Below are 72,089 nucleotides of genomic sequence, written 5' to 3'. Positions count from 1 at the left end.
CTGTCACGTGCTAAATCTAAATAGGACGGATCGTGCTTTAAATGTAACTACTATGAATTGTAACAGACTGTATGTCATAACTTGATATACAAAAGGGAGACATAATGATTTCGTACATATGTGACTGAATACATTAAACCCACATACACCGTCTATAAAGCCTCTACGAGTACTTATCACTTGACAACTGATACAAGTGCTGGGATAGGGCCCCGAGCAACCCATAATCTCTAACATCAATGAAGAACCCTAGACTCGACTCAGCCCCAAGTAGAATTAGAGCGTATAACGTTTTCGCTAAACATCTGTACTGCATATCAAGATGGTCTGCCAACTTGTAAATCTGAACCTGCAATGTGGAAAAGAATAACAAATGTAGTGCCCCCGGCCAAGGGACGTCAGTACAGAAATATTGTACCAAGTACGTAAGGAAGACATGAAACATATGTAAAGACATCAATCTAAAGAGGATAAGAAACAACCTATACATCTGAATATTTCTGTGAAGCATGAAATACATAATATCATGCATGTTGACACTTAATTTTGGCTCGACGCGCTTAAAATTAACGTTTTGGGGAGGCCCTGATTCGTTAAAGAGCGCGAAATACATTTTTTTGCACATTTTTACATTTTTCGACAATTTATTGATGATTATCCTTATTTTAGGAATTTTATCAATTTGTTGTCATTTTTTCAAGAATCATTATTTTGCACATGTACAGCGTAATACTACCATTTTGTGCAATTAATAATGGTCTCTTTATTTTATAGCAATACATTTTCATATCTTATACATTAATAATTACATTATACTTACACATGTATTAACTAACTATATTTTAGTACAGTCTGACGGTGCAGAGAAAATCGGAGCAAGTAATTTTTAAACACAACAAGAATTCGATCAAGTCAAGGTCTCGTCACCTTTTAAAAAGTTGACATTTGAGGTGATGGGTTGGATTCATGATCCATTGGTTAGTGCATTTTTACACACGGGTTAAAAGGGGTAAAGGGACAAGAGAGGGAAGATTTTTATTTTTTGGGCAAAAGAGGATGTTCATTGATATTATAAGAAAGGGGAGGGGTTTAATTTTATTTATCATCTTTCTAATGTTCAGATTTTTTACTCTCTCTCTTCTAAAAAAAAACCCCTAAACATTTTTTTTCCATCTCCTCAAACCGCCGCCGCACGCCGCGCCGGAGCTCCGAGCTCCGGCGAACCCCGCCACACCCCTCTCCACCACCAGCCATGAACCCCCACTGCCCCACAACTCCCACTTCCTCTCCAACCAAACAGCCGCCTCTCCGCCACCTTCTCCGGCGAACTCACGTCGCCGGAGCAACCAATAACGTCCCCACGAGCAACACCACCGTCCCTTCGTTTTCCACCAACAACCACGAAACCAGCCCTTTTTTCTCCATCCCCCCACTGCCCAGCGAACTCCGCCGACCACCACCCTCACTACCACGCCGCCCTTCCCCCCATTTTTCCCTTTGCTCTTCCTCGCCACTTCACTCCCCCACTTCGTCTCCCTCTCTCTCTTCCCATCGCCGCCGACCACCACCCCAGCTCCGTCCGGCCAATAACAATTGACCAGCCCGCACACCACTCAGTCGTCCCTTATTCCCTTTTCAGTCTCTTTTATTTCTAATCTCAAAACACGTATCTTTTATACATACACACACATTATATAAATATACATATATAAAATTTTATATACTATTACATACACATAAATTCTTTATAATTTCTCTTCCCATTTTGTCAGTATTCCCTCCAGTGCTTACCGCCGTTGTATTGGTGCTCACTGTCTTGAGTTCCTCGCCTTTTCATTTGCCGCTCATGACTTTGTTGTAGCATTTTCCATTTTTGGAATTTGTTATCATTTGTGGAACTTTGTTCCATCATCCATATGCTCCTACATTATAACATTGTTCCTTGCTTGTTTATTACTCTAGGCTGTACCACTGTCTTGCTCTACATTTTACATCTCTTTTATTGCATATTTGACATTTTTATTTACTAGTATTTATATTCTTGACATGTTTTTCAATTGTTAAATACATTACACATATGCATTTTTTTTTTTTCAAAAAACAACACATTGAGGGGAGGAACTTATGTTTTTGCTGGTGTATGGATATTGAATAAATTATACTTTTATGGCCGATGAAGAAATTTTCGTCGATTTCCAAGGCCTCCCATATACAAAAGACGGGTTTTTTATTTTTATTTTAAGTTTATTCATTATTTTTTTAATTCATTCGATAGTTATTTATTCTCTTACTAACACTTTTACTAAGTGTTTACACAGGTACCCAGAGATACATCCCGGAGACGACACTCGGAAGTAACCCGGAGATTTCATCGAATCACTGTTTGTATTTACTTTCAACATTCTTTTTATATAACTGTACAAAACATAAACTCATAGTATAGTGGAAACTTTATTTTTGGAATGGCGGATTGATATATTTATTTACTTGTCGCCTTGTTTGTTAAACTTAAAATTGTCATTCGCTTTAGGCAAGACTTAGGCCGTCAATACTTTCATAACTAGATTAAATTGACTTGGAAAAAATACTTTGTTAAATAAATTCACACTTTTGACGATTAGGCAAAAATACTAGTCCATCCTTTATTTTATATTCTTTATACACTCTTAATACAACTTACATTTTATATTGTTTTGTGTACACTAATACATATTTTAGTTAAGTTAAATTCACATTTTGACGCTACGCAAATATTAAGTCATCCCTTTACAAATCTTTTATTCTTTAGATGCATTACACATTTTCACTCATTTTTTATCCACAATTCCTTATACTTATTTTTTTTTTTACCAATACTTGTTACAATTATTTTGTTCCTTATTCTTTTGATAGGATATTCATTAAACAAACACTCTTTTTAACTAATCGGCAGAAACAAGTCAAATAGACTTTACTTCTCTGAATAATTTTGCTATATAAACTCGTTACACCAATGAATATTTGTAGATTATTTTTTACATTCTTTATGAACCAATATACCTAGTTATACAATTCTTTAGACATTTTATGTTCGATATACACTCTTTTATTTTTGAAAGTACATTCTTTATTTATTTAATATCCATACATTCTTACATAGACGCACATTCTTTATATCCTTGATATATTTATTTTTTACATAGTCTTACATTTTTTTTATATTTTTAATATAGTTACACATTCTTTACACTAACATATCTATGCACTCTTTGTACTAACAGATATACTTTTATACTTACGAGGTACATTCTCTTTATACTCTTTTATATATTTTTTTTTTACTATACATTCTTTAGGAATACCTGATACTTGATATAAATACATTTTTATACACTGTATATACTTAGTATATTATCACTTAGTGTAGCTTTTCATGAAGTCATAACATTTTGAAAACAGGTAATAATAATGATAAACAGATAGATAATCTCCCTCTAGTGTTCAGTTAAACTAAGTTTAAGGACTGTCTTCGGACAGGCTCTGAGGGATGCTTAATACCTTCCCCTTGGTGTAAATAAAACCCTTATCTAGAATCTTATAGGTTTCGTGGACTAAAAATGGAGTAGACATACAAATACATATAGGTTTCCTATTTTTCCTTAAAAATTAGGTGGCGACTCTAACCCTTTTAAAACTAGTTAGAAGAACCGTGAAGTTGCAAACTATCTTGGATCCAGTTCAAAATAGGGCGTAACAATGCATATGCATATGTGATCTCTCTGTACATCTGAAAGTGCCTCTGAGGGCGTATGATATGCATGATTTCTTTCAAAAATTATATACATATATCTATTAGTGTTGAGGAATGTACAACCCGATCCATAAATGTCAGTGATATGGAACGTACAGCCTGATCCATATATCATATCATTTCACGTCCAGGGTATCATCATAATCTGCCCATTGCAGTGGTTTGCACATCTACATGCCTGCCCGGCCGACTATAGCGTGGCGCGGTATGAGAAAATAGTTGTACATATATATATAAATGCATCAAGGACTCATAAAGATGACATCTGAGCCTTTCGGCGTGACGTAGAGCAGGTAACCTCCGAATATCATTATGGATATAACATCATCGATATCTCTTACCTCTACTGGATCTATGATCATGAGGTCAATTCAATAATCATAAGCATAAAACAATAACATTATCAGGAATCCAAAGAAACATAAGCTTTCTAGCTTTCTAAGAATGGAATCATTATGGATGACCCTTGTTCGTTCTTTCTCATATGATTCATGCCAAAAAGAATAAAAGGGATAGCCTTAACATACTTTCTGCTCTTATGATAAAGCTAAGGCCCTTAGGAACATACTCCATAATAATGAGAGCCTAATCATTTACGAGGAGTTGATAAATAAGATCTCATAGAGGGACTAACTGTGTAGAAGTAGAAGACTTGTGATACTCCATTCTTTGGAACTCATCTTCAGAGAGAAACATATGATAGTACTTTGCATCGGAGAAGATGAATATGATCTAGACTTACACAGTAACAGTTCTACAAACCTTATTATCATATTTTCAGAAACCATCCTCTAATCTTGTGGTCCATCCTCTTTTGGAAAGACTATGGTCGACTACATCAATGCGATTTATATTCGAAGAAGCTCTATACCCTCAGTAGTGGAATCTGAATGCTTACGACACAATATTCTTCTTACATTATGCTCTACAACCCCTTATCGATCCTCTAGAAACTATCAACATTATGTCCACCTTAGACAGTGATCTATAATCCCTTTAGCCTACTTGCGACTTATCAATATCAATCACTTTAAAGGAGAGACTCTAATACTTTAAGGAGAACTTAGTGACTTGAAATAGGAAGTAATATGCTTGAATGATAAACTAGATCATGAACATAACGTATTTCTTTATTTAACTTACGGAGTTTATGACATGGAGTTAATGTACTTCCAGAAACTCTAGAACTCTTCAACGATACCTCTTGAACCTCATACGTATAACTTAACTTCCATAAAACTTATGACTCGTCAACGATAGGCCAAGACTAATCATTTGATTCATCTTACTTTCAAATCAACATCCCATCAATTACCACTATAAACTGGCCATATAACTCGTCCTACACATCAATCTATTCCCCATTAGTGCTCCTTAGGAGCTATCAACAATGTTCACCTTACATGATCCCTCTATACCCAATTCTGACCATAAAGAACTATCAACACCAATTATCTTAGAAACCATCAACATTATTCTACCTAATCACATTGTCATAACTTATCTTAAGGGACGCTCAACGACCCAACAACGGTCACCGGAGTATCATCAATCATGATTTATCTTACGCTACCCTCTATAACCTCTTAACCATTACATGATCACTAGCCATAGGGTGGCGTTCTTTCTAGCCAACACCCTACGGCCCCGTTAATACAACTCCTCGCTAATAATATGTTTTATATCATAATATATAATCAATCAACAATCTCGTGAAAGTTAACCGTACAATTCACCTTAAGCAGCATTTCGTTATCCGTTTATGATCCTTAGGAGCTTCCACATGACTGGTCTTATTTAACTCTCTACACTTTAATAATGACCACTAGAACTACAAATATCCACCCATCTTACGCTACGTTCTACAGCTCCTTTTAATGACATTTTAGGAACTTTCAACACCCCTGGTCCTAAACGTGCTCTATGCCCCTTTTTGGACGATGTCTTGGAAACTCAACTTTGGGAGAGGGCCATTGGAGTGAAGTATCGATATTAAAACATATGACATGTTCTAATTCAGCTTATGAGAAATATAACATGGAAACGATACGTTTTCTTTTGAAACTCTGGACTTCATGATACATATGAGAAAACACCAACGAGATCTGCAAGCTATCAATATCATCCAATCTAAGGGGGAAACTCTACATCCATTATGATAACTTGGAATTCGATTTCTAAGAGCAATATGCTTGAGTGCCAACTGATTATGGACATATAACATTTCTTGAGAAACTCATAAGACTTATAACATGGAATCAATACACTATAAGCTCTAGACTTCATGGTCGTATAAGCAACAATTAACACACGTCGTGCCGTAGTGGCGAGTCAAGAAATAGCCTCACGTACCTTTACTTTCGATCCATCAATGATAGCAATAGAATCAGATCCTTTTGCACTTAAACTACAACAAGGAAAACAAGACTAGCATCAACAAGAGGAACACACCAATTAGCATATACACGACAAGCTCATTCTACAAATGTTTTTACGGTGTTTGTCCAAGCCTATCTCCTTTATAATCCTTGAAACACTCTCACTAATGTGTGAACACAAGACCAATAACACTTTCAGCACCTGCATACAATAAGGACAGTCCCAATATGCTATACAACACAACTAGCAACTCATTACATCAATCAGCCTTCAACTTACCAACTACTAGCAACTAAGCCCATTTAAATCCTTAACTAACTCATCTCCAACATGCTAATATTTCCAACACCTAAGTATAACAAGAACTTCCCCTTCACACGCCACATAACACCTAACATATCAACACCAACTTCCTACACGTTCAGTTCCTCGACACACCAACCAGCCCCTAAACAACATACTAAGCAATGAAGAAACGACAAGCTTGTTCTACGATAAATTAGACAGCATCTCCCCTGTTTCCTTTGCATTCCTCAAATTCAAAATAACAACGACAACTAACAATAGCCAACAACTATATATCCAGCAAGTAAAAGAATAGCAAAAGCAGCCCCAAAACTATATAACAAGCCCAAGCACTCATCCATATCATTCAGCCATCAACCCATGAACTTGTAATAACTAAATCACCTCTAAAACTTAAACTAACTTATGCATATGAAGAAGAATGAGGGACTTACCTTTACAGTCTCAAAACCAGCCTTAGCTTCATCTTATTTCAACTAGAAGAAACCTCCAATCTGATAACAAAGTGGAAGGAACAAGTTAAACACGTACTACAAACTCTCCGGAGGAAGAATCATTTCAAAATGTTAAGCTATGGAGAGGAGGAGGGGGTTTTTACTTGGCTGTTTCAATACATTAAGAAGAACACTTAAAACCTTAAATAGAATAAAGTGATGGCTTCCTTGTTTTTGTAATATAGAGAGAGAATTACCTTGAGTTATGGAGGAGGAAGATATGGCTTCCAAGGCTGCCATCTTAGCTTGAAGCTCAACTTAAAAGAGATGAAGAGGAAAGAACGTAGAGAGAGAGAAGAGAGGGGGAGCTAGCTGCTTTATTATGGAGAAATGAGATAAAATGATAATTTTACAAGGGAACTTATCTATATATTCAGCCCATAAATGGGCCTGATCAGATTGGGCTTGGATCTGCCCCATCTCACCTATTATTTCCCTTTTAATTTGGGCCTCTCATTTTAAGTAGGTGATGCACCTACTTGTCAATTACTTAATCTTGAAGGTTGATGATTTCTCTATACATATGTATCGTCCTCATTTAGTAGGTAGGATGTGAACCAGGTAGGACGGAAATTAAGTAGCTCAAGCAGGTAAGAGATGTAAAGAAGTAGCTTAAGCAAGTAGAACGTGTAAGCACTTAGGACGTCTAAGCAAGTAGGACATGTAAGGAAGTAATTTAAGTAAATAGAACGCTTAAGCAAGTATCTCAAGTAAGTAGGATGGGTAACTAGTATCTCAAGTACATAAGGCGTTTAACAAATAGGTGAAACATATAGGTGACACACATAAGTGAAGCTAGTAAGTCGTCTTACCTTGTCCAACGTCTCACTCGTTCATGAAAACTGATTCACTTTAGCCAGATTTAACGTTCACACTTAGACCTTAAGCAACTACTATAACCTTATTCCTCTATATTCAAGTAAGTTCATCGACTTCATCTTAGTCGTACACACGTTGAGAAGTACGGGGTGTTACATCAACATACAAGAGTTGTTAGTAATCGGGGATTCTGATTAGCTCATAAATCAAGTAAAAGGAAATTGGGCAACCAAAAACGATAAAATACTCCCATATGTGAATTTGGTGCAAAGATTGTGCGGGAGATTCAAAAGTATTGACTTCAGGCATACTCCAAGGGCTCAGAACGAGTTCATAGACGCGTTGGCCACAATAACATCTATGATCCAACACCCTGAGAGTATCCATATTGATCCATTAGAGATCACACTGAGAGAATAACAAGCTCACTGCGCCCATGTTGAGGCTGAGCCAGATTGCCAACCATGGTATGCCGATATTAAGGCCTACCTGAAAAAATGAGAGTACCCCCAGAGAGTTCAGCAAATCAAAAGAAGACCATCAGGAGGTTGGCTAATGGTTTCTTCTTGAACAAGGAAGTGTTGTACAAAAGGACCCCCGACCTTGGATTGCTCAGGGGTGTGGACACCGAAGAGACTACAAAATTGCTAAAAGAGGTGTACGCAAGGGCATGCAGACCCCACATGAATGGATTCATCCTCACTAAGAAAATCTTGAGCACAGGATATTACTGGATGACCATGGAGCATGACTCCTGTAAATTCATGCAAAAGTGCCATCAGTGTCAGATACACGAGGATCTGATCAAAGTTCCCCCCACAGAATTACATGCAATGAGCTCGCCCTGGCCTTTTGTGGCATAATGAATAGACTTTATAGGACCCATCGAGCTACCAGCCTCCAACGAAAATCACTTCATCTTAGTCGCAATAGATTACTTCACTAAACGGGTGGAGGCAACTTCCCACAAATCAGTGTCCAAGAAAGTCGTGGCCGACATCGTCAAAAACAACCTGATATATCGTTTTGGTGTACCGGAATCCATCATCACAGACAATGGTACCAATCTGAACAGCCATTTGATGAAGGACATATGTGAACAAATTCAAGGTCACCCACAAAAACTCTACCGCTTACCGGCCATAAATGAATGGAGCCGTGGAGGCTGCCAACAAGAACATCAAAAGAATCCTGAGGAAAATGATAGACAACTACAGGAATTGGCACGAGCAGTTGCCTTATGCTCTGTTAGGGTACAGAACGACAACCTGAACTTCCATTGGAGCAATACCGTACCTTTTTGTCTACGGTATAAAAACAGTCATATCCGCAGAAGTGGAAATCCCTTCACTTAGGATCATCCAAGAGACAGAATTAAAAGATGCAGAATGAGTTGGAAATCATTATGAACAACTGGCCATGATAGAGGAAAAGAGGATGGTGGCAGTCTGACACGGACGGCTGTACAGACAAAGGATGTCCCGAGCCTTCAACAAGCGGGTCAAAACCCGACTTTTCCAGATCGGACAACTCATATCAAGCAATCTTCCCTCAACAAGAGGAATATAAAGGGAAATTTGCGCCGAACTGGCGAGGACCATAAATGGTTAGGAAAGTACTCTCAGGAGGAGCCGTAGTCTTAGCCGAGATGGACGAACAAGAGTGGCCTAAAGCCATCAATGCATACGCGCTCAAGAGATACTACATTTAAGATCCCGTTTGCTTGTAATCGCATTATTATTTCCTTGTAATCGTACCTTTTGCTCGTAATCGTACTCTGTAATAGAATAGGAGAAAACAAATCATCTATGAAATAAACTATGCAATGACCTAAATTTGCCACAGTGGAATACGTAGGCAGTCTATACAGGACCCGGTCACTTTATTAGTAAAATCATAACTCAATTACTTTATCCCGAACTACGTTCGACCTGAATTCCTACTGCGACAAGATACGTGGCGCTCTCGAGCTCAGTCGTCACAAAAGAAAAAACAAGAAACCCTTAGGAAACCATAGAGACCAAAAGGCAAAAGAGTCAGAAAGATCAAGCTTGTAAGGGTCGGCACAAGAATCAGACAACATCAATCCTACACTGGGGCAGAATGTTTAGGGAACATCAAAAATTCCTATAAAAAACAGTCAACAAATGAAGAGATAGAGTAAAGCAATACACTGAGGTAGAATTTTTTAGGAAACCTCAAAAATTCCTGCGTAGCAAGACAAAACAAGGGTCACTCAGAGCAAATCCTGAAACTGGGGCAAAGGTTTTGAGAAAGATCTCAAAAATTCAATCGGCACAAAAATCAGCAATCATATCTCTGGAAAGAATCGGAAGACCTCGTTCGAGGAAAGTGCACGTCCTGACACATATAAAAAAATGAAACAAACATTTATATTAAGGAAGAAACAACATGCATTTTATAAATCTTCACTCTGAATTTTCTATAGAATAATTACATCCTTTGTAAACATCTCTCGGAACACCAAGCCCAAGAGGGCTTGAAAGAGCATCAAGAGGAGACATCAGACAGGAAAATAACGATGCTAATTGGCTTCTTAGGAAACTGACAATTTTTTCTGTGGATGCAAGTGTTTTTTCTTTTTACAGGATAGCAGGCACACCACCAACCGGTTTACTCACAGCAAAGGCGAGAAGCAAAAAAATCAGCCCAGCAGAGAAGTACCAAAAAGGTCAAGACAAAAATGGGTAATAAAGATACATCTGACCGCAAGGGTCACAGAGCAAACGAGCATAAAGACAAATCTGACTAAAAGGGTCACACAAAGAGTGAACAACAAATATATATCAGACTAAGAGGGTCACGATTGATGAGCGCAAAGATATATACAGCCAAAGGATCATGACAAGCACAAAAGGGCACATCCGGCCACAAGGGTCAACAACCAACATAATGGACGAAAGAAAGATTATCCAGCCACAAGGGCACAAACAACCAAGAGGGTCATTCATACAAATAGCCAAGAGGGTCATTCATAGAAACAAACCAAAAGGGTCATCCATACAAACAGCCAAGAGGGTCATTCATACAAATAAGCCAACATGGCCATTCATACAAACAACCAAGAGGCCCATTCATACAAATTGCCAAGAGGCCATTCATATAAATTGTCAAGAGGGTCATTTATTCAAACAAGCTGAGAGGGCCATTCATCTAAATTTTCACAAAAAATATGTGCATATTGTCAAAATCCATGAGAGAGGCACACAGCCGCCCAAAAAGAGCCGACCTGCTAAACCAGATCCAGATAAACTGCGGAGCAAACGTGGAACTTTTCCTTACGCAGCCAGTCAAGACAGGGTGCCCATGAGATTCAAGCTCTCTAGCTAGGATTTGGAAATCATCCAATCTCAAACTCAACCACAACTTGTCTTGTTTTTATTTTTTCCACTAAAAATTGCAACCGGTCGGATATACACCGGGAAGTCTGAAGGTATTCCCACATAAGGGACATACTCTTCTCCAGCAAGTTGAACTATATGTGACCTGATTTCCAGAAACAAGAGATATGCAGGCGAACTCAAGACTCAAGAGTCAGTCACATTCTGACAGCCACTTGGGGGAACCCAATCACAATAGTGGGGATCTCAAGATTGTCCTCCCAAATCACTTGAAGGTATTTAGTTGAGTCGAATTACAAGTGGCCTAAATTCCATATAACTTGAGATATGTAGGAAACCCAGAGACCAAGGTCCGGCCACATATGTGAAAATTACATAAGGATAAAGGGTAAAATGAGTCGGGTCAGTCAGAAATTAGGGTTAGTCAAACACCAAAGGGGCAGTTGTTGACACCTAATATTTGACCTCCCGTAATTTATTTTAATCACTCAGAGTCCTTGGATAATAAATAGAGTGAGTTGTGCATCTTGAAAAGTTTAAATGATTTTTATATAAATTGTTCAAGTCAATATTTTACTCCCTTAAATTGATAAAAAGGGATTTTTATGGCATCATAAATTTATTCAGAAATTAATGGGTACTTTTATGATAATTTATGAGATACTTGTTAGATTTAATCAAAATGGTGGGGGGGGGGGGGGGGGGGGCTTTTGCTTAAGAAAAAAATTATTTATTTAATTTTTTAAAATTTTCAAAAATCAAAATTTGCAAATATCTTATTCCTTTTAATCCATGAAGTTTGAGTAATTTAAGTAATTAACCATTTAACCTTTAAAATCTTTAATTTTTGTATAATTGCACGATTTGTCAAAAATATGCATAACTGTTCATAAATGTTTAATTAGGCTAATTAATTAATTAGATGATCATTATTGCAAATTGATTTTTTATATATTATTTATTGTCTAAATATTTTGTCATGGCCACAGTTAAATTAATTAGTTCATGATTTAAAGAAATTAAGGTCATTTTCGCAAAATGAGCCTCTTAATGGTTTTATTTGAAATAACCAGTCCATTGGTTCAAATTTGTTAAGGTCATTAATGCAATTTAATTTCAAAATTTGCTAACTAGGCCAAACAAGGCCATAATTGACATAATCAGTTAGATTAGAATTAACTAAGGCCATGTTCGTAATTTTAAGCCCATTAACATAATTTGGCCAATTTTTAAACCATTTAATAAAATGATTGTGTTCTAATTTTATCTATAATTAAAAATTCCTCAATTTTGATCTTTATTTAGTTATTTATCTTTTTATATATGTACCCGGTATACATATACATACATATATATACACACACACACACACACCTAGTATACACATATATGTATACACGAGGTATACATATACATGTATACACTTAGTGTGTATATATATATATATGTATAGGGCCCCTTTCTAATCCCTTTAAATTTGGACCGCGCCCAGCCCAAGCTAGGCTGAGACCCGGCCCAATCGCTTATACAGATAAGGGGGTGTGTACCCCCTTTATTTCATTTTTTATTTTCAAAACAAACCCCACCCCCACCCCGTTTCTCTCTCTTCCTCTTCGGTGTAACCCTAGTCGCCGCCTCATGTTTCCCTCTTCTCTCTTTGCCAAAAATGGCAAAAAGACAGAGTTTAGCAGATGTACACAGCTTTTACATGTCTATGGTAGAGAAAAAACATGTTATATCTCGTATTTTTGAACGTCAGACTATTTGCTGAAGTGAGGCCCACACATCGAGATTTTTTTTGGGACATTTGAAAAGTCATATGAATCACATATGTGAAGTTAAACACAACTCAAGAAGGACCCTTGGGCCAAATCAAAGTGCAAGTCTTCCAAACGAATATTTTTAAGAAAACGTTTTCGGGTTATCTGACTTTTAGGGGCAAAACGGTATTATAAGCTTGGAATTTGGAAAAATACCAAGAAATAGAAGTTGTAGATAATTGAATTAGCTTTCCAACCATAGGTCGTGGGTTCTCAGGTGACGTCGGTACAAGGAGATATGAACATTTTAAGGCAGAAAGGTCGAGATGAACAGTGAATTCGGCCCAACCCGACTTCAAATCGGGTCAGGCCCATTTCTATTGTCATTTAATGAAAATTTTCGGTCTTCTCTCCACATTTCAGACCAAAACACACCCATAAACATTTAGAACATTCTAGAGAGAGAAAGGGAGGAGAAACTTAGAGAAAAATCAATTTTGACCAAAATCTAAGCCCCGAATCGCGAAGCTCATGAAGAGAAAAACGTCGTACGTTGCGTTGCCTTAAATTTGAGCTAAATATTGGTCTTGGGGATGAAAGTTTCGTGGTGGAGCTGCTGCTAAGGTATTTATAAGATTCATTTTATTTTATTAAAGTGTTTATTTAGAGTTTTAACGAATTAGAACGGAGAAAACAACATTATAAACTCGTTTGTTGTTTTGTTGATATTTATGGATTAGGGGCTGTTTTAATTGAAATTGATGGACTGATTTGAATTAATATTTTGGTTGTTATAATCAAAGATTATGTGAGGAGAATGAAGGAATTTAATGGTTAGAGTTGGAGTCAAAATTGCTGTGGGTTGTTGTAAGGATTATAGAGATAATAATGTGGTTTTCTTGCATATGAGTAGATGATGTGGTGTCGTGTGGCTGCTGTTGTATTTCCCTGAAATTTGCTGAAAATATTACATGAAATAAGGTATAAGAAGTGTATATGGGTTGCTTGGTGTATTGTAAGTGTTCGTTAGAATTTCGGGCATCGTTATGTTATAGTTGGGGGTTGTTTTGATATTGTTGTTGGTATGGTTGTTGATATTTGAGCCGAGTTAAATCTCGGGGATGTTGTATTTATAGGGGAGATGCTACCCAAATTTTTGTAGACAAGTATTGGTTAAGATTGAAATCTTAAAGCCTTACAATTAACATTTGGTAATTGTGACCAAATTGTAGATTTTGGCGAATTTGAAACTTGATTTTGGAGACGTGTATGAAGCGGAAAAGGTATGTAAGGCTTCACCCTTCTTTCTATGGCATGTCTTAGACGTAATAAGTTGGGTACCAGCCTCGGGGACAATTCTATTCCCCGGAATCCGCACCTAAAGTTTCCCCTATTTCATTCAGTAGAATTGAACTAGAAAGTGTGCGAAATGTTGGAAAAACCTCCTAAACCCCTAGAACTTGCATAAATGGGACCCGACTACCCTAAAACCCTCACAAGTAACGCCATGACATGTAACATATGCAAATCGTAGACGCTACCTCATTCGGCCCGAGGTGGGCCCCATTGCTCTCGGATTTTCCTTATAGTCCTGTTTGACTTACTTTGAGGATCGAATCCAAAGAAAACCTTTGATCCTAATTTCGTTACCAAATGACAAGTACTATAAATACTCTAACGAGAATACTTCTATGACGATAATGATAACGACGATGTTAGAAAAGAGAATATGCCCATGACAAATATGACCAGAATGATTCCATGACTAAGATTTTTAAGCTAAGGATTCAATGTGAACTTGAGGGTGATAAAATAGTTCTTGAACCTTATTTCTATTTCCTAGCTGTGACACTATTTCCTAAGGATTCCAAAGCCTATGAGTTGACGTCTATGATGCCCATGATTTCATTCTATGTTTACTTCTAATGCTATTCTCCGTTGGAAGTCTCGCCTTAAAATACTTGTTCCTTAAAGGAGAGACAAAGCGATCACGATTGTTCCATAATGTAATCGGAGTTCACCGACCTTACGTCACTCCTATGGCTACATGATTTTTCTTTGGGCTCTCTTGCATGCCTATATGATATATGTATATAAGTTATGTAAATGTATATAAAATATGTATATATATATATAAGATATGTATATGAACATGGGATGGGGGGAAGGGATACATGGGGGAATGGGAAGGGAAACATGTTTCATTGCCACCTGGTCAGCTGGCTTATCATCCAGGACGCGGGATGCCCGGACGCGGGATGCCCGGACGCGGGATATATGGGCGAGCCGGTATTTCGGCGCTATGTGGGCGAGCCGACATTGCTCGGTGCTATGCTATGACATGACATGCTATGCTATGACCTGATACACTATGACATGCTATGCTATGATATGATACGCTATGACATGCTATGCTATGATATGATACGCTATGACACGCTATGCTATGACATGATACGCTATGACACGCTATGCTATGATATGATACGCTATGACATAATATACTATGATATGATATGCTACGACATGATATGATACGACACGCTATGAGATGATAGGATATAATATGATAAAACACGACATGATATAAACCTTATTTTCTATGCCTATGAAAAAGGAACGTTTTAAAAAGGGAAAGATAAGCATGCACGGTATCCGGCCTGAAAGGGGCGTTCCTACGTACAGGTCAATTTCTAGCCTCATTATATGTCCTACGACCTCATGATATTGTTAATCGTACTCTATGTTCCTGCTTGTATTATCTTTTATGCCTTACATACTCGGTACACTATTCGTACTGACGTCCCTTCTTGTGGACGCTGCGTTTCATGCCGCGCAGGTCAACAGACAAACGGGTTTAATCCCTAGGAGCTTCACCAGCTGTTCCTTGAGAGTGCTCCAGTTGATCCGGAGCTTCAGCCTATTGGTACTACTTTTGTGTATATAATCGGGCACGGCAAAACCCGGCCCTTCCTATGTATATATGCACTTTGTTTAAAGGCTCGTAGACAGCTATGTACAGTTAGATGTGTTGTATTTTGGAATGTTCACGTCGTCGTATAACGTGATAGCAAAGTTTACTAGTCTATGTTTACGATGATGCTACTAATGTTAATGTTCAGTAACGAAAAAAAATATATGGCACAGTTCCTACGGCCCGCTGAGAAGTAAAGGTAAAACGATAGATAAGGGATGCTCGGTACAAGTATCGGGTACTCGTCACGGCCCCTAGTTGGGTCGTGACAAAACATTTAATGCTTCACTCGATTTCGCGATTTTTTATCCAAACATGGTAATGAATCGTATTTTTTGCTTTGTTTTACTTTATTTTCTGTGATTTACACGTTTTGTTATTGTACCTTGCTTTATTTCCATTGGTTAGGTTTGAAAAGGCTGGATCGAACTAAATGAGGTTCAAATCTGGTCGTTCATACGTTTGAGGAGTCAATTGAGACGTAGATCCGATTTGCAAGTTCATTTTTTAGGGAAATATGTTTGTCCGACATCGATGGTTTTGAGAGTTGAACAATTTTTGGGGTTCTATAAATAGAATCCCAACCCTATCACACAAGAGAGGTCTTTCTTTTGGAAGAGAAAAAAAGGACAGATAGAAAAAATAGAAGAAAAAATTTTAAAAGTGGAAGAAGTTAAAAATTTCGGTTTTAAAAGTTCTTAACAAAATTTTAAATGCTCTGACTTAGATAGTTGGGGCTTTTCTCAGTTCAAAAATTATTTTCTTGCTTTATCTCTATTTCGCGTGGCTGAGTGTCGAGGTTGGAAGCATAAGGCTCCCAAGCCCATTCTTTTCTTGGCTGCGCACATAAAAGGTAACTTTTGATTCATTTTATTTCCTTATTTAGAATTTGGCTTCGTATATTTGCATTAGTTATACCGCATGGTGTCTAATATTTGTGAATGATGGTTCCTATTGTTAAAAGTTGTCTCGTTTAGTTGTGTGTTTAGTTTATGATTCTTTTGAAGCAAAATAGTACAATTAGTTTGAATGCTATATTGAAACTCATCTAAAGTAGGCTGATTAGTTTTCATGATGGCTTGTTTGTTTGTGTGACTTAAATGTTTCTATGTCAACTATGAAATGGTGTGGTTGAGGTACCTTGGACATTCATTTTTTCCTTCTTCCTTCTTAAATGATTTTACTCATATAGAATAGAATAAAGTTAGGACTAGTTAACAGTTTGCTTTTTTTATCAACTAATATGCAGATTGAAAAATGGAATCAGGTTCAGTTTGGCTTATGGATTGGTAAACTATTAAGGAAACACCTGTGATCATATTTTCACTTAGTTTAGGCCAGAATGTGTTCCAAATTGCCTATGATTTTGTAGCATATCTTAAAACTAATGTGATTAAGGATTTTGAGTATGAAATCGTTTTTCTTTGGTTTGATTAGTGCTTTAATCTCTTGTCTGAACTTGTGACTTAAACATATGATGCTTATAACTTATCTTGGTATAATTCATGTCACAAGTCCTAAATGTTGAAAGTGATCTATCTTTAAGTGTTAAGAAGTTTGGTAAAAGAATGAAAAGGAAAGGATAAACCCTTTAGGAATCATAGGACCAAGTTATTACTTAAGGTTAATTAAGATCAATCTAATTAGTCTAATTAGCCAGCAAGGTGGTTATCAATCTTTAACTTGATTAGTGATCACTTTGGGAATGAAAGATATAAAAATGGAAGGAGACAGTTGTCAAGGATCTGAAAAAATCTATTCTGCTACCTCTGATCTCTTGTTTGTTTTTCCCATCCATACTATTTGTCTTATCTAATTGGTGAAGTAACTTGTGTCATGAAAGTAGACTGATATGCCATACACTCTTGCATCTGCATTGATAGTTACTCATGAACTAACCCTAGTTTAAAAGATGATCCTAAGTGTTCAAATTTAACAAGTTGAAAGTGTTAGGAGAAGGGTGAAATGAAGTAGGTTGGTCATGTTTTGTTAAGTCTTGAACAGTTTAGGGATTGAGGCTTGCCTTTGAAACAAGAGGTTTGTTTTCTCTTCTTTGTGCATGAATGAAGAATATGGTCTGATAATAACTCATGATCATTGATTTTTTAGGCTAAAAATATAAGGATTAGTAAGTCCTGTCAGAGTAAAAGAAGAGGGTATAAAGAAGGAAAAAGAGGAGGGGGGGGGGGGGGGGGGGGGGAATTGTAGCTGAAACCTTAAGAAAGGTTGGCTTTAATGTATAAATTGTCCAGCATCCTTTTGGCATGTGTTCAAGGGTAAGTGAAGAGGACCATATAAGTGTAGATGTGTGAGTTAAAACCACTTGACAAATGGAGAAGTCTTTTAAAGACATCTTAGGAAAATATTGAGAAAGGGTCAGGTATCCCTTGACCCACAGTATCTTTCTTCCCAAAATAAGAGATTGTCATGGCATGCCCCACAAGTCTATAGGGTGTAACCTACTACATTTGGACACTTGGTATTTTTCTTTTCCATTTTGCTGAGTTAAATGGATCCTAAAAATGTACTTCCTCTGCATTAATAAATGTTCACTTGGATCATTAAACCTGGTCTTAATGTTTGATTTTGGATTTAAATGAACTATTGTTGATCAGCTCAGATATGCCTTAGGGATGGGTTGACTAGGCTAGATAATACATAGTATTTTGAAGGCTACAGTCGTGGCTTAAAATTGGAAAGAGGAAAACTCTCAAGTAGGAGTACTTGTTGCTGGAAATAAGGCAAAAATGTCCTATGTGGACAATATAATAAGGCATAAAAGACTTTCTCATAGCTGGTTAGGCTTGGTTCAGAATTAAGACCTATATGGAAGTTATGTGTGCATTGGTTTGATTTCATCTGTGTTTGGAAAGATGGTTTTTTTTGTTTATTTTTTTTTCTAAGATGCATTAAGACATTAAAATAAAGGAAAGCAGTGGCTTACATCAACTTAGAGTGGCAGTATAGTGTCTTAGGGATATATTTGACTCCTTCTTTATGATACTCTAGATAATATATCATATTTTCAACTTTGAGGTGTATCCTTGAGTTTGGTTAGTCTAAAATCCAGTTAGAAGATAATAAATGAACCTAATCTTGTTGAATAGGTGTGCTTCGCCCTTTGTGCAGTATTACAAACCAGCTAATGGTATACTAACAACAAGTGAACTTAGAAATAATACCAGGTGAGTTAGGAATACTTGTCCAGTTTAAAAAATGAGAAAACTAGGAGTGGGCCACTATTTGTGGATATGTCTAAATCATGTGCATCTTCTTTTAAAAATCAACCTATTTCTTTATGCAATAGAATAGGATCAGAGAAAAGGTCTAAAAGGGATTTCAAACTCTGAACTTAAAATATTGAATCTTCTGTGTATCCTTGGGACTTTGGGCCTTTCTATTTACCTAAGGTGTGTGTGAAAATGTAGTTGTTGTACTTAAAACTGTATATTCTTCATAGAACCATTAGGACTTAAAGTCTTTTGGCATTTTCTACAGCTGATCTTGGCCTGAATTCTAGGTTGTTTTTATCTTGATCTTCAACTGAATTCTGCTGAGGTTAATACAGCAACCCACTTGTGTTTGTCAAGGCTAATAAAGCCTTAACCCTTATTATACTTCCTTGGCATAGTTAGATCTACCTATGCTCTTGTTCCTGTTGATGTCATAAGTGATTAAGGGATCAGTTGCTTCCCTTGTGTGCTACATACTAGTAAATGGATGTCTCAACAAGATGACTTTGATTTCACCTATTTGAGTTTGTCCATGCCATGCCTGTTAGGATTGCAACTTTGTTCTCTTGTTTATTTCCTGCATCCTGTGTGAGAATCACATAGACTTTAAAATATGATCCCTAAAAAATGGCAAGAATCTTTACTCAGGGCTGTGCATAGGACACCTAGGCTTGTTTGAAGATTTTGTATGAATAATTCTACATGTTCTCTGTGAATGCTAAATCAGCTGCTCTTCTCTGTTGTATTGTACCATGTATTGAAGCTGGTTTATCCTATGCTTATATTCCTTTACTTACTTCACCATATCTACTTGATTTAACACTGCTTGGGACTGTGCTACTTCTATGTGATTGTGTATGTTGTGACTGTTTGGTTCAGTTTAGTTTTGGCCATATTATGTCCATATCGATTACTTTCTTTCTATGTCTAAATCATATTTAGTGCTTTGACCTTGGCTTATAAGAGCGATATACCTACTGAGACCATCCATCTCTTCTCTTCTTGTTCCCATCTGTTCTTGTTGATTTATAATTGTTCTACAACTGTGTATAATAGACTTGTCCTATTTATTCCAAGACATGTATGTGGATAAGTGGATCTATGTCTTCCATGGCTATATTGGTTGAGGGAGGCAATTTAGGTGGGAGGGGGGCTTAGTTTGAATCTTCCCCTGGTGACCAGCCATGCTGGAGGTTTATGAAACCTCTTGGAACTTGTACGGCAACAGGAATAAGGGGGGTGATGACTTTGCCAGCCCACCATCTAGGTTTGAGATTGAGTTTAAGGACATGGAAATACATATGTACGTTATGTGAGCTTGTGAATAAATAGGATATTATGCTTGTATGTGTGTATATTTGTGTATATGATAGGATTTGTAAATGAATAGGACACTGTGTATGTATGTGTGTATAGTTATATATATAAACTAATCGGGGCCTTGGTTTCTTTCCCTCTTCACTGCATGGCCATTTAGGACAAGGTCCAACCACCCTATTAGGTCAAAGGCCCAATAGGAAAATTCCTTCAAATTCGTTGAGTCTAAGAAGAAAATAAAAAGGAAGTTAACATATTGAAGGCCCAGTCATGGGTGAAAATGACACGAAGGCCCAACCATGAGTGAAAATGGTTACTAGGGGTTTGGTACACCCCTAGTCTACCTTCCTTATATATTTATGCCCTTTTTACTTGCTTAAAGTGTTTTTTCTGTATTGTATTCATACTTGTAAAAACCCACAAATGTTATTCGAATCGTTTCTGTTTCGAATTAGGCATCTTAGGCAAACGGTGCATATGTCGTTTAGATTGACTCTAGCTCCTTAAAATAATTCTTTTGGAAAATCTAGAAAAACACATACTGATTTTGAAACTTAAAAAGGGAAGCAATTGCGCTTGTCTTAATAAACAACAAGACCAGAGAGGTTTTTTAGGACAAAATGGTACAACGTATTGTTCAAAACCGAAGGGGATGAATAAATTAGATAAAAATTCTTTTCAATTGTTGAAACATGTGTTTCTGGGTATTAAGGTGGAAAATATATGGTAGTTTGGGCCATAGACCACCTAAGTTTTTTTTAAAAGAAACCAAACGTTCAAAGGAATATTTTTGGGCCAGAGCCAGTACAGTTTGGTCTGTTCAAAAACAAATGATATAAGTCATTTTTTTGGGCTGAGAGCCCACTTGACTCTTTTTGGTATAAATCCATAGCTAAGAAATTTTGGCCAAGGCCTACGTTTTAAATAGCTAAAATAAGGTATTTTGGGCCAGAAAACAAAATGGACTTCAAGTCAAACTTTTTCCTTAAATAAATCAGAGACTTTGCTCAAACAAAAGAAATAACGAGCATCCTTTTTTTCAAAAGAAATATAACTCATTGGGCCATGAAACTAAATTTCATTTTCAAAAAAAAAATAATAATAATAATAATAATAACGTCCAATATGTTTAAAATTATCTCCCTTTTTGGTAAAACTAAAACGGTTCAATCTTTATACATCCATAGTTGTAAAGTTTAGGTAAGGATTGTTCTAGAAATGTATTAAAATGGATTAACCCTGTCCATGTGTGAGTCAAGCATGAATAAAACCTATTCGCCCAGAATATAAAATAAATAAACTTTCTATCTTTTTTAGAAAAACTACTATCCTTATATATAAAAGGAACTAGTTGTATACGAATATTATAAATCCGAATATAAATACCCTATATGTAAAGGGAATATATAAAAAAAAATCAAAATAATATGCAAAAATGACAAGAATTTTATGGGAAATAAACACTAAGTAAACAGTTCATACAAATGCTCACACATTGGAATTCGAAGATCAACCGTATAGTATGGATCCTTAATACTAGGGTGCCTAAAACCTTCCCTTGGGGATCACCAAAACCCTTACCTAGAACTTTGGATTAAGAAGGATTTTTCACACTGTATGAATAAAACCTTCAAAACTGGTTTTTCTATTTTCCTAAAAATTAGGTGGCGACTCTTTTAAAATAAAGTCTGAAAGAGTACCAACGATTTTGAAGTAGCTTTTCCGAGCGCTAACCTCTCCCACGAAAATGCGAACCATTACATCGTAGTGAGAGCTGTAGAAAATTGGAAATATTATTTGTGATTAGAACCGATTATGAGGCTTTGAAGCATATTAGAGTCCAATATAAGCTTAATAAGAGTCATGCCAAGTGGATAGAATTTATTGAGTCTTTTCCTTATTAATTATAAGCAAGGCAAAGAGAACATTGTGGTGGATGCTTTATCTAAAAGATATACATTGATGAATGCTTTGACTTCTAGATTGATGAGTTCGAAGGAGTTATATCCTAGTGACGTTGATTTTGGGAAAGTCTTTGGAGAGTGTCAAGTAAGATTGAGTGGGTGCTTGCAAGTTGTTAAGGCGGGTAATGAAGCTAGAACTCCTAGGTTTGAGTTGAAGGAGGGCTATTTGTTTAGGAATAGAAAACTTTGTGTACCTATGTCTTCATAGAGAGAGTTTTTGGTGAAAGAGGCTCATAATGAAGGCATGATGGGTCATTTTGAAGTGTCAAAAACCTTGGTTGTTCTTAGTGAACATTTCTTGTGGCCTAAGATGATAACAGATGTGCAAAGAATTTGTGCTAGGTGTTTTGATTGTAAGCATGCTAAATCTTGTACCCAACCCCATGCTTGTATACCTTTTTGTCTATTTCTAGCGGCCCTTGGCTAGATATTTTCATGGATTTCATCCTTGGCCTCCCTAGGACTAGAAATGATAGGGATAGCATCTTTGTTGTTGTGGATAGATTTTCTAAAATGGCTCACTTTATTGCTTGTCATAAAAGTGATGATGCATCTCATGTTGCTACTCTATTTGTTCATAATGTGATGAAATTGCATGGTTTCCCAAACAATTGTTAGTGATAGAGATTCAAAATTTCTTAGCCATCTTTGGAGGTGTTTGTGGGAAAATTTGTAAATCAAGTTGCTATTTTCTACTTCTTGTGATCCTCAAACGGATGGTCAAATCGAGGTAGTTAATACAACTTTAGGTAACATGCTTAAGGCTATGGTTAAAGGGAAGTTAACTTCTTGGGAGGATTAATTGCCATTAATTGAGTTTGCATATGATAGAACTATTCATAGATCTATTGGTATAACCCTTTTTTAGTGTGTTTATAGCTTTAACCTCTTGACTCCATTAGATTTATTCCTTTACCTAAAGATGCTATTGTGAGTATAGATGCAAAACATAAGGCAAAATATATGAAGAGCATCCATGAAAAGGTAAGAATGCAAATTGAAAAGGCTAACAATGATGCAACCAAAAGATCCAACAAGGGACAAAAAAGAGTCACCTTTGCACCTAGTGATTGGGTATGGGTTCATTTTAGGAAGGAAATATTTCCAAGCAAAAGGAAGAACAAGCTTATGCCAAAAGGATATAGACCCTTTCAAGAGCTTGAGAAGATTTGGAGATAATGCTTACAAAGTGGACCTACCAAGTGAGTATTTGGTCCATAATGTTTTCAATGTTAGTGATTTATCTCTTTTTGATGTAGATGTGGCAAATTCGAGGACGAATTCTTTGAAGAAGGAGGGAGTGATGTACATCAGAGTGATACTACTTCAAGGAGGCATTTCACAAGGAGCCAAGCTAAGGACTTTCAAACATTGCAAGCTTTATGGATGAAGATGGAACCTTTGGAAGACTCCAACATGAAAGACTTGAAGATATTTAATATATTAAGTGTTGTACCATTTTAATTTGCTTGTAACTTTAATGAAGGGAAATTAGGTCTTTCTTTACTACTTTTAGCCCTTAGTATAAATAGTAGAATATTAGGCTTTCAAGAATATTTTTTGACATATTTTGAATTGTGCCTCTTGTGAGAGCTTTGGAAACCTTTTGTTGAAATTCAACATTTTGTCCTAGAGTTTGCAAGTAAGGTTACTACTTTCTTGAGGATTCTAATAGATTAGGTACTCTTAATTCCAATGAAGTGATGTTTTATTTAGTTTTTCCATTACATCTTTTAGTTGTTTGAACTTAGTTGTGTCTATCTTTCTTTAACTTTTATTTTTCAATTTCTATTTTGCTTTTATCTTCTTGTGTCACATCAGGATCAAACTATTTAGATGTAATTCTGTGGAAAAGAAAAGTAGAAAGGGAAATTTGTCTATAAGGTTACAATGTAATGTAGATCCAATCTTCCATAGTAAAGTGTTTGTCAGATCTGTTAGCATTAGACATGACTGCATCTTTTTTTGTGCTCTCACCAAGTGAAATTTAGCAAGCTGAAACTTTAGTTCTGTTACTAGTAGAAGGCTACAAACATGATCAGTATAAGTGCTTCTTGACACTTAAGGCAAATGAGTAGGAGGTGGATGGTGTAGTTCAAAAAGGGTGGCATGTATACACATTACAAGGTATAATTGTACTATAAATCTGCCAAGAAAAAACAACTAATAGCAGTCGCGATGCATCAGTAGAGCCCTAGCCCGAATCAGAGCTTAATGATGCTGAATTACTTTTAGTGGAGGAAAATTTCAACTTCAGCGAACCTGTGTAGTCGTTGGTCGAAGGTCGGAAGGCGAAGGTCAACAGTGTTACTTTTTAACCGTTGTGAGAGAGCAAAGGTCGGAAGTACGTGGATGAAATTAAAAGGTGGGTTGAAGTGAGTAGGATGGGGTAAATGGGTAAGTAATGAGGAATTGGGATAAAATTGGACATCTAGATGCCCCAATAATATCTAGGAGTAATTATCTCAATTTTTTTACGTTCAATTGCAAAGGCCAAAAGTTCAAAACCAATCCATTTTAAGAGCAAAAACTAAAGGGAAAAGAACATCAATGCCATTACATACATAATAATTACTCTTTCATGCCCCCTCTTTACTACTTACCCTTTCTATAGTATGTTTGGTGAAGCTTCTAATTTTAAAAAGTATTTTTTTAAGTCCTTTTCAAAAAAATACTTTTAAAAAAACAATTTGTGTTTGTCCAATTAATTTAAAAAAGCACTTTTGAGCAGCAACTAGTGTTTGGCCAAGCTTTTAAAAGTGCTTCTAAGTTTATTCTTCTCAAAACTACTTTTGGGCAAAAGCTATTTTTTTTAGCTTTTCTTTCTTCTTTTATTTTTTCTTGTTTTTTTCCTTTATTTTTTCTTTTTCTCTGTTTTTGTTCATTTAATTATTATTTTTAAGTTATATTATTCTTTATTTTCTTTTTTCCCCAAAATCTGATTCCATATTTAATTCTAGCTCCTTTCTTTCATATTTTTTTCTTTATTTCTTGTTCCTTTATTATTTCATTTTTTCTCCATAATCTAATTTCACTCACTTTTTTAATTTTTCTTTTATTTGTTTTCTCCATAATCTAATTTCAGTCACTTTTTCTCCCTTCTTTATTTTTATTTTTATTTTTTCCCCAAATTATTTGCTTCTTTATTTTTTTTTTCATGATCTAATTCTAGACACCTTTGGTTTCTTTATTTTGTTCTTTTTATTCTTTCTATATCAATAAAAAAGAGAATCGATATAGTACATTTATTTATTATTTTTATTTTTTCCTATATTTCAAAAAATAACTTATTCTAGCACAAAGTATACCAAATTAGTGTCAGTTGAAGTATATTGTTGCAGTATACTTTGATACCCACATAGTATATATCTATACTGACAGAGCATCTACATTGCAGATTTATTTCTTCACAAACACCCTTTAGTCCTCTGTGATACCTACATTGTATATATGTATCATATACTGACATGGTATCATAGAGGACGGAGGAATATTTTGAAGGAATAAATTCGCGATCGAGATACTTTAATTTGTCAGTATAGATGAATACCATGTGGGTATTATGATTTATCCCTTACTTAGTCATCTATGATGCCCACATTGTATCATATACTAACAATGTATCATAGACGGAAGAGTTATTCCAACATTACTCAGTCCTTTATGATGTACACATGGTATATATCATATACTGAGAGGTATCATAGAGATCTAATGCACTCTTCAATCTTCTATTATACTCATATGATATATATCATATACTAACAAGGTATCATAGAGAATTGGTTCATTCCTTGAAGAAAACACATCTCAATCCTCTATGATAACCACATGGTATATTACATATACTGACCAGGTATCACAAAGGGATGATTCTGTTACACCTTAGAGTTTCGAGTCGCTCTCATTATGAACGTGCCAATGTAAACCTAAAGTGGATATGAAGCCCTTATAAGTTAAAAACAGGTGATTGAGGATTCTAATTAAGATTCCAAAGGCATTTGAGGTAAAAGGAAGCAAGGTCGTCGGAGGAGCTTAAGGTTGAACCATGTTTTGGAAGTTTGGTATCATTTGAGCCATGCTTTACCTAGCATCACCTTGAGGAAGAGATATGAGGCCCCTTATATGGTTAATGAATTTATATCCAAGTGTCAACAAGGTTCTATAAGGATTGGAGATCAAACGAATTGAAAAGATCGCTTTTTCGCGAAACCGGGAGAAAGTGGGCAGTGTGCGGTCGCACACTCAATGTGCTGACCCGCACACTGGGCGCCAACTTTCCAGAATGGCTGGCCTTTCTGCCCAGGCTGAGGGAGGAGTGTGCGTCCGCACACTCAGTGTGCTAAGCCGCATACTCTTCGCAAAGTTGGTCGGGGTGTAATTTGACCACCTTTTTAAAACCCAAACGGCCCCAAATTCATTTCCACCTTCTCTCACTTATTTCCTTACCTTTTTAGAGTCCTCTTGAGAGATTTTGAAGGTTTTAAAACCCTTCCCATCTTTCCATATCTTCAAGAGAGAAGATCAACATCAAGAGCTTAAGGTAATCCATGGAAGGTGAAGTTTCTTGCTCCTTTTCAAAGTGGTGTTGAATGTGAGCTTGGAGAAAGTTGAGTGAAGTTCTTTGGTTATAAGGTATGTTCTTCATCTTATTCTTGAGATTGAGTTGATGTAAAGGTTCAGTACCCCTTAGAAAGGAAAAGAATGAAAGTGTAGAAGCCATGGATGGTAAAATGAAGAAGATGACTTAGAGTGGACTAATAAAAGGGGGGGGGGGGAGATTTTGGGCCCAAATTGGGGTTTAATTTAGTATGGCTTCTTGATTGTGATATTATGGATGTTATTATTGTTGTTTGGGAGTTGTTTCGTCATTTGGTGGAAGTTGATGATATAGGGGAAATGCTGCCCAAATTTCGTTAACTCGTTAACTATGCTAGTGTGAGCTTAAGAGTGTTTCTTCAAGAATTAACTTTACTGTAATTCCTCTTGAATGTAGACTTTGCGATTTAGAAGGAGAACGTTAAGTGATTAAAGAGTCGTTAAGGTATGTTAAGGCTTTTCCTTCTTCATTTTGGCATGATCTTATGAAATGCATCAACAAGTGAGTAAGAAAGCTTCCATACTACTCTACTCTTAGAAGCATTAGGAGTACTTCAGTGTGTGATATTCTTGTACCACGTTTGTGATTGTTCTTTCTGTTCACGGGCCCAGTCCTATGTATACAGTTTATTCATGCATTACATTCATTATATATATGCACATTGACCCGTGACCAGAAGGCGTTATATATGCGAGTATTATATGTATATGGGGTATGAAGAAGGGAATGACGTTATATACACATTACCACCTGATCAGCTGGTGCACCATAATGATGATATAAGGATCAGGTTGCACGTACCGCAACAATATATACAATGATAATGACCGCCGAGAAGCCGATATGATATGTTGGGATGCCCGTAGAGGCTTATCAGGCGTTATATACGCATATACACACGTACAACCTACATTGTTAGGCATGAGCATGAATATCGTTGAGAGTACACAGATTATGCGCCCATAGAGGCATTGTCAGTTATACAGATATATGCATGCTTACAGATACTGGTTCATACAAATCTATGTGGACAGTTAGTGATATTTGAGTTCCAGATTTAGTTCGTGATTCTTATGCCTTTGATACTCTTATGCTTTACATACTCAGTACATTATCCGTACTCACTCCCCGTTGCTCGGGGGGCTATGTTCATGCCCGCAGGTTCAGGTAGACCGACAGGTGGTCCAGCTTAGTAGGACTTCTATATCCAGCCGTGGTCAGTGCGCTCCATTTGATCCGGAGTTGCAGTCTATTTTGGTATGCTAGTATTTTGAGATGTACATGCTTGTGGGTATGACGGGGTCCTGTCCCGTCCTTTCTACAGCTTTCATTCCAGTAGAGGTCTGTAGATAGTTGTATGTATTAGTCAGATGATGTAACCTTGTCGGCTTCTATTTTTTTGTGTACAGTATATGTAGCAGCCTAGCTGGATTACACTGTTCTTTCAGCATGTATGTATATATTCAGATTGTACAGAGTTCATGATGTCACCCTCTCATGAGGCAGTATGAGTTCAGTTTCAGATGCTTGTGAGCCCTTGATGTTCATTATTGTCCAGAGATAGTATAGGGGTGTTTGGTCACTAGAGGTCAGACACTCGTCACGACTCATCAGTTTGGGTCGTGACAAATTCATTCCTTCAAGGAAAACACAACACAATCTTCTATAATACCCACATCTTATATATCGTATGCTAACGAATATCATGAATGACTGACCCTGCATATATATCATATGCTGATATGGTATCATAGAGGACTGATTCATTCCTTCAAAAAAGAGCTCAGTCATCAATGATACCCACTTGGTATATATTATATACTGACATGGCATCATAGAGATTAATTCATTCCTTAAGCAGTTTCTTATGATACCCACATAATATATATCATATATTGACAGGGTCTCATAAAGGACTGATTCATTCGTTAAGAAAATAAAAAAATCTCAGTCTGTTATGATGGTATATGTCATATACCGACAAGGTATATTAAAGGACAAAGTTCATTCATTCAAAAGAAAAAATTATAATAAAAAAAAATCAACAAAAAGAGTTTAAGCTTAATTTTAATAATTTAGTTTTTAATCATTTTTAGCAAGTTAATTTTGTAAAATAAATTATAAAAAATAGAGTAATATTTTATATATAAGTTTTATTTTTATTTGCAAAATTTTTTTTATAAGAATATATTTTCTATTAATTTATATTTTAATAAATAAGTAGTGACTTTAGTATGTTGTTTAATTATTCCTTGTTATAGTCTACATTCTTATTGATCTAAAAATCGTTAGCTAATATTTGGATCTTTGTATTTTATTTATCTCTGACAAGGAAAGGAAAAAAAAAAGGAGAAGAAAACAAAGTAAAGAAAAGACAAAAAAGATAGCAGGAAAAGGACAAAAACCAAGCAGTACAAAGTAGGGGTGGGCGTTCGGTTATTCGGTTCGGTTTTATCAAACTTCGATTCGGCTATTTCGGTTTCGGTTTTTTTAAGTTGGACACCAAATACCGAACAAAACTAGTCCGGTTCGGTTTCGGTTTTTTCAATTCGTTTTTTTTATATGATATTAGAAGCGATTTCATTTACACTAATTCATATTCTCAAAAGCAATAAAACATAAAACTGATAAATTGAAATTAAAATAATTTTTTTATTAATAATGAAAATAACGAAATCAATTACAAAATGAATAACTACACTTTGCAAGAGTAAAAAACTATAATCAACCTAAGAGTATCTCAACTCTACGTTGATTTCACAAAATATGATCCTACCAAGTAATGGCAAAATAATTAAAACTACTAAGAAAAATTGGTTCGAGTAGCCTTTACATCAATACAGCTCCTAATATTCTCCAAGCTCTCACCAAATGAGAGAGAATATACTTGTCAAGAAGGGAATAAACTACGGTGGGCGTTCGGTTCTTCGGTTCGGTTTTATCAAACTTCAGTTCGCCTATTTCGGTTTCAGTTTTTTGAAGATGGACGCCAAACATCGAACCAAACTAGTTCGGTTCGGTTCTTTCGGTTTTAGTTTTTTGAAGGTGGACACCAAACACCGAAGTTCGGTTCGGTTCTTTCGATTTCGGCTTTTTGAAGTTCGGTTCCGTTCGGTCCGATTTTTCAATTTTCAGTATTTATGCCCAACTCTAGTACAAAGTAGCGGGAATCACGAAAGGTGCAATTTTTAGAAGTGACATACGGTTAATTATTTATAGGTGTGTGGATAGATTAGTTATTAAATTCTACGGGGACAGGATAAGATAATATTTTATTTTTTATAGGTATTTTGTGTTGTTTTTCCAAAATTAAAGACCAGCCTGTTTGAAGGGAAAAGTGCACTTTTTTGAGATTTCTACGCTATAGGTCACTAATTAATAATTATTTTATTAAATAACATTACTTTTGATTTGTTTCAAAAATAACAAAATTATTAACAATTATAGCACAATATTGTGCGCGTGTAGTAATCAGCAAAGGGGTTTAGAAACTAAATAATGTCTTAATTTAAGAGATCAGTGATAATGACTTTAAGGGATCAGTTTTAATCCTTCCTTATTCTGTACTCTCTCTCCTAATTAGACTATCTCAATTTTTCTTAATCGGCTATAAAATAGAATTGTTTTCCTTAATAAGTTAATATATCTAATTTATCCCTAATATTTTATGTTCATACCTGATTTATATATAATGTATAATCATCACATGTATTCATAATTTATTTCTAAGCAAATATAATATATAGATGGAATACAAATTAAATATACATATAAGTTTTATACTATAAATATTTCACAAATATACTGGATAAATGCACAATTTTTTTCCATATATATGGTATGTTTCTAGTATAAATAATTTATATCTTCAGCATACTATGAATATACCATAGGTTTTTGTAATTTTTGTATATTAAATGACCACAATCATGCAAACTCTAATTTTTTATTTATATTATATTTATACCATTAAAAAATAAATCATAATATGCTCTTTGTGGTTTCTTTAGGGAGGAGAGAGAAGAAAAAAAAATATCATAGCATTTACTTCGTAATTTAGTAGGCGTTTCGCCGTAGAAATCAAAAACTTTTTCACTTTTTTTGGAATTTTGGAGTTGGAGTTGGAGTTGTGTTTGGCCATAATTTTTGAAATTGTATTTTTTTTGTTGAAATGTAGTTGTTTTAGTTGTGAAAAAAGTGAAAATTTTGAAAAATAAGTTTTTCTTGTTTTTTCAAATTCCGAAATAAAACTTCAAGTTGTATTTGAAATTTTCATAGCCAAACACTGATTTCGGGAAAAAGTGAAAAAAAAAATCGAAAAAAAGTGAATAATTCTTATGGACAAACGGGCCCTTACTTTGAGAAGAGAGAGAACATAGGGTTGAGTTATTAGGACCCCTTTGACCATGATAATTTTTAACTTTTTTCCGGAAACTTTTTCACTTTATTTGAAAATCAGTGTCTGGTCATGAAAATTTCAAATACAACTTGAAGATGTATTTGGAATTTGAAAAACATCAAAAACCTGTTTTCACTTTTTTCACTTTCAATACATTTAAACAACCAAATATTTTTTGCAAAAAACTATAAATAAACAGCACTCTATCTTCAACTCCAAATTCAAAATTCCAAATAAAGTGAATAATTTTTTTATTTTCTTGGCCAAACGCCTACTTAATATGCTAGAATTGATATTCTATTCACGGAAAAGGGTCAAATATACCCCTGTACTGTCAGAAAAGGGTTAAATATACCCCAAATTATATTTTGGGTCAAAATATATCCTTCCCGTTATACTTTGGGTCCAAATATACCCCTTTGTTATACTTTGAGTTCATATATATCCCTCCTTCGTTAAAATTGCCCATGGTGGGCACTGACAACTCGGTGAGGTGGACACCACATGGCATGCCACCTCACCACCCCAACCCACTTACCCCTCTTTTCCCTTTCTTCTTCCACCACTACCATCTCCTCCTCTCCACAACCTTTGCCACCATTAGCACCACCTTCATCTCAAAAGTTAGACTTAGGTAAAAATTGCTTAAAGTATTCATAAAACTGAATACTTCCACTGATTCCAGCGAAGATCTTTCTCCTTTTTTGATTAAAAATGCAAACTGAAATACAAAGTTGGATACTTATCCCTTTATTTAATAGTTAGTTTTGGCAATTAGTACTATAAAGAACCAAAAAACGCACAATTACCGTGAAACCTTGTTTTTATCAAAGCAAGCATATATATGTATAGCATGTAAAAACTCAATAAAGAAAACAAAAAAGAAGAAAACGAAATAAATAAAATTTTCAAAATCATGAATTTTCTCAAAATGTTTACTTAGAATTGGCAAAGGTGGATGTCATTGGTGGCCCTCCAATATGATGAAGATGGAAATGGTGGTGTGGTGGCGCTAATGATGGCAAAGGTTGTAGAGAAGAGGAGATGTTGTGGTGGAAAAAGAAGGGAAAAGAGGGGTAATGAATTGGGGTGGTGAGGTGGCATGCCATGTGGTGTCCACCTCACGGAGTTGTCAGTGTCATGTCATATATCATATCCACCATGGACAATTTTAACGAAGGAGGAGTATATTTGGATCCAAAATATAATAGAGGGTATATTTGGACCCAACGTATAACGAGAAGGGTATATTTGGACCCAAAGTATAACGAGGGGTATTTTTAACCATTTTCTGATAGTACAAGGGTATAATTGACCCTTTTCCGTTCTATTTAACATGAGGAGTTAAATAAGTTTTAATGTATGATTTCGAAATTAAACTGAGGAGTGCAATTAAAGGTTTTTAGTGGAATAAATTATAATTTATTGTGGTAGGATTAATTCACTCATATTCCGAATTAATACCGCAATAGGAAGCCTCGTTATTAAATCTGTGGTCCCTGTTGTGCCTGAATATTCTAGAACAAGGAAAATAAAAGGAAAAATAATATCCTTGGTGGGTAAGGAAAGGGCCACACGTTTTTTGCTAGGGTTTTACCCTAAAAACGTGTATATGTAAACAAGGCTATTCAACCCTAAAGGATATTGATACTCTAGCCGCAATACTCATGGAAATTCAGGATACAGCAAAAGATCGCAGACCTAGAGAGCACGGCTACTGTTGAAGATTTTTGTAACAACTTCACAATGTTAGTATTCCAATCTTGTGTTTGATTATGTTTGTCTAGTTTACATGTAAGAATTTGATCTTAGTTGTTTGCTTCCGCAGCACATATATGCTTGTTATCTAACAATTAGCATCAAGAGCCGTCTTACATCTAACTAGATAATGTAATACTTCATGAAACAGAAACCCTAGTATTGGTGTTGTTTTTTGAATGCATGTTTGTCATGTTAGTTTATGAAAAACAACGTTGTTTTATGAAAAATGAGATTGATTATATTGTTTATGAATTCTGGAATCACGAATATTATTAAAACAAGTATAATATGTGATATGATCGAATCTGAATTTATTTTGAAACCCTAAAAATGTTAAAATCGATTTTTACCGAATGATTATGATTTTGGAATTCGGAATTTTTAATGAACTCCGATTGACCCGAAATTTGGTAGGTTCATCGGAAGCGGCCCACTGAGCAATACTCACTGTTTTGCTTTGACCAATGGCCTTTTTTGGCCATTTGGGGTTGTTTAGATGGGTTTTTGGGCGTTTTTCTGTTTTCTGGAAAAAAAAATAACTAAAAAAAATTATTTTAACAAATAATGGTGTTAGGGCTCATTCTCTATGGTCTCCATTGTATATAGCAGTGATATAATGAGTTTATGTGCTGACATAGGTCTTCCTCCCCATCGGATAGATTCATTATGATTAATTACTGTGTTCTAGTCGTTAATTGATAGCTTGTCTTGACTCTCCAACTGAGTTACACGTTGGTTTAATAGAATTAGGGATAATTAAATGTGATATTTACCTAATGTAAATTAGCAGTTTACTCTCCATCTGAGTTGGTTCTGTTTTTTTATGGGGAAATATATCTGGCATGACTCATATATTTTGCATGAATAGTTAAGTTTCCTTATCGAATCTAACTGTTCGGTAAGCATAGTTTTATGTCTGATGTGTGGTTTGAATTTTATTATTCTTTCAGCATAACTAATGATCTATTTAATGTTTGTATCTCTTGTATTAATCATGTCATCTTTCAACCCACTTACCGTTGCTCTGATGTCAATTGTTAGATAAAAGGCATATATGTGCAGCAGAAGCAAACAACCAAGATCAAATTCTTACATGTAAACTAGACAAACATAATCAAACACGAGATTGTGATACTAAACTTTTGAAGTTGTTACACAAATCTTCAATAGCAGCTGTGCTCTCTAGGTCTACAATCTTCTGCTATGTATCCTGAATTTTTAAGAACGAAATACTTGAGTGGCAACTATTGCAGCTGGAGTATCAATATCCTTTAGGGTTGAATAGCCTTATTTACATATACACGTTGTTAGGGTAAAACCCTAGAAAAAAACTTGTGGCCCTTTTCTTACCCACCAAGGATATCATTTTTCCTTTTATTTTCCTTGTTCTAGAATTGTCACGACCCAGCTAGGGGCCGTGACGGGTACCCGGGGCTGACCACCGAGCACCGCTCGTTCTACTACTCATCATACTCATTAAGCCTCCTTTTTCGTTCATAATCTCATAATCATAAGAAAATCATTTTCATTAAAGAACATAAATACTTTTATAGACATGAGCCCTTTGGCACATATCTACACATAATGTACACATATCTACATAAATACAGTAGTGACCTTGTGAGACCATATAACCCACACATACGTATCTACGAGCCTCAACTAGTGTACTAGACATATGGACGGGACAAGACCCCGTCGTGCCCAAAATATTTATATATATATATATATATATATACACAAAAGTATAAACCCGATTAGCACCTCCGGAATAATGGAGTGCTTTTGCAAATATGCTGATAGCTCCTAAAGGTCTACGCCGTCTCCCTGTCTACCTGTGGGCATGAACACAGCGCCCAAAGAAAATGGACGTCCGTACGAATATTGTACTGAGTATGTAAGGCATGAATGAAACAAACATAATAGAGAAATCATAAGTCATGAGGTGAAGGCAAAACCTGCGCGACCTTTAAGGTTGAATGCATTTCATACATATATCACATATACATAATCGTCGTACATGAACCATCATAGCGTATACATCATCATGTCATATAATTCATCATCGTAGCACCGTAGCTTCTCATACACATAAAACATTATCCGTATTCGGCCACGTAGGGCTCGACAACATCCGTATTCGGCCACATGGTGGCTCGACAGTATCCGTATTCGGCCACGTAGTGGCTCGACAATATCACATACATATCTTCCATATTCAACCACGTAGTGGCTCGACCATATCACATGCATCATACAAGGATCAATATATCTCATCATTATCATTGCCGTCACATACATCTTATAAGCTTATCGTAACCTTTCATTAATGCACACATTTAAATTTAAAGACAATCTATGAAAATCACATCATATTCGTAGCACGAATTTCGTATAAATATCGTATGATAGTCTTTATAATCTTCGGGCTTAAGCTCATCTTTTCCATAATCATTTCTATAGTGTATCTCTTACCTTTATCTCATATGAAATCCTTCATGAACATAGGCTCGTAGTTTCTTGAAACATTGGTCATAGGACATGCATTGAGGCTTATGAACAATCTATAACAATGTCGGGGTAACGTAAGGTTGAGAGCCCCCGCTTATATTATGAACGTTTATGAGTATCGTGCCTCGCCTTGAAGGAAATAGAGCATAAGGCGAGTGTTAACAAAGATAACATTATTAGCCTTATAAGAACATTATGCCACAATTTCTTGAATCGCTATACTCTAGCTCATTATCATCACCATCATATTCATATGTAATTCAATATATTGAAGGACTCATAGGCTTCGTTTTGTAAAAGGATTATATAAGACTTGAAGGATTCATGCCTTTTGAAAGAAAAGATAAGCCTTACATACCTTTTCCTTTAGCTATTCTACCGCTTGATCGTTCCTCTTCAATATTCGCGTTTTTACCGTCAAGAGAATTCACATCAACGACAGTTAATCGACTATAAGAACGCGTGACTATTTTCTAGGGAAAATTGGGCAGCATTTCCTTTGTTTCTACTACTTTTCCCATGTTTCATTTAAACTACCAAACGTTCACAACAACACTCACAATATCGTACCAACAATCGTCATTTATCTACATTTACCACATTCCACCATTTTTCTCCAATTTCTCCACATTTACGGGTTTTAGCTCATCATCACATTTTCTCATACATCACACCTATTTTATGGTCTACACGTCATTTATATCATATTTATACTCCCAGCTCATCAACATTCATAATTCAATCCAACTATCATTCAACTATGGCACTATTCACATTTTATGACCCATTTACTACACTCTTCTATAATCCAAGTGTTTCAACGTATAAATGCTTCAATCATCATGAGAAAGTCATAAAACTTACCTTAGATGTGTTAAGAACAAGCCTTGAGTAGCAATACTCTTCTATACCAAAAACCCTACTTCACTTCCTTTGCAATTTCTTGGTGTAGATGAACTTTGATGAGTTTCACACTCTTGATTTCATGGTTTTAGTGTTGTTGATCTTGATTTTCCTTTGCTTCTCTTGTGGATGAATATTAGAGAGTATTCTAGATGTTTCTTGAAGTGTGGAGTGAAAATGAAATGAATGGAATGAAAAAGGGTCCCTTATACTTAACTTAAAATCTGATTTTTATGAACAGTAGTCGAAGTGCACAGTGGCCGTAAACCCAGTTTACGGTCCGTATTCCAGTTTACGGGCCGTATATCGTGGTCGTATTTAAGCATATCAAACCAGAAAGGTATGTTGAGGATCATAGTGATTTACGATTGCAGTTTACGGGCCGTATTTCAATTTACGGTCCGTATTCCAAGTCGTATTTAACCATTTAAACATTTGACAGAAAGTTGAAGTCTTGTAAGTTGGAATACGACCTGGCAGTTTATGGGCCGTATACCACTTTACGGTCCGTATTTCATGTTACGACCGACTGGCCAAAATGCAAATCTGTAACTTTTTTTTTCACATTTTCAAAACCTATGATTAGTCATTATGGAGCATAACCTATCTCTTATTACAATTGCCTTTGAAATCTTACTTAAGGTCGTCAAACGTCGTTCCCTTCTAATTGAAACATCATATACCCGTATTCTTCGTTAGTCTATTCATTATACGTTCACGGGGAAATTTCCAAGGTGTAACAAGAATATTCAGGCACAGCAGGGACCACGAATTTAATAGCGAGGCTTTCTATTGCGGTATTAATTCGGAATATGAGTGAATTAATCCTACCACAATAAATTACAATTTATTTTACTAAAAAACTGTAATTGTACTCCTCAGTTTAATTTCGAAATCATACATTAAAACTTATTTAACTCCTCATGTTAAGATTGCAGATATCAATCAATTAAATTAAATTATTGATAATTTAATTCATTGACTAATTGAATCCTTTATATTTCTGCTTAATTTATATCATGTGACGGATACAAAATCCACCTGTAGGGTTTTCACATGAGAGTTATAAACATCCATGAAGGGGTATCATCAATCTCAAAGTCGAGACATGTATTCTATCAACTAATTATTATTTCACAAATGTAATTTGCCGTTATCGAATTTACCAGGAATATATAGACCCGCAATTGAGTTGTACCTTTTAATAAATCAAAATAATGAACAAATCACATTGATCATAATAATCATATCAAGATTAAGAGTATAAGTACATTTAATGAGCTAGAGAGGTTGTCTTGTACATTCAGTACAAAAACAATTATCTCTACTTGCTCCGTTCAATACATACAAAATGTACAAGCATAAGAAGTTGGAATAAAACCATTCCCATAATCAAGATAGATTATATTTTAATCTTATGCTACAATGATTAAGATACTTTGCCCAATTTCATCTTTGATTGTGAACATTAACTTTATAACTTATAAGAACCGATAATTTAATCTTCTGCGCATGAGCTAAAACTCCATACACCAAATCGTCTACTATATAGTAAAGGGCATACATATGAACAAATGATCTATTTAAAATAAAACTTTATTGAATTGAATAAATAAATAAACAATTGTTCCATAAAGAATAAAACATAATACTATAATCAAACTACATGGTTAATAGTATATCCTAACAACTTTTTTATGCTAGAAACATGAAAGCTAAGAGCCCGTTTGGATTGGCTTACAGCTTAAAGTTGTTTGCAGCTTATAAGCTGAAAAAAATAAGTTGGGGTAGTCCAACTTATTTTTTTTGGCTTATAAGCTGTTTTCAGCTTATAAGCTGCTTTAGATAAACTAAGTCAAATGGGTCCAATTATTTTTTTGAGCTTATTTTAGCATAAAATGACTTTAAGCTGGCCAGCCAAACACTCAAAAAAGCTGAAAACAGCTTATAAGCCAACTTATAAGCCAATCCAAACGGGCTCTAAAATTAGAGCCCGTTTGGCTTAGCTTATAAGTTGCTGAAAACAGGTTTTGAGTGTTTGGCTGACTAGCTCATAAGCCATTTTGTGCTTAAAATAAGCCCAAAAAAGAAGTTGGGGTAGCCCAACTTTTTTTTTTTGGGGCTTATTTTGCCCAACTTTTTTTGGGGGCTTATTTTAAGCTAAGCCAAACGGGCCCTTAATGTAGCACACTTACGTAATCATCTCAATTCTTTTTTGGATTAAACTAAGGCAAACTTACTCAAATGACTACCTTATTGTAGCTTCCTACCATTTGTAGCTACCCTTTTAAATATTACCATTTGTAGCTACATTTTAGCAAAATAGTGTATGTTTTCGCGTGTATTTGTTGCCAACAAATACATGAGAACACGGTAAAAAAAACAGGATCCTTGATTTTAGCCTTTAACGGTGGAGCTATTAAATTAGATATTAATATTTTTTTTTTGATGTATTTTAGTGATTTTTTTTTTTTTGCTTTGATGTATTTCAGTGATTTTTTTTTTTTGTATTTCAGTGATTTTTTTTTTTGTATTTCAGTGATTTTTTTTTTGCTATAATGTATTTTCGTGCCTTTTTTTTATGTATTTCAGTGATTTTTTTTATTTATTTTACTGATTTTTTTTTATGTATTTCAATGGCTTTTTTTGATGTACTTCTTTGATGTATTTCGAATACATTGTGTACATTCCAACTACATATGAAGCCAAATATATTTAAATTTTCGTGTATTTGAATGGATTTCAACAAATACATTCAGATACAAAGACAAAAATTAACAAAATACACTAAGAAATACACTCAAAAAATACAAAGACAAATACATTAAAAAACAGTGTATTTGTGAGATGTAGAATTTTTAATGTATTTGTATTTGGATTTTAACAAATACACACGGCCAGATCTGAGACACTATCACCGCCAAAAACCCTAATCTCTCCACCTCCACGTTATCTTCTCCTCTGCCATCTCAAAATCAGTGCCATCGCCGCCGCCATCAACAATACACACGGCCAGATATATGTCATCGCCTCACCAGATAGAGTGAAAAGAGAGAGAGGGATGAGCACATAAGGAGAGGGAGAGGGAGAGGGAGAGAGGCGGCGGATAGAGAGAGAGAGAGAGGGGTGAGCACAGAGGGAGAGAGAGAAGAGAAGAGGGGCGGCGTGGCCATGGTGGTGGTGGTTGAGAGAAGGGGAGATAAATTTTTTTAGGGTTTTGAGAAATGGATAGTGATTGGGAAAAAAGAAAGATATATGTGTTTGGGTATGTATTTTTGATATAGCTACCATTTGTAATTTAAAAAAAATTAATTGGCTATTAAATATAATTAAATAAAAGGATAGTTAATGTTAATAATTAGATTTTAAAAGAAGCTATAATGAATAAAAATTCTGAATCCTAGGCCCACTTTTATTGCAAACTATGCCAACTGAGGCCAGTAAAATTGAAACATTATCTTCGGAAAACTGGGCTTCCGAAGCCCAAAGTAGCAGCACTGTAATACTAAACCCTACTTTTGGCATACATTAAAGAACAGAAGAGAAAACATCCTTGACAACCAAAATTAAGCCTCCATTGCAGACCACCAGTAGCTAACCGTAACCCCGCCATCATGGGTCGCATGCACAGTCGTGGGTTCGTCATTCTCTTCTTCTTCTTTAATCTCTTACTCACTTCATCTCCTTTTTTCTAACATTTTCTTGTTTGTGGTTTCAGTAAGGGTATTTCAGCTTCTGCTCTTCCTTACAAGAGGACTCCTCCCAGTTGGCTCAAGATCTCCGCTCCTGATGTAAATCCACCCACCTTTTCATCACTTAATAAGTTTTTTATTATTTACTATATGTTTAGAAATTGTAAATAAGTGTGGTTGGTTATGTGCTATTCAGGTTGAGGACAACATTTGCAAGTTTGCAAAGAAAGGGTTGACCCCTTCACAGATTGGTGTCATTCTTCGTGACTCACACGGTATTGCGCAAGTCAAGAGTGTCACTGGTAGCAAGATCTTGCGTATCCTCAAAGCTCACGGTATTCTTATATCTCCTTTTTTCTATGAGAACAATTAGTTAAATGAGTATAATTATTTAGTTTGAAAAATGATTTTTGGGGAATAATGAATGGTTTGATATCCCAGACACTACTTAAAGTAGGATGCCCCTGGGTATGTTCTTGAATGCGGTTTGATATATGAGTGTTTTGGTTACATAAGTGAATGTGGCTTAATAAATGAGTATTTTGGATAGGGCTTGCACCTGAGATTCCAGAGGATCTGTACCACCTGATTAAGAAGGCTGTTGCAATTAGGAAGCATTTGGAGAGGAACAGGAAGGACAAGGATTCTAAATTCCGCTTGATTTTGGTGGAGAGCAGGATCCATCGCCTTGCTCGCTATTACAAGAAAACTAAAAAGCTCCCACCTGTCTGGAAATAGTAAGCTTCCTTGCCTCTCCCTGACTTGTTTACATTGTTGAATATGTTAGTATGGTATTTAGTTGCATTTGGTGCTCTGCAAATAGTACTCGTTATTTGATTCCATTAATATTGCTGGATTGATTGGTTATATGTTAGTACTAGTTGTAGTCTTTGTGTGTTACAAATTCTCTTTACTGAACTATTCTGAAATCTAGGTTTTCTGTCTAATGATTCTTTCAAGAAGTTAGAGACCTTTAGTCCCATTAACTTTATTCTTTTGGTGCTATAGTTATCAGTAGGCATTGGTGAGAGTTTCAAATTAGGGTAAAAACTGTACTGCACTCGCTCTTTACATGGGTTCGACATGTTGTGTGAAGTGGTTCTTTTATTTGACCCAATTGAACTGATGACCCCAAAAGATGCACAGTAGTTAGTAGCTGTTAATTTAGAGTGAGCCACATCAGTTGAGAAAATGAGTAGTTGCCTACGGATATGGTCTTGGGCAATCATTACCTTATGAATTAGGCCTAAGCTCCGTTTTCTTTACATCGCATCAAAGTCAGACCCTCTCTATTCTTCATTTACCAAGTGTTTAGCCTCCATGTTATATTCTCCACGCTACACATTAACGGGCCTAAGTGCGTGCTGCTTAAGGGGGTATTGAGTTGTTGGCTCCATCATGAGTTTGCCTATGGAATTAAGCTGAGTCTAAGATTCATTTTCCGTATAATAAAAAGTTAGCTGAAAACTTTCTAATTATTATGACTGTTGACTGTGATAGCTTTTAAACTGTTTTTCTTTTTGATGCCTACCCACATTGAGCAAAATGGATTGTGAGGATTCATGTGCTAACCCAACCAGCTTGGAATTGAGACATGGTTATTGTTGTTTGCTTCTAGACTCTTCTTGGTTATATACTCCATTCTAAATTGATATGTCCTGTTCTTGTATAGCAAGCTTTAAAGTTGTTATAAAACCAACTGTTCCTTAACACCTTCTTTTATTCCTTTCTAGTTTAAGTTTAGTATCATTTTTTTCCCAATCTAAATTGTTTTAGTGTTTGTTAGTAAAAAAAAATGCACCAGGATAACTACTATGATGTTTAAGGAAAATTTAAATTATGAACTAGTTTTCTGTCTTCAGAGTTGATATAGTTTTTCCTTAATACAGCAAAGTCTTACTTCTTACTGTAATACTCTTGTTTACTCAGTGGAATACTTGTGCACAGAGAGTATACAATCCTTTGACATTGATTCTTCAATTCTTATTTGCTTCTCTAAAAGTTCTTGGTGATTTCCTTACATGGTTCTGTCCCTGGGGCTTTTGTCTAGTGGTTAAAGTTCGTAATGTGTGAATTTAGCCACACGTCACGAGCTCTAACCTAGCCATAGACAAAAGCCTAATATTTAAGTGGAGAAAGATAAGAGTGACGGGCCCATTATTAATTGAGTTTCAAACATTGCGCCCTCAGGGATTTCTTGGTTATAAAAATATTCTTACCTGGTTCTAAGACCAACATATGGTGTATTTTTATTTTTTGGTTGTCTTTACGACTTTCTTGGTTTAATGGCGCTGATTGTTTTTATTTCCACTTATGTGCAGCGAATCTACCACTGCCAGCACACTTGTGGCTTAGAGACATAAAGCTGGAGTAGCTTTGGCTGATGGCAATATGTAGTTTTCTCGTGTCATGAATTACTTGCTAAATCCAATTTTGTTTGATTTAATCATGCTACTTAATGGAAGATAGTTTTCTGGATAATATTTGCTCCAATTTTTACCAAGTGTTAAGCTTAGATGCTTTATTTAGAAATTCAAATGAATGACTTGTTTTTCAAGTTCAACTGGTGTGGCTGCCTGTAATTTGGCTTGTTCAAAGTTATGGTTATATGCATGGCAGTGATGACCCTTTTTAAACCTGTGATTATGGAACAAAGAGGAACAGAATAATGATGTAGAAATTCACTTAAGTTGGGTGGTCTCGTACTCAGTTATGGAAATTTTGTATAATTGAATTGCAGTCAATAAACTATTTACTACCATTATATCTCCAAAAAGAGAATGTTGGAGCATTGATCGGAGTTCAAGAAATCCAGTAAAGTTTCTTCTTTCCTGGTTCGTTCTCCCTTCGTTTGTTGTATTTCTTCTTCCTTTTAAAGTCCAAAACCATATATGCAGGGGGATATTATTTTTTCCTCCTGAGAAAACTTGAAATCAAAATAGAGGAAATAACTAATTTAAGTCAGAAAATGTCACCGGCAACGCCCTTCTTATAGGGATAAGGCCTTTGCTGAACCTCTCGAGGCTTATTTAGCCATTAAGGAGTGTTTCGGTTGGTGAGATAAGGATAATAATTTCGGGATATTTCATGGGATTATCTATCCAGCGTTTGATAATGGGTATTATTTAGTCTCAAAATTATTTTACTCCACTATTTAAGTATAAGTGGTGGGATGAGTGAGATCGATAATGGGTATTATTTAGTCTCAAAATTATTTTACTCCACTATTTAAGTATAAGTGGTGGGATGAGTTATCTCACGTAGAAAGTGGAATATCCCAACCTAAGTATTTGTTCTAGTTGGGATTAGGAAAAAAAAAAAAAAGAAGAAGAGCGGAAGTGGTGGAGTTTGAATCTGAAGGGGTGGCTCTTCAATGAGTGAAAAGAGATGAGTCCGGAGCCAAAATAGCTTGTTTTTGGAGCTAATAGCCCAAAATAGGATGCGTTTTTTTTTTTTATATCAAAATGGATATTTCGTTGGTACCCACAATCAACATTGTTCCGGTCCGGAATTATTTGTTGCATTTCGCTACACTTGTAGCGAAATGTAACAAATATTTTTTTTTTTCATTTCGTTGGTATATGAACGAAATAGGATTTTTTTTTTGTATTTCGTTTATTAAAAAATGAAATATGAAAATATTTTTTTTTTTATTTCGTTCATATAAAAACGAAATACGAATTTTTTTTTTATTTCGTTTATATAAAAACGAAATAAGAAAATATATTATTTTTTTTTGTATTTCATTGGTATATGAACGAAATAGGATAATTTTTTTATTTTTTTTTTGTATTTCGTTTATATAAAAACGAAATAGGAAAATAATTTTTTTTTCCGTTTATATAAAAACGAAATAGGAAAATAATTATTTTTTTCGTTTATATAAAAACGAAATAGGAATATATATATATATTTTAATTTTTTTTTTGTATTTCATTCATATACCAATGAAATAGGATAAATATTTTTTTTTTGTATTTCATTTATATAAAAAAGAAATAGGAAAATAATTTTTTTTCCGTTTATAATATACCAACGAAATGTTTTGTTCCATTTCGCAGGTATATAACAAAAAACCCCTTTTTGTTTTTACCGTTTTTCTGCTCTCCATATCGCTATGGTTTTAATTTTATTTTTTTGTTCATTTCTGTTGGTTCAATCAGTTTCAGACGAGCATTGAATAGTTGTCAAAATAATATCTTTTACATTTCATGACTTAATTTGCTAAATTTTTTACTTTTCTCCGTTTATAAATATTGTCCTATCTTTACCTATGGTATATCCTTCGTCTTTCAATTTTCTTTTATCCATCTCATATCTTTCATCTATTATTTTTCTGTTATGTGTTTCATATCCTTCAACTTTTATTTTTTCTCTCATATATTTCATAAAAGATGACGGAAACTCATGTTAAAGTGTATTTATTTTGGGGTGGTGAAGTTGTGTATGAAGCAGATTCGGTTAGATACAACCGTGGTCCTAAAATAGGGCAAAGGTTTCCAATTTCCCTAAAATATGATCGTCTGCAACGCGTCTTAAGGAGCAAAATGTTCGTAAATGATCCTGAACTATCGGTGGTTATAACCGGACGATGTCCAAGTTCATTTACAGCCGATGGTTCACCAATTTATGGTGAGATGCCAATTACGGACGATGAATCTTTATCGTCATTTCTTCGTTGTCCTGAGATTTTTAAAAATCACATATGCATAGCGGTGCTTGACATGTATGCTACAGTTCAACGCTCTACCCAGGTCGAAGTACCGACCTACAATGAGTTCGATTTTGGAGGTACTACCTATCTCCCAAGTTTGAATATTGGTTTTTCAAGGGGTGTAGTTCAACAACAAACAATTGTAGGATTTGGTAGTCAGATACAACTAATTATGGTACACAGTATGATGGTATGACTTCAACGCACGATCATAACTTTAATTGGAGTGGACAGAATCGTGAGACGGGTGGACTAAGTAATGCTACTACGCAGTTGTATAATTTGAATTGTAATGTACGACACCCTTCACATCCTGGTTCAAGTGAATTGGACAGTGATAGGTAAATATAATCATATTTTATTCACTTTATTCATGGATTGTATAATTGTGTTTGACTTGTAAATTCTATGAATTTTTCTTATTTATAGGCATAACGATTTTGAAGATAACCCCACGTTGACTCAGCTCACACAAATTGTGAGCAATAACGATTTAGCTAATGATATAATAAATGAGTCGAATAGCGATAGTCCATTAGATCATGAAGGGACGGACGATGATCAATCGTCAGCCGACGGTGACGATTCTGATGAAGATGTTGCGGCCCCCAGTAATCTTAGTGTTAATTATCATTCAAATGTGATCCCACATTTGGATAATACAGAAGAAGTAGAACCAGAAGATTTTGCATACATGAGAGATAACAGGTCTGTTCGGGCTGCACTTTGGAATTCCAGTAATCCTAAAGTTATCAAATCAGGTTAATTTGGTGCGACTAATTTTTTAATAATATATTATTTTTGAATTTTGTGATTTTAATTGGTGTAATTAGGAGTTGATATTTTTTCTTGTACATGCAAATAGGTATGTTATTTCACATCAAGAAACAAATGAAAGGTGCAGTGAAACTCTATAATATAGCCCACAAAAAAGAATTTAAAACAGATCAAGCCAAAGGTACATTTTGGAAGGTTATTTGCAAGCGGCATGAGGAAGGTTGTAGTTGGATGATCCGTTTTTCGTTGATCGGAAGTGGTATGTGAAAAGCAGGAAAAATGATTGAGCCACATAATTGTGACACGAATGATTATACAGAGGATCATTTCAATTTGAATAGCAACATGATTGCTACTTCGTTGATACCATATGTTATGATCAATGCACAAATCAGTATTAAGTTTGTTCAGGAAACTATAAAAGACATCCATCACTATACTCCTAGTTATAGAAAAGCGCAAAAAGGGCGTAAGAAAGCTTTTGAGATGGTGTATGGTGATTTCGAAGGTTCTTTTAGGGCATTGCCTCGATACATGGCTGCCCTAGAACATTTCAATCCGGGCACTATTGTTGAGTGGACACACGAGTTAACTACAATGCAAGGCGAACACATCTTCAAGTATCTTTTCTGGGCCTTTCAACCAAGTATCGATGGATTCAAAAGTTGCAGGCCGGTCATCTCAATAGATGGCACCCATGTCTATGGTAAGTATGAGATGAAATTGTTGATTGCTGTTGGCATTGATGCAAACGGAAATATTTTTCCACTTGTATATGCTATAGTTGCACATGAGAGCTATGAGGCATGGACTTGGTTTCTCAGTTTATTATGGAGACATGTTGTTTGTGATAGAAAAGGCATTGGACTAATTTCTGACCGTCGCCAAGGGATCTTGCAATGTGTAATGACACATGAATGGTTACAGTCACCCACCACACATCATAGATTTTGTGTTCGACATTTAAAAAGCAACTTTAACAAAAAGTTTCTTAACTCTGATCTTGAGAAGCTAATGTGGTTGGCTGCTACAGAGCACCAGAAGAAGAAATACCAAATGAGGATGCAACAAATCAAAACTTTGTCACCTGCAGCGCATATGTGGTTAAGCGAGCTTTCGAAGGAAAAATGGACATTGTATAAGGACGGTGGCTATAGGTAGGGGGCTATGACGACAAATGTCTCTGAGTCTTACAACGGTTTATTGAAGAAAGCCCGTGAATTGCCTGTTAATGCCATGGTTCGCTTGACCTTTAAAAATCTTATTGATCATTTTGTTAAAAGAAGCGCCCTTGCTGCTCTGCTAATGGTAAATAAGAAGACTTGACCGCCTGGTGTTGATAAGAAGTTCCATGAACAATGGGATAGGGTCGCCATGCACACTAATATGATGAACTACAACATTGTGATTGGGGTCTTCGATATTCTGACATTTGCACACGAATGTAAGGGTGGAAATGTCCATAAAGTCTCTCTGCCAATGTAAAAAAATGTTCGTGTGGGAAGTGGAAAAACTACCACATGCCATGTTCCCATGCAATTAAATTCTGTCAGATTCGTAAAATTCAGCTTAAGGACTATGTTAGCAAGTACTACAGTTGTAGGTATTACAAGCAAACATACAATGGAAAGTTTTCTCCCTTGGGTGATGAGGCATATTGGCCTGCAAGTCCCTTCTGTTTAATTGCAAACACTGCATACGAGCGAACTTCTAGAGCCCAGAGAACAACTAGAAGGAGCAATGAAATGGATATTGCTCCTGCTCGCATGGCTAGGAGGTGTGGAACTTGCAGGCAAACCGATCATAACAAAAATCGTTGCCCCAATCGTACTCAGTAGTTGTTGTTGCTTGTTTACTGTTAAGTTTATTCATGAGTTCTATGTTGTTGTTATCTTATGTAATCTTTGTTATCTTATGTAATTTTCAATAATATGTTGTCGTCCTTACTTTAAAATATAAACGGTTTGTATTGTAGAGTTTAATTTTGTCTTTAATTTAACAGTTATTGTTGGATAGAACTTACACAACACTTTATTGAATGAACATAAAATTACATTATAATTGAAAATTAAAACACATAATACATAGCTGGTCTAAGGGCTGTCGTTAGGCATGTCATCATCCGATTTGTAAAGTTCGTGCTAAAACACTTGCTCTTTCATGTTCTGTTAGCGTGGGATTTGTTGCTGCAGCTTGTTCTTCAGCGAGCTTAAGGATATAGTACCTACAACGTCTCACCAACATCCTATTATTCTCCTTTCGAATTTGTTTCACAGCTACCTTATATTTTACCATATCCCTGCGTTCCATCCACACAGAGAATCAACGTGGCTTGGGTGCCCCCAATTGCTCAAGCTCATTCATGAGCATATTTGACTCATGGTACCTATGCTCCCATTCACGGCGTAATCCGCAGTAGTACTCACATGGATTTGATTTTTCCATCATCCGAAAATCATCCTCTCGTTCGTCAAGCATGTGCGGGTTGTACATGTCCATCAGTTAGGTTGTCTAAAACATCCCTATAAACTATTAGCACAGCTCGTGCCTCGCTTTCACGAACTCCACGACGAGTCCACTTCTGCGCAAATACAATATCTCGTTCGTTTACTCTTGGAGGACGAAGTAATGGCTGCATCGGGATTATTCGCTCCCAAACCCAAACCCAAACCTGTATAAGTAAATTTAAATATATAAATATTTTTTGAATTAAATAAAATAACCCGAAAATACACATGAAAATTGTGTTGTTATAGTTGGGTTCCGATAATGCGCTAATATTTTCGTGCAAGCCATTCGACAATATTATAATTTTTAATGATTTATTATACAAATTATAACACTAGGAAATCTAAAATATTATTTAAAAGATAGCAGAGAAGTTGACTATTTAAACGTGTATCAAGCAATACTTTTAAATTGTTAGCGTCATAACTCAAGGAAATATGGTTAGCTGACATTTAGATATATACACAAATATTAATAATCCAGATAGCATTATATATAGTGGTGCATTTAGTGTTTATAATAAAGCTCAACTTTCGGTTCCTAATTTCATTTTTCAAAATTTGGGTAATGGTGGTTATAAGAATGCTGCTTGATCTCTTATTTCTACTGAAGTAGAGCAATATAATATTGAAATTCACGTACATGTAATAAAGCAATAAATCCACAAACATCACGGCTATTAGTCATCGAAGCACGGCATAGACAATTGTACAAGTATGATAATGCTGTTGCTCCCCAAGCTTTCCAGCCTATTGCATCAAGGTCTATTATGTCAAGCAAAAAGTGTAAACTAAGCTTTGAACCAGTATTATCAGGGAATATAGTGTCACCAATCAACCAAAGCAGGTACAACCTGACCCTCTTTTGTACCTCAGCCTCATCAGTGTGTTCATCAATAATATCATTCTTGGCAATCAAGGTTTCCAAATGATTAGATAATTGTGTTATTATCAACAAGCTATTACCTATAATTGCTTCTTCTCCGGGCAACTAACCAGTAAGGTCGTACATCAATTCCCGCCACGTTGATTTAGTTATATTTTTAACATTTCTCTGCACCAATGGGTGACCATCCACAGGAATGCCATATAACACCTCGACATCCTGCAGTGTGATGGCACATTCGTCAGTCCGCATATGAAATGTATGCGTCTCTGGACGCCATCTCTCAATAAGTGCAGTGATGATTCCTTCATCATACTGCACATTACCTACTGCTAAAACTCCCCAAAATCCACACCTCTCAAAGTAATTAAGGATGCGACTGTGTAAAGGGTATTGCCTCACGTGATTCCAGAATTCATGATTCGCACGACGTATAGTTAAACACGCGTTCTGTCCAGTCAATTTTCCATCCCACACAGCCTGGGATCGATATTGTTGCTGGAGTATTAATAAATCATAATTTTTTGGACCTGGATGTACAGTGACTTTGGGGCGATTCATATCTATAACATTGCAACACCAAGCCACTGATGTTAGAATAATTGACTACACATTACACAATTGTTTACTATATATTCAATAGAAAAGTCAACAAAGGTCAAACTATAAGATATATTATCACGTGAGAAAAGGAAAAAAATTAATAAGAGTATAACTGTAAAAAAATAATTGCAGTTCCCTATGTGGTCAACGAAATGTAATTAAACTTTTGGTTAAGCTCATAATTAATTGCCATAATAGTATTCATCTTACATATAACTACTTCTTTTTTATTTAAAACAAACCATATGACTGGAGAGGGGATGCAAGGATAGTTAATTTTATTTTTTTACCGGATCGGAACAGTATTTCGTTAGTTATCCAACGAAATACCCATTTTGGTATTAAAAAAAAAAGGACATGCTATTTTTGTCTATTAGCTTCAAAAACAAGTCCAACTTCCTCACAGTTTCTTGATCTTATACTTTTAATTTGAAAAGTAAAAATTCTTCATGCTTATCAACAGAAAATAATCTCCAACGACTAGTCACAATTTGAACATAGAAAATGACTCAACAAATGATACAAATATATTTATATTATATTTAACAATCTTACTTTCCTCACAATTTCTTCATCTTTTTTTTAACTGTTGTTCTATGAAAATGACTAACTAAAAGAACATTTTATAATATAAATTTAGACCTTTTTAATCAGTAGCTTTGACGATCTTTTTAGTATTTTAATTGTAGTTCGTTGACCAATAAACTCTACTAACATTTTTTAAAGCTTTTTTTAATTGAAGCAACGACTGAAATTACCAACTATTGATTAATTAAACTTGTAACTTTTATTTTCTTTATTATAGTCTACTACACTAAGTATAAGATATAAATAAATCAAAAAAAAAAAATGTGAACTAATTTATAATGACTAAATCAAAAAATATATGTAAAAACTTATAAAATTAATAAATTACCTCAATTTGAAGAAGATTATGGAGCAAAAGTTGAGAAATCCCTGTGATAGGATTAGTATAAAAAGAAGAAAAGAATGAAGAACGGAAGGAGAGGAAGAATGGAGGTAGAGGAAGAACAGAGAACGGAGAAGGGAGAATGGAGAATGGAGAATGGAGAAGGGAAAATGGAGAATGGAGAATGGAGAGGATAAGGTAAAATAATTTAGGGTAAAAGTGGAGAGCAGAAAAAGGGTATGAACGAAATAAAACAAATCATATTTCGTTGGAATATAAACGAAATGCAAAAAAAAAAATATTATTTTCCTATTTCGTTTTTATATAAACGAAATACAAAAAAAAAAAAAAAATTATCCTATTTCGTTCATATACCAACGAAATACAAAAAAAAAATTATATTTTCCTATTTCGTTTTTATATAAACGAAAAAAAAAAATCATATTTCGTTTTTTATATAAACGAAATACAAAAAAAAAAATTATCCTATTTCGTTCATATACCTACGAAATACAAAAAAAAAATATTTTCCTATTTCATTTTTATATGAACGAAATAAAAAAAATCATAATTATTTGTTACATTTTGCTACGAGTGTAGCGAAATGCAACAAATAATTTCGGACCGGAACAGTGTTGCTTGTGGGTATTTCGTTGGATAACCAACGAAATACCCATTTTGGTATAAAAAAAAAAAACGCATCTTATTTTGGGAATAAGCTCCAAAAACAAGTCATTTTGGCTCCGGACTCGAAAAGAGATGGTTCATCTAGGTGTTCAACATTGTTTGTGCGGGTTAGAAATATAATGTGGCAATATAGTTACAGTGGACCGCTCTATAATTGATATTCCTTATAACAACATTTTATTACAATGATATTTCGAGAATCGATTTTTCATGTTATATTTTGTTTCTTTATAGCAACATTCTACCTATAACAACTCTGACATTTATTATAACGATACACTCTTTATAAAATTCCCTTTCTACAACAGTCATACCCAAATATTAAATTCGGAGCCTAGAAGGCAAGATTTGGGAGCCATTAAACAAATGGAGAAGGGCCAAATATACCCCTATACTATTGGAAAAAGGTCAAATATACTTACCCCTGCCGTTATACTTTGAGTCCAAATATACAGTTATACTTTGACACATATATGTCCCTCATTTTAACGGAGGAACACGTGTCATCATCCTATTAGCCTATATTTAAGTCCCCCTTAATTAATTAAAATCCAACTCATGATTAGTTATCCAATTAAAAGAACCATATTCAAGTTCAAAAGCATCAAACACCTTCAATTTCCCGAATGCCTGATCTCCACTGGCACTTGCTGGTGACGCCGTAAGCTGGTTATGGCTAAAACTCAAGTACTTGACCGACGCAGATATGCCTGGTAGAAATTTCTGTTGTTGAGAAGTGGAACTGGCGAGTAAATTTCCACTTAAGTCAACATAAGTTGCTGTAGTAAGCAGTAAAAACTTTGGATTTTCTTTGTAAATCCATTGAGAGAAAGATTGACTTTATTTCTTTGTAAATCCATTGAGAGAAAGATTGAGGCAAACAAGGTGGAAAGATTGTAAAGCAAATTGGACACGGTAAGTCCAATTAAGAGACTTAGAAGAACAATGAAAGCAATTCATATAAAGACCCATTTGGCATAAACTCAACAACAATCAATTTATTGTGATTAGAGTCGTCCACTGCATAACCCAGCAAGTTAAATAGCTGAGGGTGGTGTCTCGAATTTTCCGGATATGAATATGGGTCTTTTAACTGGATATATAATCATGAGTTAGATTTTAATTAATGAAGGGAGATTTAAATATAGCGCAATAGGATGATGACACGTGTCCCTCCGTTAAAACGAGGAGCATACATGTGCCAAAGTATAACTACGGGCGTATATTTGAATCTAAAATATAACGGGAGGGATATATTTAATCCCAAAATAATGAAGGGTATATTTGACCCTTTTCCGATAGAACAAGAGTAAATTTGGCCCTTCCTCGTTACACAAAAAAGGCGACGTATAAATATGTCGTACCGAAACGAGTTGCTTGTGGGTTGATTTGCGAACTGTTAACTCTTTTGAAGGACAACCATTCACGTTCGTTTGCTTAGTTTATTAAATAAAAATAATAATTACCGCTCGCATAACACATTGCGAACCATTATTTATTATTATTATTATTATTATTTTAAAATTTCACAGTTCGCATACCACGTCGCGAGCCCCCATTTAATTTTTTAATTTTGTGAATTGATCATGTGAACCCCTATTTATTTAATAGGAGTATTCTTTTTAGTATCTATATGGGTCTTGCTAATCTATTAATATGTTAGTAATGTACTCATTTTTTATTTCTTGAAAATACCCTTACTACTTGTACCAAATAATTAAAATTGAGGATCTTTTTGTCATTTCATAGAAAAAAAATCCCAATTGTTTTCCCTCTCCTGCCCAAAACTCCCGCCATCAAATTTGTGGGTTGAAATGAGACACATCGGGGAGTCAGGTTTTTTAATCTGGTATGTTTCCTCTTCTTTCGAATTTGAGTACTGCAATAATGGAGGTATGATTTAGCTATGGTTTATCTCATTGTCCCTATTTATTATATCCTCTTCTCCAACTCCTCTCAGTTTTATTATCCTACGAACCCTTTTCGCCGATTCATTTGAAACCTTCTTCTCCATTTGATTTCTAGCGACCACCTCCTTGCCCTTTTTCGTCTGTCATTTTTTTTTTTTTTTTTCGTTTTTATTTTAGGTACAACTTCACCTTTAGACCTGTAGTGCTACACATTTGCAATTCTAACGTACTTCGGCGAAACCCTACAAGAACCATACTGTTGGCTTCAATTTCTGATTAGTAGGGAAATCCCATGGATAAACTGGTGGGTTAGCAGAAAAAGAAGCATTTTTTGGAGAAAAAGGTAAGAGGAACTGTTTTTGGGAAAATATGTAACAAGAGATCCGGTGTTCTTCCTTGAAAGAGACAATTAATAGTATTTTGGGTGAATTTCTGTGATTGAACGTTTGTGCTTTGATGTGAAAGAGGGGAGGAAAAGGAATGGCAATGGAGGATTTGCTTCAAATGGGTGTAAGAATAGCGAATGGAAAGAGACAGGAGATTTGAACAATTTCCTATCAAATGTGAAATGTGCCGAGAAGAAATCGGAAATTTTCAAAAAGACAAAAATGCCTTTATATTTAATTTGCTGAACTTAAATATTAAGTGGTCGTTTGGTACGTAGACATAATTATCCCAGGATTATAATCCTAGGATTAATTTATCCCATCTAGGAGATGAAATAAAATAATCTTAGAATTAATGGGATAAGATGAGACAAAAATGGGCGAAATCCATATCAAACTCGGATTTATCTTACTTAACTTATTTAACCTTGGGTTAATTTACTTCGCCTAAAGGGAAGAAATTTTTTCGAACCGTTGGTTTTAGTCTGAGGTTTAAGTCTGACGAGAATAATATTCTAGGACTAACAATTCATTTATTTTCAAACCGACCCATTTACTATCTATTATTTGATTGACCAATCCTTTATATTGGAATGGATGAAGGGTCAAATGATTTGGTAATTCCTCATGAGGGGATGAATTGAGAGAAATTTGATCCCATCTTTATGTTTGGGATGTACTTTATACTTTATTTGGCACAATGTATAAATTTATCTCAGGATAAATTTATATCTTCTACCAAACATGATACAAAATTAATCTCACAGTTAGTGCTGGAATATCCCAGCTAATACCGTCTACCAAACAACCCTAATAAGTTATATAATTTATTTACTCGTACAATTTTTTTAAATAAATGTCAATATTGAATTAAACTTAAAACACGTCAACATAGAACCCTTCGTATCAGTTACGGTCTCAAAATAAAAGTATTTCAAAGTTTTGCAGATTTATAGTGGACTTTTTTCTTCATTTTTGCTGCTTGATGTTTATTATTCTTATATTCTTCTCTTCTCGCAAGTTAACAAGCGAACCCCCATTATTTTTTTTATTTTTTTTTCTACCTGACGGTTCGCAATATGATATGCGAATCATCATTAACAATTTTTTTGGCCCACTCGTCGTTTGCTTTAAATATATACTCATTCTGTCTCAATTTATGTGATACACTTTTCTCTTTAATCCGTAAAAAAAAAAAAAAAAAAACTTATTTGGGAACAATTCAACTTTAAACTTTATATTTTAGGCTGACGAAATAATTTATAACCACACAAATATCTTTGATTTGTTTTAGACCACAAGATTCAAAAGTCTTTCTTTTTTCTTAAATTTCGTGTATAGTCAAACTATATCACATAAATTGGGACGGAGGGAGTAGCAAATTCCTTTTTTTTGCAACAAAGATCAAATTAATTAGTTCTGATCAAAGGGCAAATTCCTTCTTTCTGAGCAATTCACTTTGCTATCTTTGTGTTCATTTAAAAGAATGACGGAAACTTATGTTAGAGTTAATTTATTCTTGGGTGGTGAAGTTGTGTATGGAGCAGTTTCGGTTAGATATCGTTGTCCTGAAGCAGTGCAAAGGTTCCCAATCTCCTTCAAATATGATCATCTCCAACGCGTGTTTAGGAGTATATGTGATCCCGAACTTTCGGTGGTTATCACTGGACGAAATCTAACGTCATTCCGCCAATGGATTTCCAATTTACGGTGAGATTCAGATTCGGAATGATGAGTCATTATCGTTATTTCTTCGAAGTCCTGATAATTTTAGCACTCACATCAGCATAACAACGCTGGACATGTATGCAACAGTTGAATGCTCTTTCCAGGATGAAGAGCATACGAAAAATGAGTTCCATCTTCGGGATACTACGTATCATCCCAATTTGAATAGTGGTTTTCAAGGGGGTATACTTCAATAACAAACAATGATAGGAGTTGGTAGTCAGCCAAACGATTCGAGTAATTTTGGTACACAATATGACGGTGTGGCTTCAATGCACTATCGAACTTGGGAGACAAGGATTTTAATGTTTATGTTTTCCATGATCCCGCAGAAGTGGACTGAGGCTAGCAGGTGCGGCCTCGCTTCTTCGGGGAACTAGTCCGCATATGCAGAAATTACCCGACTTCTTAAAATTCCAAGTGGAGAATACTCGCAACTACGGGCTCGCAGAGCAAAGCTACTAGCTCGAAACTCGTTCCCTACCCATTATCGTCGTTCTCATGATAACCTATATTTGAATCTCTGTCTAAGGTATCTTCTATTGAATTTTGTGCGGATTGCTTTTTATTTATGCGATTCTTCTTCCACCACATGTTTATCTTTTATCAAAAAAAAAAAAAAATCAATATTCATTTAATAATATTTTATATTTTTCTCCCTTTTTTTCTCGAAATATTTGTCTTCTCAGTGATGCTTCTCCTATGAGTTAAAGATTTTGGTAAATAATATATATAAATCAAGCATGCTAGTAGATATGATATTAACTTTTGGTCAAGAGGCAATGTAGGCTAGGGGTGTCAATGATATGGTTCGACTGATTCTTTTATAAATTTTCCGATCACTTTATTTTGTATAACAAAAATTAGACCTTTCAAAACCGTCCCATCATATCGGTTTCGAAAACGTCATATAAGAGTTACAAGTAGAAGTTAGAACGCGATATTATGCATACTTTCGTTGAACTTTGACAAAAACTCTCTAGATACTTTTATTTTTTAAAAGGTGATAGAATCTATGAAACATGAAAGACGATAAGAATAGAGATCTATCTCACTATTTTACATTAGTGTAAGACAAAGTTAAACTTAAAAAAAAAAAAAAAAGGAAATCTGGATCAGACTAGTGGAAAGAAATTAATTAAAATGAGACTCAAAAACTACTAAGACTAAATATTCATTAAGAGAAACTTAAATCATACGAGAGGAAGGATACTTAATACTTTGTAACCTGGCTCTCAAGATCGTTGGAACACCTTGTAGCTTACTACTCAAGCTGCTAAAACTAACTTACTTTCGACAGGAGCATCATAATAGGTTTCTTAGTTGGGACTTCTTGTTAATTACATCTTGGGTTAAAGTCGTTTTCATCACCCTATTCGCAGAGCGAAGAATTTAACGTTTCATTATCTTTTAACTTAATATATAAAATATTTTTACCAATATAAATTTATTCAGTACTGTTTGGTATTTTTTCTAGTTTATTTTTATAAAATTTAAAATCCATGTAATTATTCGATGCGTTTATAAATATATGTAAGAATTTACGATTTTATTAAAAAAAGCTAAATAATTCGTTTTTAAATCCATTAACCCCCCCCCCCCCCCCCCTAAGATGTCGTAGACCCACTGGAAATGAAGGGCTTAAGGGGTCGTTTGGTCAAAGACAAGTTATACATGGATTAATAACGCAGAGATTAGTAATGTAGGGATTAGTAATACATGGATTAGTAATACAAGGATTATTTTTGTTAGGTGTTTGGTTCATTGCACTAAAATTGGACACAAAAGATACCATTTGAATATTTATTTATTTTTAAAACTTAAAAAATAATTTGTCACAATTATACCCTTTGGTGCTTGACCTTTATAGGTTTCTTGGAACAAAATAAGGCCAAATTTGTCATTTTAGTTTTTTATCCATGGATAAGTTATTCCATGGTGGTGGTGGGATAAGATAGGACACCCTTTGGTGTATTAAATAATTCATGTATTAGTTATGCATGCCTTAAAATATCAACCAAACATGATATAAAATAATACCACATCTAATATCATTAGGGGTCGTTTGGTATGACGGATAAGCAAAAATATTTCTGGAATAAAAATTTAGTCCATCTTATCCCACATTTAGTTGGGATAAAATCACGGAATAACTAATTTCCTAATCCCGATATGTAGGTGGAATAACAATCCCGAAATAATTAATTCTGAGATTAGTTAGCCCGGAATAACTTGTTCCCCAACCAAACGAGCTCTTACTATTTTAGCCAAGACCTCCTCCCTGAAGAGTCTAGAAACTTCTTAACGGTGCAAAATGTTGTGGCAAATAATTTTGGCGCCCAAGCAAAACTAAAACCCTAGAGTAGGTACCAGAGTCTTTACTCTTTAATAGTCTCCAATTCCTTTTTACAACATCAATTAACCGGAAAACATGTCAGGCTTGAGGTTAGTCACTGAAAGAACAGGTGATGGCACCGGGCAGCCATTCCTGGACACCAACAACGGCGAGGAACTCATGCAGGTTCAACTTGGAACCACCATAGTCCTCGGCAGCCGCCCACCTGAGTCCCCTGGCACTCTCTATATCACTACAAAGTAACATCTCAGTCTTCAATTTACTTTTGTTTGTGTTCAGAAGTCTTCGTTTTAGTTTTTTTTTTTGTTGTAATTGGTGAATATATTAACAGGCAAGTGGTGTGGCTAAGTGATACGGATAGGAGTAAAGGTTATGCAGTTGATTTCTTGTCGGTTTCACTTCATGCTGTCTCTAGAGACCCCGAGGCGTATCCGCATCCTTGTTTATATGCTCAGGTTAGATCTCCTTGTTTGAAATGTAAATATGTTTTCCCGCTTATCTGAGGTTTTAGGGTCTTACTTTATATCAGCAAGAGAGTAATAAAACTGAAGATTAATTTGTGTTAACACTACTCATTTTCTTGAATAAGTGATTTATCTCATGATTTTACAATCTATGAGTATGATTAAAATTCCTAAAAGCTTACGTTTCCGAGTTGAGCCACAAAGGCATGTGTGATTTCCCGAAATATGAAAGAGGACCTCCTCAGTGGTGTTGGTAATATAGTGTAAAAGTTCCAAAAGAGAGAAATATTCAAGGATGGAAAGGAGTTAAAGCCTTTTAGAGTGTTAGATTGTCACACATTGGTTGAGGGAATGTGAAATGATCTCCTTATATGGTTTTGGGTAATCCTTGCCTCATGAGCTAGCTTTTGAGGTTGAGTTAGCCCAATGTCCATTTCTTATTATTGTATTAGAGCCAAGCCCATTCTTGTTATTGAACTTCCTAATGTTGGATCCCCATCTTATGTTTTCCACGCTTTAGTTGGTAGGCCTTGGCGTGGGAAGTGGTGTTTGTGTGTTAGATTTATCCTCATTGGCTTAGGGAGTGAGAAAAGATCGCCTTATATGGTCTTGGATAATCCTCACTTCATGAGCTTGCTTTTGAAGTCGACTTAGGCCCAAGTCCATTTCTTATCATAGAGGAATGTATGTTTCCGATCCCGTACTTCGTTGGGATTTTGAGGTTCGGACTAATGGACAAGTTAGTTTGTGAGTTGTTTCGCTATTCAAATGGTTGCAATGAAACTGAGTTGCTTGTAACGAAGTGTTATTTATATATGTTTTGAAACTTCCAGAATGCTAACCTGGACCATATTTTTGAGTCATGGTTATAGTTTCAAGTGCGGGAAACATATATGACGCTAATTTGACTACAAGTACTAGGTTATTGGTGCTATCAGGTAGTTCTATAATTGGCAAACCATAACCTTAATATGGTTGACCAATTGGTGCTGAGTCTTTGATATACAAGTGGTTACCTTATCGAAAAAAAGAAGGATGGTTGACCATTTATTGGTTCCCTGTTGTATGCCACTACTAAGACATTAACTACTGAGATGTTTGCCATATCCGGCGGTGTATGTCATTTACATCGACCAAACAATCAGCTTTCCATTTTTTTTTCTTTCGGTGAGGAGTTGAAGAAAGGTGGCCTGAAATTATCATCGACCAAAGTAGAAAACTTTAGAGGACAACTAATACAATGGTGATGGAGGAAGGATGATATATAAAGCTCTGTTTGTGTATCTTGTAGAAAAGATGGTGGAAGGTAGTTCAAGATGGGGGTGCAACAGTGAGCCTTTGATGGTTCTCGATGAGTGAAGGACAACAAAGGGTAGAGGAGAGTTGGTGTTGCAGTGGAGCTAAAGGTCGCCAACGAGGGTCCCTTTTTTGGCGACGACTGTTCACTTCTTTTATTGCCTTCTATGGGGGGTTTGTAGGTGATTTTTTTGGGGGGACCAAAATAAGAGTCTTGAAATTCAAATGGCTAAATGAGCCATTCTGGTCCGACAATGGTGGTTGCCGGAATATTCACCAAAATGGTGAAGCGAAGACTTGTATTTTCTGCCATGGAAGTTGGAGAGAATCTATGGAAAGAAATGTTATTTTAAGAAAAAAGCAAGAATCTTTTGTGAGGGAGAAGGAAAGGAGGTCAAAACTCTTATTAGTCAAAGGAAAATCTAGAATCAGTTGGGCTTGAAGATGTTGACTGAGTCCGAAAGTCAGGCCATTTTGTATCCTCCCTTTTATTTCTTTTGGGCCTTTTCATTTTCCTAAATGCATTAGATGATTTTTTTTTTTATATAACATTCGATAATGATTTCAAAATGGCGACATAGTAATGGTAGAAATTACTTGCAAAGAAAAATAATTTGATAGTAAATGCAATTAATTTGTTTAAAACATTTAATATCCAAGCAAGATATTTTGATGAGTAAGGTAATAATAAGTATTATAATATTTCCAGTTGGTTGATTTTTTTCCCCTTTCGACGAAAACAAGTATAATATTGATTCAGTGTTATCTAGCAAATATATAGTACTATTATAAATATCAGAAACAATATTACCAAATAAGACAAACTAATAAAGATTGATGTATATTCTAATTCAAAATCTACGTAATGTTAATTACTTTAAAACAAGGTTAAGATGATAATGAAATGACCTTGGCAGTAATAGTAATTTGAACAAATCAAGTAGATTCAAACTATGAATATACTACAACAACCCAGTGAAATCCCACCACGTGGGGTCTGGGGAGGGTAGAGTGTACGCAGACCTTACTCCTACCAAGGTAGGACGACTGTTTCCGAAAGACCCTCGGCTCAATAAAAAACATAAAAAGAGGTCAGATAATGCTAAGAGATTCAAAGCGATATGGAAATGAAGTAACGCAAGCGACACAGATAACATAGAATAATCAAAGCACAGGAAATAACAGATAATAGCATAAATCAGGGCACAAGAAATTATACTACGATAATGCGACTACTAATAAGACAGAATAATGAGACTATCTACTAGCCTTCTACCCTAATATGGGTCCTTCAAACCCTCCTATCTAAGGTCATGTCCTCGGTAAGCTGTAACTGCGCCATGTTGTGTCTAATTACCTCTCCCCAATACTTCTTTGGCCTACCCCTACCTCGTCTGAAACCATCAATGGCCAACCTCTCATACCTCCGCACTGGGGCATCCGTGTCTCTCCTCTTCACATGTCCAAACCATCTCAATCTCGCTTCTCGCATCTTGTCTTCCACCGAGGCCACTCCCACCTTGTCCCGAATATCCTCATTCCTAATCCTGTCACTCTTGGTGTGGCCACACATCCATCTCAACATTCTCATCTCAGCAACTTTCATCTTTTGAACGTGAGAAATCTTAACTGGCCAACACTCCGCCCCATACAACATAGTCGGTCTAACCACCACTTTGTAGAACTTGTCCTTAAGTTGTGGTGGCATCTTCTTGTCACATAGCACTCCGGAAGCAAGCCTCCATTTCATCCACCCTGCCCCAATACGATGTGTGACATCATCGTCAATCTCCCCGTTGTCTTGCATAATAGACCCAAGATACTTGAAACTACTTTTCTTCTGGATGGCTTGGGTACCAAGCCTCACTTTCAAGCCAGCCTCCTGAGGTGCTTCATTAAACTTACACTCTAAGTACTCTGTCTTGGTCCTACTCAGCTTAAACCCTTTAGACTCCAGAGTTTGTCTCCAATCCTCCAGCTTAGCGTTAACTCCGCTACGAGTCTCGTCGATTAGGACTATGTCATCCGTGAAAAGCATACACCATGGCACCTCACCTTGAATTTGCCGCGCCAATCCATCCATCACCAAGGCAAATAAAAACGGACTAAGAGCTGATCCTTGATGCAACCCCATCACAACTGGAAAGTGCTCTGAGTCTCCTCCTACTGTCCTTACCCTGGTTTTGGCTCCCTCATACATGTCCTTGATCACCCTAATGTATGCCACAGGTACACCTTTAGCCTCCAAGCATCTCCATAGGATCTCTCTTGGAACTTTGTCGTAAGCCTTTTCTAGATCGATGAATACCATGTGTAAGTCCCTCTTCCTCTCCCTATACTGCTCCACCAGTCTCCTCACAAGATGGATTAATTTTAACGAATATGACAAACAACAACATACCTAGTGTAGTCTCGCAAGTGGGGTCTGGGGAGGGTGGGGTGTACGTAGACCTTACCCCTACCTTTTTGGGGTAGTGTCGTAGTGGTTGTTTCCAATAGAGTCTCGGCTCAAAAAAAACAAAAAGGTTTTGAGCAAAAATGCGCGAGCAAAAAGCTACGATGAAAACATTGAAGAAAGAGTAGTACTGGCAATAAAATAGTACAGATAACCAAAGTTAAATTCTTTAGCGAATAAGAAGCCCAAAGAAATGATTTGGAGGGAGAGACAAAATTGGATGTCAAGAATTAGTTATTGATTACCTTAAAATGTGTAATTGGTGACATAGATTCTTGTCCACTAACAGTAGAGTTTGACTACTAGTGTTATGGTGTCTTTGCGGTGTTCTATCTTCCAAGCCTAGCTAATTTTTGGTATCTAAGCGTTTGGCAATGGGAGGTTCTTGGGTTTTTATGATTTTAGTTGGATACCCTGTACACTTTTTTGCATGAGTTTGTAGATCCTTAACTGGATATTCAGTTGGTTTAGAATTATGGTTTCTAATAATTCAATTAAAGTCTCAGCCAATGCTAATGTACAATATCTTTTGGTTTTATTAAAATAAACTATGGATTGGTTAATAAATGTCTTCAGTCTTGGGTCAATTGTCAGTCTTAGATGAACTTGCAAGGGGAGTAGCAAGATGCCGATGATTAACCTGGCCTTCAGTATTTCTGAGGCTAAATCTATTAGAGTGTGCATAAATGAATTCCACATAGGTAACTCCATAGCAAAAACTAAGGGACTCAACTGTAAGTGATGTTTTTTCTTTTTGAATACCTTTTTTGTGTTAGTTGTCCTAACCTTAGATGCCTATGGTTTGGCAATTAGATAAACGACTGGAAAACTCATTTTAACAGTTGTCAACGTAAAAAAAAAAAAGGGATGCACAACAAGGATATATTTTTCTCTCTGGTTAGATTTCTAGGCTTCCACCTCGACCTCATTTTAAGATGATGCTTGAGATATTGGGTTGTGAATGCAAGGGACCACAGTGATTTGGGATATCGACAATCGGGTGAGAATGAGAGTCAAAAAGAAAAACAAGAAGAAATAGGAATAAGCATAAGTCTGCTGCTGTTTTTTTGACTTGGTATTTTGATTAACCAATTATGGATTCTGTGAATTGGGAAAGGAAAGCTAGTTTTCAGGAAAGCTGCATAGTTTTCAGGAAAGCTGCAATCACATTTGATTTACATTTATGGTAAAACATCATCTGTCATTTGGATTTCACAAACCTTGTCGCACCTAATGTGAAAATCTTTTAGTTCTAGTTTTGTATTTTTTGGGGAGGAGTATGTAAAAGTGTGATTAAACTGGTTTTTGGTTTCAGATTTTCTGAAAATTAACTGCTTCAGTTAGTCATCTCACTTGATCCTATTGACGGGTGTAGAATAGTACACAACTCCACTACATTCAATAGGGCAATTTGAGCATACTGTTTAAGTTTTAGTTTCTTTTTGTTTTTATTCATTTGTAGTATTTCCTGTTTGCTTGAGCTTGGAGGATATCATCCAGCTGTTTTCTTTTTCCTTTTTGATTCATCAGCATGCTATCTCACACGGTTAATATATAGTTAGATATTTTCGACATTGTAAAATGCTTTTTCTTTTATTTATTAGATTATGATTGTCTAGTGTATGCAATATGTTCACTGAAGGTGGAAAAAACATGTACTGTTGAACCAGATGGATGGTTGCATGCTTATGCACGTATCTGTTCTGTTGCAATATGTCTTATATTTTATAATTAACGAGTCTTTGGTAAAGCAATTATTTTCTTTCAGGCTTGTCTAAAGTTTCGAGTGATCATCTGTGTCGTTTTTTCCCAAAGGGTTCTGAGTGCTGGATAAACATTTGTTTCCATTTTACAAATGTGAAACATACTTTGCTTTTTCGTATGGGAATAAATGTTATCTTTTGCTTCGTTCTTGAAGATTGACAACGGAGTGGAGGATGACGAGTCAGAAGGCTCCACTGATGAGGGTGATGTGTCATCAGATTTATCAAGGATCACTGAGTTGAGACTTGTTCCATCAGATCCTAATCAAGGTACTTCATTCTTGTTCATTGTTTTTTCTAGGATAAATACCTTATGCTACTTCAGCTCCTAAAGATAAGTTTGTGTTGTATGTTCTATTTTGACAGTGGATACTCTCTTCCAGATCTTTTGTGAGTGTGCTGAGCTTAATCCTGAACCAATTGAAGGTAGTTATTTATTTCTTGGATGCATAACATGTTTTCTTCTCACCTTTTTCTGCACACGTCTTGTTTCTCCTTTGATAAAGTCTCGTGTTGCTTTCCATAGAGGAGGAAGAAGAGCATAATTGGATCTTCAGCGCAGATCAGCTGGAAAATCAGGAAGCTGGTATGATATTGTTAGGCATTGATTGTTTTTTAACAAACCAATTCTGTTTTGTGAACTAACTTCTACTGTTGCTGGTCTAACTTTAGGAGAAGAAGAATCTGAGTGGATGATTTCTCAAAATTCTACACATACAATTGGTCGTTCGAATGGGGATCACGACTTAGCTCATAATGTGCTTCAGGTAGGCCTGTGGTTGTAGATTTGATTTGACACTTGAAATTCAAAATTGTGATTAGTCTTGTCCTTTGTCTTTCATTTGGCTTGCTTGGTAGGTGTTGTGGTTGGGTAGCAATTGGAGGTGAACTAGAACAAATTGAATACTTAATTTTTAGAGTAACAAACGTATAATAAGTCGTTACATATTCGGGAATCGAAGATTAGTGTGTATTATAGATTCACACAACACGACATAAGGCTTCAGAGCCTGAATACATGCTTAATCTGTACGTGTATTTCTATAAGAATAATCTGCATTGTCATTACCTGAATTTCTCGATGCATGCATGTTATGTAAAACAGAGGCCGAACCTAAACCCAGGAATCAACAGTGGCTGCTCCTTTGGTGACTAACCCCAACCTCAAGGTTGTTGGAGGTGGAGGGGACTTTCACTAGGTTATCCCTCACTTGTATCTGTCAATTGATCCTTTTAGATGTTCTACAAGCACTGTCAAGCATTTAGAGCCCCTCTTTGGCGATTCTTGTCTTAAGTTACTTTTCATGTTTTTAGACTGATGTAAACTATTACTCCCTCCGTCCCATAATAAGTGTCACCTTAGCCAAAAACACGCATATTAAGAAACCAATGATGAAGTATAAAGTTTACCAAATTACTCTTATGTAAAAAAAATTACTTTTTCCTCTTGATGATTAGAGCATAGTCCATCTTTTGACAGTGGGAATCCAACTTATTTAGAGTACTGCTACTTCTTTTGCCTCTTACTAATCCTATCTTCCATAGGCCAATTTCATTTCCACGTGAAAACCAGAATTGACATTGTGCATCCAACTTTTGGCCTTGAATAAAGAAATTTGTCATTTTTTGTCCAAGGGCAAAGATGGAAAAACTAGTCAATATATGCATTGGTATCCTAAGGTGACACTTATTATGGGACAATTTTTTTTGGCTAAGATGACACTTATTATGGGACGGAGGGAGTATTAATAATTGCAGGCACTGGCATGTGAAAGGCCCCTCATATAACACACCTCGTTTATGAGATCTGTGCGGTTCTTCTTTTTTGTTGGTTTTTTTTGGTGGGGGTGACGGTTGAAGTGTGTACACGTCTGTAAAAGTAGGTTGAGATATGAGCATCTGGCTTTTTCTGCTTTAAGTATTTCACATGGAACTTCTACCAAGTATTGGCTATTTGTTGCTGGAAATTGAGATGTTATTTTTTTTGCTGCAGCTGCAAATTAATGATCAAAGGTTTGAAGACGCGGAGGAAATGGATAGTGACAGCAAAAATGGTCATCATTAGGCGGTCATCTTTCTTGATCGGATTACCTTCTTGGGTATAACTATATCTGACATGGAACGTTTGCTGTATATTGAAGTGTGTCAACCTCGCCTGCTTCTCACATTTCAGATCCTGTGGAGTTTGAATTATTAGATCGTTTTGCAAAATGATTAGATGATATTCAGGAATTAGTAGTTATGTCATGTCACAACTAGCGATCCATGAGTAATGCGAGATGACATAGCTCAGTTATAGGCAGCTTCTCTTGGTTTTTTTCCTTTATGCTCTTGGTTCTTTTTATAACCTGAGTTATGATGACCTTAAACTTCCGATATTGGCTTGTACTTTTGAATGAAGTTAGTGTCAGTATGTCGCCCAAAGAAGCCGTGTAAATGCTATTTTGCATCCGAAAAAAGAAGCAAACTTAGCTCTTCCGACAGTAAAAGCCTGGGCTATTTTTAATAAATTAAACTGCTTAATTTGCCAAATGCATAATATTGTTCGAACAGCAATATGTGGCTTATATTTTGACCACGAAACAGCTTATGTTTTGGGGATTGCCCTTTTAGGAAGAATTAGAACTGCTACTACAAATTGGTATTTTTGTGGGGTTTGAGTGCTGTGTAGTCCTACAGAGTGAGCCATTGTCAGGTTTTCTTTGGTATGAAAGTGCCGCTTGCCTGGTTTGATGAAATTTCGCTGCAAAAAGAATTTAGTCAAGGCGTTTATCTGCTGGAACAAGTAAACTACAGACATCTCTTGCGTTTTGATGGACTCACTAACAGAGAGCAGTCCGAAATCAAATCCTTACCCGCCTATCGTTCTAAGTGATTTTTTTTCCCCAAGAAAGAACACAGACAAAGCAAAGAATGCAGTATAACTAATACAAGCAAATCATGGAAGTACCATAAGGGTGCAGATCGACTTGCACGCGATGAAGTACTAAGTAGCATTGCCACAATCATGAAAAAGTGGAAGCACATTCTAATGGGGACAGGAAAGAAGGAACCACAGTTCATTAACACTAAGTAAGATGATTAGCATAATAAATCCCCCTAACTGGAAGTAATTAATACATCTGATCAAAGAAAAAAGGAAAAAAAAAAAAAAGAAAAGAAGAAGAAGAAACTTCGTCCATTAAAAAATCAAAATGCCTATACAAGCGTTTGATGCATTCCTCGTGGAAAACCACACACACTCCCGTTTTCTGTTCTGGGTAAACATCTACTTGATCAGCTAGCTAGACTCCATCAATAAGGTCACCAAGAATTCTTCTTTTCACTTATTGAATAGTAATCAAGATACCAATTAACAAATTTCTGTATCCCCATCTGCAAATCCGTTGTGGGTTTATATCCAAATTCCTTCTGAGCATAACTGATATTAGCATGAGTAAACATAACATCCCCATTTCTTGGCAATGGCAAGACATTTCTTTTAGCCTTTACTTTAAGCAATTTCTCCAATATGCTAACTAGCTTAGTAACAGGAACAGGTGAAGTATTCCCCAAATTAAAAACTCTTAATTGTGCATTCTTTTTCTTCTTTCCACCACTTCCTGTGCTCTTTTCTGCTGTATCCAAAGCCCCTAAACAACCCTTCACTATATCATCAATGTAGGTAAAATCCCTTGCTACACTTCTATTATTGGAACCTTGAAACAGTGAAATCGGCTTTCCTTTCAGTATGTCCTCCGTAAAAAAGAAATACGCCATATCAGGCCGTCCCCAGGGTCCATAAACAGTGAAGAATCTCAACCCTGTAATTGAAAGCCCATAGATATGGTTATATGTATGTGCAATCTCTTCACCAGCCTTCTTAGTAGCAGCATATAGACTTGCTGGTTGATCCGTTCGATCTTTTTCCGAGAAGGGTACTTTGGTATTAAGCCCATAAACAGAACTAGATGATGCCCACACAATTGCAGGCTGTGGATTAGCTGATTTGCAGGCCTCGAAAAGACTAACGAGGCCTGCAATATTACTATGGACATAAGAACCAGGGTTCTTCATTGCGTAACGAACACCTGCCTGTGCAGCTAAATGCACTACGTGTGTAAATTTCACAATATCAAAAAGCTTTTTTAGCAAATGATTGTCATTTATATCACCTTCAATGACAAAAACTCCATTATTTTCCAACAGTTTCTGACGGGCTCTTTTTAATGAAATGTCGTAATAGCTGTTGAAGTTGTCGAGGCCAACGACTCCGTCACCACGGAGTTTGAGGGCAGCGGAGACGTGGGACCCAACGAAACCGGCTGCACCGGTGACGAGGATGGAGAAATGACCGGAACGGGCAGATAATTTGACACGTTTTTCCCATTCGGGGCTACTACGACTGTTAGTACTACTACCCCGTTTGATCACCTTGAGATGAGCATTATTAGATGGAGGAGAGTTTTGGAAACATATGAAAAGAAGGGTACCTGCAAAAAGGGTTGTCCAGAAAACAAGTTTCGTTATTGAATATGTCCATCTACGGTGCTTGTCCATGTTGGTTTTGTTTTTTTCTTGATTATCTGATGGCTAAATTGGGAGTAAAAATCTACAATCTACAATAACAAGAAATGGTTTTTGATGGCAATAAGCATTCATTGTCCTGAGAACATGGAGAAAATCTTGAATCTGTAAAATGGGAATATCAAATGGTGGAACTAGCTATGCAAAACAAGGAGAATCAAGAAACTAGGTCTGTGCAATTGTGCGTTCTATAATATGGGGAATGGGATATATAGGTGTGTCTTGAAAAGCGGGTCAGGAATATGAAAGAGGATAACAGAAAGAGAGAGACAAGGGGGGTAGAATATGGAATAAAGAGAGAGGAATGAGTGTGCAAAGAGTCAAAAGAAGAAGAAAGGGTTTCTGTAAATGTGGGAAAAAAGAAAAGAATGAGAGACCCAGTACATGGATATGGCAGAGGGAGGAGTATCGTCAGAGTTTTTTATCAGCAAATTGGCTCCAACGGTGTAGCCTTGTCCCTTTCATTAGTTCTTTCACTATTTGCTTCTGCTGTTTTTTAATCCTTACAAGTTTCATGAAAGATATAGTTGAGTTTTTTCCTTCCCACTAACTCTTTTGATCATTTTCTTGATTTCTGCGAGTATCTGTTGGTTTATAATGACTTATTTACTTTCATTGTTTTCATTTTCATAATTGCTTTGATTTGTTTGTCCGTATCTGACCTTTCCTATACTTTTTTTTTTTTGAGTTGAGGGTCTTCCGGAAACAGTCTTCCTACCTAAAGTAGAAATAAGATCTGCGTACACTCTACCCTCTCTAGACCCCACGTTGTGGAATTCACTGGGTATGTTGTTGTAACTCCTTTAATCATTGGCCCACTAATTTTGAAAAGTTTACAAATTGCTTTTTTATTTTGAAAAGCCGTTTGAGATGGTTTGATAATGTTCTATGTCGACCTCTAAATAGCATCTGTTTTTAAGTGCAAAATTTTATTATAATGAAAGTGTTAAAAGGTTATGAGGTAAAATTAAATCTATATATAATATAAAGCTAGGCATAGACAATCCTATGTGGCACCTCTCTATGGCCTCCATTGGCATTTATCTTTTTTCTCCTTTTTTTGGATTTTTATGCTTCAAAAACAACACAACAAAGGTAAGAAAAAATTCTAAAAAAGAAAGAGGACACACCAATTGATACCTCCATTTCAGTTTTCATCTTAGCATTAAATGACACAATTAACAAGGATTAAGAAGCCGTTATACACTGGATCAAACGAAAGATTCAAGAAAACTTTCAAGTTTCCACACATATATGCTACCAAAACATAGTTAACTACTCATTCTGAATGGAAAAAAAAACACAGTTAACACTAGAGTAGGAGAGAAAGATAATAAAAAAGGGATGAAGAAAACAAAAACGAGAAGAACTAATTGAGACCTAATCTGAAAGATGTAAAGGAGGAAAGATTTGGAAAAAAAAAGTAGTAGCAACTTTAAAGCTGTAAAAAATAGTTGTGCGACCATGAAACTGGCGGTAAATGCAGAAGTGGCGGAGTTATGGTGGCCCAGCCTCGCAGGTCAATCCTTCGCCTCTTTAATATGATATTTACTTTCTTCTCTGTCACATCAGATCACAAAACTTTGGCGTTCTCTATCTTAATTCTCTTAACAGTAAAATTCCGGTGGGTTTGGAAATAATATTCAGGAACAAGTGAGAGATAACTAGAAGCACTGGAATAGACCTATAAATTTGAAGGTAAGAAATGTTTATCGGAATATATTTTTTAAGCCACAAATGTACATATTTTATAATTATGGTTCGAATGAACATTATATTTGGGACAAAATGTGTTTACACTTCAGAATTGATTAGAAAAAGGAAAGAAAATAAATACAATCATTAAGAATGCAACGTATATCTCTGAATGATTCTGCCATAATTAAGAATTAGTTCCAAGAAATATGAAATTTGCCTTTATAACATGTCACTCAAAATCTTATATGAAAAACCCGTTGATTGTTATCCAAAATCTTTTCCTTCTTTTCACATAAGTCAAGTGGTTGAAACAGAGGGAGTTTTTTTCCCAGCTCTTTTCATATTTTAACAAAGTCAAATTAAATCAATAATTTTGCATAATCTACAGGCTTTTAGATATATATTCATTTTAAATACTCTTTCGGATAGAGTAATCCTTTTAACTATTTATTGAATATAAAAATTCTTGATTATCTTAAATTGATATGTGACAATGGATTATTTTGCTTAGGGGCGAAAAAGAAAATAAGGAAAATAGTACTCATTTTTTGGGAGCAGAATTCAGATGTATGAGATTAAGGAATATTATAAAAGAAAAAGAAAAAAAAAGAACCATGATCGGAAAATAAAGAAATACATAGCGAAAACTTGCTTTGCTATTTAATCTCTTTTCTTCTTCTTTTCTTTTACTTTTTTCTACTTTTCCTTTCTTTTTTTTTTATTTGAATAGAAGAAACTTTAGAAAAACAAAAGTTTAAATAACTATTCAAAACACCTGTATAACTGTATCCACTATAGAATTAGATCAACAATTATGTAGTAAAATGCCTACATATGCACACTAAAATCTAAGTTTCAAAACATTAGATTAAGAAGTTCTAATTCTAACAAAAATATTTAGATTTTAGATCTTAAAATTCTTTTATAACTGCGCGAAGCGCGGCTAGAATTTATTATTTATATGAATATTTTTCTAATTTTTACCATCATATATATGGCACAAAAATTTTAAATACTTTAGATGCAAATTTTTTATCACATTATTTTTCCTCATCTTATCTGAAATTTCTATTTTTGAAGTGTTCTACTCTACTATGTTGGGTGGTTATATATGATTTTCTTATTTAAATTTACATGTACCATTTTAGATTGAGTTTTTCATATTTAATCTATAATATTTTGTACAAACTCTTTCTGCAAAATAATTATATACATATTTTTTTATGATTTTAATAATACTAAAATAATAATAATAATAATAATAATAATAACCGCGCGAAGCGCGGATAAATGCACTAGTATTTAAATAAATCAAGAAAGTTATCTGAAATGATTTGTGATCTTTTGAAATTCATGCAAACCTATTAAACAATAGATTACAATCTTTTATGCTGATGCACTATGTAGGACTTGGGAATAAGGTGTTTTTTTAAAGAAATAATTGAATGTGTATGTGAGTGCTGCTACAAGTTGAAGAGAATTTCAATCATAAACTAGTTGTGAACAATATTCTCAATGGAAAGGACAAAGACCGTTGCAATATGATAAGTTGATAAGGACGAGTGCTTCCAACGGTCACCTGAATAAGGGAAACTTCAAATGACGAACAAGTCTTCTTTTGGATGAACACTGGATTTGTTACTAATACTTATCCAAACAAAATATAAAGACATCTAACAATTAGAGTTAATGACCTGGAACTCCGCTGAATCACGACAAAGCCAAGTATACCATTATTCATTTATCGAAACTAACCACCGCTAAAAAATAAAAAGAAATTAAAATTGAGATATTGATATCTATATATACAATCCTCAACTGTTAGATGTTAACCAAATATGAAGGGGCAATTCGCAGGAATGCCACTTATTCGGGGCGGTTTTAATTTTTACCCCTCAAATTGCTTGTCTTTAATTTTTATCTTTCGTCTAAAATATTCTGAGATTTTGGTTTGAATTTTGGCTCATGCATAAAAATTAACAAAATTCGCAAGGCAAGGCTTTTAGAAAAGTTTGGCTCATGCGGCATAAGTTGCCTTAAGGTATAACTAAAGTTTTGCCGAATCCGGCAGAAGTTTCCTTATAAGGTAGACTTTTAGTTATGCCAAGACCGCCTCTGC

The 72,089-nt window shown here is 35.4% G+C and overlaps 4 protein-coding genes across 4 annotated transcripts; 2 read left to right on the top strand and 2 right to left on the bottom strand.

The window, feature by feature from the left end:
- Window positions 1–40,051: 40,051 nt before the first annotated feature.
- Window positions 40,052–42,827, top strand: LOC132631754 (small ribosomal subunit protein uS15). The gene is made up of 5 exons (XM_060347451.1): window positions 40,052–40,209; window positions 40,291–40,363; window positions 40,461–40,599; window positions 40,815–41,001; window positions 42,586–42,827. Exons 1-5 carry the CDS (start codon window positions 40,187–40,189, stop codon window positions 42,617–42,619), a joined length of 456 nt encoding a protein of 151 aa, XP_060203434.1. The 5' UTR covers window positions 40,052–40,186; the 3' UTR covers window positions 42,620–42,827.
- A 5,398-nt stretch (window positions 42,828–48,225) lies between these two features.
- On the bottom strand, window positions 48,226–49,709 carry LOC132631106 (protein MAIN-LIKE 2-like). The gene is made up of 3 exons (XM_060346706.1): window positions 49,323–49,709; window positions 48,906–49,169; window positions 48,226–48,426 (listed from the first exon to the last, which is right to left on the bottom strand). The coding sequence occupies exons 1-3, from the start codon at window positions 49,707–49,709 to the stop codon at window positions 48,226–48,228; spliced, it is 852 nt and encodes a 283-aa protein (XP_060202689.1).
- A 7,948-nt stretch (window positions 49,710–57,657) lies between these two features.
- On the top strand, window positions 57,658–66,262 carry LOC132631753 (chloride conductance regulatory protein ICln). Its single transcript, XM_060347450.1, has 7 exons — window positions 57,658–57,967; window positions 58,060–58,183; window positions 63,862–63,976; window positions 64,073–64,132; window positions 64,233–64,292; window positions 64,379–64,473; window positions 65,700–66,262. The coding sequence occupies exons 1-7, from the start codon at window positions 57,804–57,806 to the stop codon at window positions 65,769–65,771; spliced, it is 690 nt and encodes a 229-aa protein (XP_060203433.1). The 5' UTR covers window positions 57,658–57,803; the 3' UTR covers window positions 65,772–66,262.
- Window positions 66,263–66,751: 489 nt separating this feature from the next.
- LOC132631751 (UDP-glucuronate 4-epimerase 2-like) lies at window positions 66,752–68,768 on the bottom strand. The gene has a single exon (XM_060347449.1). The coding sequence runs from the start codon at window positions 68,243–68,245 to the stop codon at window positions 67,010–67,012; it is 1,236 nt and encodes a 411-aa protein (XP_060203432.1). The 5' UTR covers window positions 68,246–68,768; the 3' UTR covers window positions 66,752–67,009.
- Window positions 68,769–72,089: the final 3,321 nt, after the last annotated feature.

Source organism: Lycium barbarum, chromosome 3 (genome assembly GCF_019175385.1).
Source record: "Lycium barbarum isolate Lr01 chromosome 3, ASM1917538v2, whole genome shotgun sequence".
Taxonomy (NCBI): Eukaryota; Viridiplantae; Streptophyta; class Magnoliopsida; order Solanales; family Solanaceae; genus Lycium; species Lycium barbarum.
The sequence above is the reverse complement of the archived record's forward strand: the minus strand, read 5'-3'. Positions and strand labels throughout refer to the sequence as shown.

Excerpts from the sequence above, each read along its gene's own strand:
- LOC132631754 (XM_060347451.1), top strand. The coding sequence starts at position 40,187 with ATGGGTCGCATGCACAGTCGTGG. Across the intron at positions 40,600-40,814 it reads GCGTATCCTCAAAGCTCACG|GGCTTGCACCTGAGATTCCA; the intron begins GTATTCTTATAT and ends TATTTTGGATAG. Across the intron at positions 41,002-42,585 it reads CTCCCACCTGTCTGGAAATA|CGAATCTACCACTGCCAGCA; the intron begins GTAAGCTTCCTT and ends ACTTATGTGCAG.
- LOC132631106 (XM_060346706.1), bottom strand. The coding sequence starts at position 49,709 with ATGAATCGCCCCAAAGTCACTGTACATCCAGGTCCAAAAAATTATGAT. Across the intron at positions 49,170-49,322 it reads CTGTGGATGGTCACCCATTG|AATGATATTATTGATGAACA; the intron begins GTGCAGAGAAAT and ends TTGATTGCCAAG. Across the intron at positions 48,427-48,905 it reads GATTTATTGCTTTATTACAT|GTTTGGGTTTGGGTTTGGGA; the intron begins GTACGTGAATTT and ends TTACTTATACAG.
- LOC132631753 (XM_060347450.1), top strand. The coding sequence starts at position 57,804 with ATGTCAGGCTTGAGGTTAGTCACTGAAAGAACAGGTGATGGCACCGGG. Across the intron at positions 58,184-63,861 it reads ATCCTTGTTTATATGCTCAG|ATTGACAACGGAGTGGAGGA; the intron begins GTTAGATCTCCT and ends TCGTTCTTGAAG. Across the intron at positions 64,474-65,699 it reads TAGCTCATAATGTGCTTCAG|CTGCAAATTAATGATCAAAG; the intron begins GTAGGCCTGTGG and ends TTTTTGCTGCAG.
- LOC132631751 (XM_060347449.1), bottom strand. The coding sequence starts at position 68,245 with ATGGACAAGCACCGTAGATGGACATATTCAATAACGAAACTTGTTTTC.